This window comes from Anser cygnoides, chromosome 4 (assembly GCF_040182565.1).
Source record: "Anser cygnoides isolate HZ-2024a breed goose chromosome 4, Taihu_goose_T2T_genome, whole genome shotgun sequence".
In the NCBI taxonomy this organism is placed as follows: domain Eukaryota; kingdom Metazoa; phylum Chordata; class Aves; order Anseriformes; family Anatidae; genus Anser; species Anser cygnoides.
The window spans coordinates 77,951,942-78,022,601 of NC_089876.1; the positions used below are offsets into that span (position 1 = coordinate 77,951,942).

At 41.2% G+C, this 70,660-nt stretch overlaps 3 protein-coding genes across 11 annotated transcripts in view; 1 reads left to right on the forward strand and 2 right to left on the reverse strand.

Annotated features, from left to right (window-relative positions):
* LOC136790766 (neurogenin-2-like) overlaps positions 1–222 on the reverse strand; it is a 2,574-nt gene extending 2,352 nt beyond the window's left edge. Inside the window, exon 1 of the mRNA XM_066996476.1 lies at positions 1–222. This exon is cut by the window's left edge and continues 2,352 nt beyond it. Within this exon, the coding sequence (XP_066852577.1) occupies positions 1–222 (222 nt within the window).
* Positions 223–4,465: 4,243 nt separating this feature from the next.
* On the reverse strand, positions 4,466–28,149 carry LOC106038669 (5'-3' DNA helicase ZGRF1). 6 transcript variants are annotated; one of them, XM_066996475.1, is made up of 29 exons: positions 28,018–28,149; positions 27,345–27,425; positions 27,141–27,221; positions 26,949–27,005; positions 26,271–26,456; positions 24,181–25,900; positions 23,345–23,427; positions 22,562–22,663; positions 21,940–22,113; positions 21,142–21,247; positions 20,949–21,055; positions 20,600–20,732; positions 18,984–19,651; positions 17,810–17,948; positions 17,045–17,229; positions 16,387–16,574; positions 15,624–15,763; positions 14,367–14,513; positions 12,794–12,908; positions 11,760–12,019; positions 10,867–11,026; positions 10,099–10,176; positions 9,401–9,548; positions 8,235–8,362; positions 7,791–7,914; positions 7,217–7,393; positions 6,961–7,095; positions 6,143–6,404; positions 4,466–4,767 (listed from the first exon to the last, which is right to left on the reverse strand). In XM_066996475.1, exons 2-29 carry the CDS (start codon positions 27,363–27,365, stop codon positions 4,652–4,654), a joined length of 5,940 nt encoding a protein of 1,979 aa, XP_066852576.1. In that variant the 5' UTR covers positions 27,366–27,425; positions 28,018–28,149; the 3' UTR covers positions 4,466–4,651. The 6 variants fall into 6 exon arrangements, with proteins under 6 accessions (XP_066852576.1, XP_047922426.2, XP_047922427.2 ...); XM_048066469.2 differs by having other exon boundaries at positions 23,734–25,900; XM_048066470.2 differs by lacking the exon at positions 28,018–28,149 and adding an exon at positions 27,590–27,925 and having other exon boundaries at positions 23,734–25,900.
* An 86-nt stretch (positions 28,150–28,235) lies between these two features.
* LOC136786309 (la-related protein 7-like) lies at positions 28,236–54,527 on the forward strand. Of its 4 annotated transcripts, none has more exons than XM_066996912.1 (13): positions 28,236–28,391; positions 31,295–31,503; positions 32,972–33,072; positions 33,188–33,271; positions 36,026–36,190; positions 36,825–36,933; positions 38,299–38,670; positions 39,139–39,274; positions 41,757–41,914; positions 42,746–42,864; positions 45,762–45,921; positions 48,356–48,447; positions 54,120–54,527. In XM_066996912.1, exons 2-13 carry the CDS (start codon positions 31,296–31,298, stop codon positions 54,198–54,200), a joined length of 1,785 nt encoding a protein of 594 aa, XP_066853013.1. In that variant the 5' UTR covers positions 28,236–28,391; position 31,295; the 3' UTR covers positions 54,201–54,527. The 4 variants fall into 4 exon arrangements, with proteins under 4 accessions (XP_066853013.1, XP_066853015.1, XP_066853014.1 ...); XM_066996914.1 differs by having other exon boundaries at positions 28,250–28,391; positions 31,270–31,503; XM_066996913.1 differs by lacking the exon at positions 28,236–28,391 and adding an exon at positions 28,547–28,939.
* Positions 54,528–70,660: the final 16,133 nt, after the last annotated feature.

Here is a 70,660-nt window from a genome sequence, read left to right on the forward strand (position 1 = left end):
CGCCCGCCGCTTCGCCTCCCTGCGCCGCGGCCCCGACGGCCGGGCCGAGCCGGGCCGAGCCGGGGAGGCCGCCGCCTCCTCCTCCTCCTCTTCCTCCTCCTCCTCCTCCTCCTCCTCCTCGTCGCCGGCGCTGGACGGCAGCGAGGGGGCGGGCGAGGCGAGGCCCAGCAGCAGCAGCTCGTCCTCCGCCGGCGGCGCGGGGCTCTCCGCCTTCACCAGCATCCTCCGCCGGGGGGGGGGGGGGGGGGGAAGGAGGGAGGATTTTGGGGAGGGGGGGGAAAGGCGGGGGGGAGGGGGGGAGCGGCCCGGGGCCCGTCGGCTGCGTGTCTGGCACACGACCCTCCTTAACACCCCTTATATACCCCGCGGGGAACAATCAAACCTGCCCCCCGCCGCCCCGCCCGACGCCCGGCCCCGGCCTCAGCCCCGGCCCCCGGCCTCCCCCCCCCCCCCCCCCCCGCTCCCCCGTGGGTGCCTCGCGCTCGGCTGGAGCGTGCCGCTAATTTATTAATGAATGGGGGGGCCGCGGGAGCCGGCTCCCTTTCAGCAGCTCCGGGCGGGGGGGGGGCTGCGGCCCCGGGGAGGCCGGGAGCTGGCTCCGACGGCCCGCTGCCAGCGGCTTTCTTCGGGTTCGGCTGGGGTTTGGGGCTTGGGTTTTTCGTTGCTGTTTCTTTGTTTGGTTTTTTTTTTTAGTGGATTTTGGGTTGGGTTTTTGTTCGGGTTTGGGTTTTGGGTTTTTTTCCCCCTTTTTTTGTCATCGTTCTGAGGAAGCGGGCTTGCCTAGGGCTCAGTGCTTCGGGCACGACCTGCGCTCCGGAAGACTTCTAAAGAAGCACAGTAGCAATAACAGTGTTACTACTACCAATAAAAAGAAGCAAGCTGCAAACACCCCGGGAAAGCCTCCTCCCCCCCTGCCCAGACGGCCCGTGGGGATCTGTGGCCTGCCCCACGGTGCGGCCGCTCGCTGGCCTCAGCGGGACACGGGCGAGGGTGGCACCGGCCTCGCGGGGACGGCCACCGGAGCCAAGGCGCCTGTGTGGTCCGGCAGGGGCCGGGCGGCTCGGGGGAGAACCGTGGGGGCGGCGGGGTGCCCACCGCCCGCACTGTCCTCCGGGGGTCAAACTGTTCAACTTCAGCCCCTCTGGCAGCCCTCCGTCCGTTAGGGGAACAAAAGGCCAAAGCAGGCGACGATCAAGAAGCGGGAGCACAATGATTTAAGCTTATCACACGGGCCAGAAATAAAGGACGCTGAGCTGGTGTGCGGGAGAGGGGGAGACCTTCAGAAAGGCTTTGTTTGCCCTAAGCAGATTGAACTCTCAGGCGACCCGATAGCCCTAAAAGTTTAGGGTCTGTGTTGCTGAGAGACCTCTGGCCGCGGCCCGTCCGCGCCTCGACCCCACAAGTTGTGAGTGAGCGTTGATGGCTTGCCAGGCCCCGCTGCCGCAGGTGAACGGGGGCGTGATGCCGGGGGGGGGGTACAGATCCCCCAAAACTGGGGGGAATGAGGGGGGGACAAAGCACGTCCCCTCTCCAAAGGGCGCCGGGGAGAGGGACCCAAAAAGCGGTGTGGGGAGGGATGGGGCAGGGGCTGCCCCGCGGGGTCCCGCCTTTGGGGTCCCTTCGGGGACAAGACGGTCCCGCCTCGGGCAGCGCTGCCCCGGCATCCTGCCCCGGCCCCCCCGGGGCGGCGAAGCCCCTCGTCTCGGGACGGGGGACGATTGTTCCCGGCGGATTTGCATGGCAGGTGCAGGCCTGCGGAGCGATTTCGCAATCCGCAGCCCCGCCGCCCACCCCCCCAAAAGGGTTTGCCTCCCCCGCCTCCCCCCCTTGTGAAAAAAGGCCGCCGGTGCCTTCCTTTCCCATGAAGAAGAGAAGAAGCTTGAGGATCGCGTGAACACGCTTCAGTTTTCTTATTCTTTTCTATAGATGTGGGGAAAAGAACAGCCGATTGTGTGAAAAACCCAGTGCCTGCAAAAAGGGACATTGGCCATCCAGGCGAAGGTGCGCGAGGGAGAGCACTAATCGCTGAACCAGGAGACAAATACGATTACCAGCTCCGAGCCTTGAGTCAGAAAGTCTCATAGACTTTAAGATGTTAATCCCCAACATAATCCTTCCTTTGGCGTGTAGGAATAGTGCAGCCACAAGAGTTGTTTTGTTATTTATATTGGCGTTTAATAAAACTCAGCCAGTGGTGAATGGGCTGCCCACTCTCCAATGGTAATTAATTCCCTATTTCAGTGACCCAATTGTGCTGGGATAGAGCAGTGGGACAGTCCCACTGCCCCAACCCGCCTTTGTGCAGCTACACAGCTCTCGTGCTTCAACAGCTATGGAAACTCATTCTTTTGATGTCATTCAATGAGTTTTCCTTGGGCATCTTCTAAACTTCAAGGACCCTTTTCTTTCTCAAACGCATGAAAAGCAGGACTAGCTTGACCACCTCTGTAGAATTTAATGATTTGGTGAAAGGGCCTTTTTGGGGGGTTTGTGTAAGGAAAGAGAGAAAGAAAATTTGGCAGGCTGCTATCAAACGGGGGGCTATCCAAACTCGAGCGCACCGAACTCATTCAGCTCCTGATTTATACAGGTCTTAAAAGCCACGCTCTCTCGCTGCAAAATACTTGGGCACTTCTCTCATCCGAGGCGTTCGTCGCAGGGGCTTGCCAGCAAGCACGTACGCTGCTGCACACGCCGCGTGTTTGCGCCAGGCTGGGGACGAGTACGGGCAGCCCTGAAAACCAAAATGCGTCAGGTTTAAGAAGGTGTTTTTGTCCGCTGAAGGGAAAACTAAGGAGACCCCTGGAATCTGTTGTGTTACTGTCAAAAAGTGTGTGCGGGGCATTATCTTCTGGCTCCGAGGCAGAGCAGTAGCAGTGAAGTGGCTGCAGAAGGAGTGTGTGAAATGAACACGTGAAGAACATGCAGCAGCCCTGCAAAGCCGCCCCAGCGCAGGCAGCCTCTTCTATGTCTTTATATGCCCTTCCAAAAAAAAAAAAAAAAAACCTTCGCAAGTCACAAACAATTCAGAATTCAACTAAGAAAACACAGAGTGAACCATATGGCCAGGGTGGCTCGAGTTGGCTGCATTTTCCCCCAGACAAAGAAGGGATTGAGAGTTGAAGGAAAGGAGAAAAAAAACAACTTTCCGGCTGATGAAGCTGTTGTCTGGAGGCAATGATCCCAAATCTCAAGGCTTTATTCCAGGCTCCGACTGAGACGTGATATGTCATATGATTAGCATCTTTCATATTTACAAGAGTGGTATAGGCTGCCAGTCTTTAGAGAAAGGCGAGAAAAAGAAGGGGCATATGCTGAAATGGATTTAGCATTTGAAAGAGAGAAAGGAGATCGGATAAATACACTTAAACGAGGATTTAGTTTTACTCCCGTTGAGTTCTAATGGATTGTTGATTGAGATTTTAGGGAGCTGGAACAGAGGCGTCAGCAGCAATTTGCAGGCACTATTCACCCTCTGCTCTTGCCTCTTTTGCTCCGCTCACGGAGCGACGGCAGCGGGCGGCGGCGCCACCTGGCGGCTTACGGGCAGGGAAGCCAGGAGGGAGGCAGAGGAGGAGGCAAGGAGGCTGCTTGCAGGGCACCCTCTTGGCCCTCGGGTGCTTTGTGCGGTGCCAGAAGGGCGAAAACCTGCGGAAGGTTGTTGCTGGGGGGTTCCGGGCAGGCACAAAGCTGGAGCTGCTGCGGTCACCTTGTGGGTTTGGTCCCTGCGGCGTCCCAAGGCTGTTCGGCTGGTGCACTTTGCAGTGTTTTGCTCAGGTCTGGTTTATTTCCAGAGACTGAATACAACAAGCTCATCACTACTTTGTTTCTGAGCTGAATAAGAAGAAAGGAGGTTACTTCTAATGTTTTTAGTGCTAGTAGGGTGCCAGTTCCATGGCAGGTGCGAGAGTGCCTCAGAGGCTTCTGGGGAAGAAGTTAAACAGTGCGGCAGCATCTAGAAATTTTACAAGGCCCATGCTCAGCCCACTTTTCCCCATAAATTAATCACTGAGAATCCTCATATCTTAGTATGAGTTCATACATTAACTACTGACACTCCTCTGTATACCTTTGAGACACCCTATGGGTCAACTTTTGTTGTGATAAAGAAACTTTTTTTCTCATCAGAGACAGTTTCTCACCTAACAGCACTTGCTTCCAAAACAAAATACTTCAGCTAGTTTTGAAACAGGGCCGAGTGACCTTATCCTACGCTTGTAACGCATCTAGATACAGCCAACCTGCTGTCATTTAGTTTTGTTAGACTTCCAAAGATTTAATAAAACATGTAATTTTCCTTGAAAAAACTACATTAAGTCCCTTTTATTTTAGCCACACTCCTAATTTGACTGATTTGTAAATAGACAAAATGACTATTGTTTTACAAGATGAGGTTATGTACATACCTGAAGAATAACAAAATGCTAATAGTACAGTTAGGTACTTTATAGGCTTAAAAGGATTTCAGATATCAAGCAGTTACTTTATTCTTTAGTTTTAGTCATACAAACAAGGGATCAAAACAGAAGAATCAGGACAGAGATACAAATAAAATTTTCCCCCATTAAACATAAATACTAGATTTTCAGTAGTTCTGGTAAATTTTATAGACACACCATTCATATATTGTCTTCATAAAATATGTGCACATTTATTTTTCCTTTTTCTTACTCTTTTCTTCCTTCTCCTTTTCCTCCAAATAACACTTAAGAATGTTGTTCAGCTGCTGCTCACACTGGCTTACATGTTGCAATCCATTTTCCCATTCTGAAAGTAACAATAAACAGGATAATTAGATCTCACTTTACAGCACCCATCACGTAATCAGTCTGTGGTGATGAGAATATCTATTTCCAAAACCCTATCAAGCGGCTATAATATTTCTACTTGGAAAATTGTTGTTCTTCAGAGTTCAGCCATTAATGAGATGCTTCCTCTGATGCCAAGTAGGTAAAAGAATATAATTACTATTTTGGGACCTGTTCTTGCAGTGACTCATTACCAGTCGTTTTAGGAACTGAGCACTCCTTTTGCAGTCTCCACTAAGGTCCTATCTCTCCAAAGGGCAGGGCCTTGCCCAGAGGTAAGGAAGCGTGTGGGTTCCGGGGAGCTGGATTCAGCCAGAGCCTACTGAATGTACTTTAGACATTTGGACCTATTCTTTCACTTTTCTAGTTCAAAGAAAATTGCCAAGGCAAAAATTATGATTAAATGTACTCATGCTTTGAGATACGAAGTGTCCCACTTCAAACAAATGGGAAAACTATCATCTGTTTTGTTTTTTTTTTTCCAAGCTATGTATACCCTGGGAGCGAGAGAGAGACAGAACAAAGGGGCTGTTCAGGCATTTTAAACACCTTCTAGCAAAGGTGCAAGTAGGTGAGAGGCATCACAAGGATTTTTTTGTTTTAGCTGTATTGAGGTGTTGCTCAAGTGTGTAAATACTCATTTGCAGTAAGCTTCAGCAAATATGCAGAAACAATGTAAGAAACTGATTTTCAAAAACTGTTTCTTTTTGTGGCCCAGTAAAACACATGTATTCACAAGACAATGGCCTGTAAACAAAGCAATCAGAAATTAGTAAGAGTTAACTGATCTCCAGTTGCATTGTTGTTTTTTTTTCCTAGTAACTCAGAAGTTTATTATCCAAAAACAAATGAGCCCCCCAGTTGCAGAAAGACACTGCACATTTGTCTTTCATTTGTTAATTCTGCCTACCCAGAAATACTGCTCTATGGACGAATTTGTTCGTAACGTATTCCTGCCTGGGTCTACTACGTAAAAGCAAATTGGGAAAGGACTGGAAATGCAGTAACGGGGTTCAGGTCTCCTTACCAGAGAGTGTTCTTTGTCCGTCTATCTGATGCCATCCAAAGAAGAAAATTAAAGTCCCTTTACTGGATAACAAATACACCAAGTATAAAAGCAGTTTGCAATAAAACTGCAAACGTACAACTTTCACACTTGAGATCTACTTGCGATATACAATATATGTAGTAAATGTACTGTATTTTACACAGTATGTATACTATACATTTTGTAGTATGTATATTGTGTTGTATATATACTGCTGTAAACAGCATATTCTATCATTTAAAAAGATGAGCTACATGTTTTTGAAAATAAAGGAAAAACGTAATACCTTTGCAGTGATGAATTACTCTTCCCCAGAGTCTGTTCTTACTTAGGCAGGCCAGATTCCCAACAATCAACAAATGCCTCTTTGCTCTTGTTAGCGCAACATTCATTCTCTTTTCTGAGTCTATGAACCCCATTTGTCTTGTTCTTACACAGGACAGAACAATGATCTCCTTCTCAGCTCCTTGGAATGCATCTACAGTGGACACCTGCACAGCTTTGATTTCAAAGGCCTCAGAGTGCACGCTGTTAAGCAAATTCTGAATCTGCAGACAAAGGAATATGGATGTTAATGAGTTACGTTGTTCAGCAAATTGCTTGTCCTGAGCAAAAAATCGCAGCAAGCCTGAGTCTACACAAGATGCAAACTAAGAAACAAACTCCAAAGCATGATGACAGTGGAACCTCAGCTAGCTACAGTACGCAGTGAGCCTGTGTTTGATAAAACACCAGTCCACTCAGTGGGGCAACCATACTTTCACTTAGTCATCACAGTAGCCCGTGTCATGCCTTAGATGACTGAGTGAGATACAACTCCAGCTTTGCTACAGAGATGTCTCCACTATCTGTCCTTGCCACATGTACCAACTCGTAACAGCTCCCAGACATGTATGAAATTAAGTAATATTTAATTTGTGTACATATGCAAACAAAAAAAGGGAAAGCATTTTTTTTAAATAAAAATTTTGAATTAAAAGATTTTGAATAAGGAAGAAAAGATTGTGACCAGAAGAATGAAATAGTATTGCGTTTTTTTAAAAAAAGAATGATAGAATAAACAGATTTAAGAAAACTGTTTTACTGATGATATATTATACAAACCTTACACATCTGTGATTTATAAAGAGTAATCACACCGATTACAGATCCTTCTATTCCACTTGCAGTCAGAGACTGGATAAGCTTGACTGTAAAATGAGCTTCTGCCATGTTGTAAAAGCTGTTGTCTTTTTCAGTCTGAAAATAGGGAAGATTGCTAATTTAGCCCTCATTAACAGCAGTTAAAATGTATTTCACTGCCCAGTGACAATGGAAACAGAACAGAGGAAAACCTACAATGAAATGTTTAAAAACTTACTTGCTCCATTCCATTAGCACTATAAAAACATAGAGTTGGAAGCCAATCCAATAAAGGACTTCTTTCTTTCTCAGAAACGCCGTCTATCAGATTTCCTTCATAGAACAGCTCATTGGCTATGGCACTAATAGCAGGGTGGCATCGGTACTGTGTCCGAAGTGGTATTGTTTTATGTCCCTAAAGGATTAGGATGTAGGAAGCGGGAATAGCAAATAATAATAATAATAAAAAAAAATCACTAAATGTTTTGGAATGCCAACGTTCACTTTAACAAAGTTAGAACAAATACTGTTGTCTCTGATTCCTCTACCTGGATTGAAAACCTTACATAAAGGTCAGAAGACAGAATCTGTCATTGTTCCTCATTTCCTTCTTGTTTTACATTTTTTATGTCTCCAAATGTCTGAGCACTGTGCAAAAAGCATTTACAGAGAAATGCACCAAAATGGAAACCGCTTAATTCAAAAACAGGCTGAAACACTGACCCTCTGACATCTAAATCAGAACTCTTAGTGACTTCAGTAGACCTAGAACATAACCCGCCATTTCTAAGGATGTGGTTAGCAGTACATACCATTAAGCAAAGCCGATCAAAGAGAGTCTGCTCCAATCCTTTTTCGTGAACACTCTCAGACCCTTGAATAGTTGGTGCTAATTGCTTAGGGTCTCCAACAAGGACTAGCTTTTCACACTGAAACCTAAATAAGATAATAAAAATTAAAAAGTTCTAAAAAGGACATTAAAATATTAGTAAGCAAAGTGCACACTGTCTTTTAACATCACAGATTGCTTTCCATCAGGTTCTTTTCTCCGTCAACCCTTCTTTCCAAAGTTAAAATAAAATAGTAACTCAAGAAAGGCATCCAAGAGCAGGCCTCAATTTGTAATTGCTCATTCTCTAAGGCAAGACCTTGGAGTTTGTGTCCTAAAAAGACACCCAAGTTTGGAAACTATTTGAGGTTGTGTCACTGCTAACTACAAGTTACATCTCTGCTGAAACACAGACGGATGGCTGTACCTTGCGATAGGAAGGAGAGAAGCAGGTTCGGTCATCTGACTGCACTCATCCAGCATCACTACAGGAAACTTGAGATTATTCAAGCAAGGGAATGGGCAGGCAGCACAGGTCGCTCCAACCACTTTCACCTTTGTTATTAGCGAGAGAAAAATGGAGAGAGAAAAAGTTATGATCATTTAATAGTTAATAGTCTAATAGTTAATAAAGTAATAGTCTCTTTGCAGCACATAACTGTAACTTTAGCAATAGAATGCACCTCCAGTAGTTCTTAGCAGTTCTACAGCATGCCGTGTCATACTCAGTCTCAACAAATTATATTCTAGCTTCTGGTAAAAGACACTGTGTATGCACAGGGGAGGATCCAAGGTTAACATTTCTCGTGCTTGGTGTTTTTCTGTGTTCGAACCATTCATAGATTCTTGGCTTTTAAGGCCAGAACTGGTCTGGCACAGAAAGAGTTTAGATTACACAATCCTCCAAAACCTTTTGAGCCCCAGTGGCAAAAATGGCAGCAACTGCTAGGAGAAGCGCAAAAATGCCACATTGCTCAGATATGCTTTACAGAATTTGTAAAGCAAATTCTGAGCTCAGAACTGCTCTGCAACAACATGGAATTTTTTGAGTCTAGAACTGAGGAGGAAAGGAAAATAACTAGGACCAGAAGATTAGACTTTTCCACAGGAAATGGTAATTCTAATCTAAAATCCAATGCTTTGATGCAAAGTTACTCAACAAAATATATTCGAAATGTTTGGTCTTCTTGACAGCTGACTCTCAGCTCTAGGATAGATTTAGTTCAGTCCTTATCTTTTACCTTTATGATTGTATAAATTTTAGTTTCAAGGCGACAGTAGCAATGTTCAGTAATTTTTCCCTCCCCTCCTTATAAACTAGATTGGTAATATTAAAACGGACTGCAATAAAGTTCATAAAGAGTTTCTATCTCACAGTTTATCATTATGTGGGAACTTCAAGTACAAGAAGTAAGACACTAAGCTATACCTGTGGAATCAAAGCTGTACTAGACTGAACATTCATTTTGATTTTCAAAACATTAGGAGCTTGGCAGTCTCAGGTGTGAGAGCGGCTTCCCAGTTTCTGTTTGCTGGGCCTTGTGGATAAGGCATACCGAATGCTCACTTTCCCACCCCATCACCATGCTGTACCTGTTGCAATATAGTTTTATTGGTCCCAAGTTTATGTTGCTCAATACTCTTCCTTACGTATATTTTTTCAACGGGAGTTAAATCTTCTTTCAGGAGAGCAAGAAGTTCTTTTAACTGTTCATTTTCATTTCCTGAGCCAGCGTGTAAACTTCGAAAAGATGTTATAACATGCAATACAATGACCAAAAATAACAGAGCTTTCAGTGTTCAGTAAACACCCAGTACAGAAAAATAATCGTACACTGTGCTAACCTATCCCCAAACCAACTGAAATACACATTTGAAATACAAATACAATATAACACCTGTTTCAAAATGGACCGTTATCCCACCAGCTCAGACCCACCACCCCAAGCAAAGATGTACACGTAGTAAATGGCTTCTCCAAGCTATGCAGCTGATTTCAGAGTGGATTCTTTGTGTAAAATGCCAAATCTCTCACTGCCATTATTCGGTTCTTCTCTGCTAATTTCCATTGAAAAGCATTAGCTCCATTCAGCAACAAATCAAATGCCTAAATCAAAGTAAAATTTCTCCACTGTGTCAGGGCGGTGCGAGGGGGGGGACAGGACGCATGGAGAATGAGATAGTCACATTGCAATCACATTTTGAACGACTTCAAAATAGGCATTTTACAGCATGCATACTATCACGAACCTTACAATTGTCTCAGATCCCATAAAGATTAAGATTTTTACCTATAAGGAAGAATTGCTTTGGTGATCTTCCTAATACTTCCCACTCTGATAAAATCTTCAAATCCAAGATCAAGTAGACTTCAAAGAAAAAGAGATAATACACATTAGAAAAATGTAAAAACTTTGAAAAATTTAAAAGTGGTTCTAAAGAGGCTAACAGACGCATCAGAACATCAAAGGACACAAATGTCTACATTTTACCAGATGAAGTAACTTGGACCACAGTTCAAGTAAATCAAAGTAAAAAGAATTACCTCATCATGCTTTGTCTTAAAAATGCTCAATACTTTTATGATTCTCCTCTCATACACAATATTCTGTTTGTACTTTCCCTTCCTACTTTTATCCTTCCAAACCATGAGGTTTAAATCCTGTATTAACCTCTAACAGTTTCTTTTTCTTCTCTTGGTATTTGATGAAGCTTCCCAAGCCTGATCCTCTCCCCCTCTCTCTCTGCTACTGCCATTTCCCAACACTTCCTGAGCATTCCTACTTTCTGACATGGGTGGATTCTAATAGTAAATTTGATGAGAGTACGAGATTAGTCCCATATAAAACAGTCCAGCCAGTCTGGCAGTCTTTTAGAACAGGCATGCTGTGCAAAGGAGCAAGGGTAAAATTAAAGCCCCTGGGCAGCAATTTATAGGGGAAGAACGCAATCTCTCTTAAGTGTTGTACTGCGAAGAGCAACACAATTATCATTACCGCTGAAGCACACTATTGTCTTTTGAACATCAGTCTGTAAAATCCGAGTTCGCTGTAACCTACCCCAGCAGTATCCGGTCAACGGCAACGTTCGTGGAAGAAGCAATGAGAAGTTTCCACGGAGCTGGTCTTGGACCCTCCTCAGCTTCACTGCTTTCAAAGAGTTGTACTAGGAACAAGATCACAACAGACAGCAAATAGCTCTTTCCAGCTCCAAAAACACCTGGCATTTTAGAAAAAAAGGCAAAGTTACAAGAGAAAATTGTCTACAAAGCACAGTTCTGATCAACCATTATAACATAAAATTATCTTGTGAAATATTGTGCCATAATTCCTCTAAAAACATTGCATGTGCTTGCTTCAGCAGCTGTAAGTATCCAGGGGCAGCCATGAGGCTTACCCTTTACTGCATGCATTGTTCACAGAACCTACGGAAGAGGGTAAGCTATTTTTCCTAAATTTTCTGGTTAAATAGATGCAGTACTTGTTATGAAGTCTCATGCAACCCTCACACTGTTGAAAGAGGTACAGAATAAGGAATTTGAGATGATGATGATTTTTGGAATGACTACTAATTCTCACTAGATTAATACACCTGGCAGCCTAACAAAATCTCATGCAATTTAAGTCTAATAGTATCTGTATGAAGACTGCCATTATTGTCAATGTATTTACTTTGCCAGGATCTTAAAACTTACATTTATGGTAACTGCATCTCAATACTGATTTAGAAATAAATAAATCTTTGAACTAAGATGTTACTAGTGTTTTTATGCATGTTGAATACAGGTAAACCAGGACAGACAGAAGAATAAAACAAGGAAAAATGCACAATGAAGATTTGGTATGATAATTTAGCAAAGCTAATATATTTAAAAAATATCTTTAATATGAAAACGATAAGCAGAAGATACTAAATATATCAAAATTTGTAAATAATTTTGTTTGCTACATACCACGTATGATTGTGATAGGGAAGATCTGATGTTCTTCCACTGGTTTGATATTTTCACGTGAGGTCATCATCTGAGCTATCTGAACCAGTGACGTGGCTTGATCTGGATTCAACGAGAAAGTTTCGATCATCTTTTCAGCCAGCCCCATCGCCACTTCAGTGCTGACAGGTCCATGCATCATTGTGCCTTCCAGGCTCATGGCAGGTGGAGTAAATTTTCTTTTGTTGGCTCTCTTAGCAGGTTTCTCAGAATCAAGATTCCTAAGAGAAATATAACAGTCAAAACAGTACGTATGTATGAATTGCATTGCACGGTTCTGACATTTCCACACACCTGACGTCAAAATGCTGAGACTTTACAGTTAACAGTTGACGTAATTTGCTGTCCCCTGCTCTGTAATATATGCCTGGGGTGTATATTCCTGCTTCTTATTACTTCCCTGGCTGAGAACTGGATCATATAAAACAGGCTTTTGGCTTTTATCTTATTTAATATGAGGTTATGCTTTCAATCTGACTCACTCCGAGGCTGTGAGACTCGCAGAAATAAGAGTTGTAGAATCACAGTCAGAGGCAGCAAGGGTTCGTTTAATTACTTGTTCGATACTGTGAACCATAAGCAGTCTTGGGAATATCCCCATACTGCTCTGATCCTCCAATATTTTTTTTAAGGCTTTGTGTCAAGTAATTCTAAAAATTGGGAAGAAAAAACAGTTACAGTGAACCCCAGTGAAGTACCTCCATTAATGTAGTACAGTCACCTTTGTTTTATCAGTCTAACGGTCATAGTGATGCCCAACATTAATCTCTAGGTTCTGAAATGTGGGCTGCTGCTAAGTTGAAAGAAAAAACTTAAAATCCATGAGTTACAGTTAAGCAATGAATATATTTTCAATTCTCATCCTTTGCATTGTTTTTCTAATTTTAATTTTCCTCGTCTACTTTTTAAAAGGGCAAATGCAATGCTATTCTTGCTGTTTTTCTGTACTTATTTACGTATTGCATGTTCACATTATCACTGAAATAGTAACTTACATTTTTAGTAGATATGGTATTAGTGGTAAAGTAGATGGATTGAAGTATTCCTCCATATTTCTTAAAGATGTAAGCTCACCACTAGCATTACAAACTAGCAACGCGTGAACAGATACTGAAAAGGGCACAGAAAAATAAAATTAGGAAAAAATTAAATAAGCCAAAATTTCAAATCAGATAGAGAAATGAATTACAAATTGATGAAAGAATAATGAGGCCCCCTCTAACTGAAACCAAGCTAACCCAGTTACCAAGTCTGACTGAATATTATAGAGAGACCTATTAGCATTTCTTTTTAAGGTGTGCTAATTTGAAGCATTTGTGATTCCAACATTAGACACTTTCTGGGATGGAAGTTTAGGTAAAAATCCTTACTCTTTCTAAAAAAAACTGAAATATTTCAGAAGGCTTTGAGATTTAGGAGGTGAGCTTTGTAAGTAGGCCTTCTGTACCACAACGGTTAAATAGTTCTCTTAGAAAAGACAAGACAGGAACATTACACCAACAGTGGGCTAAAGTTCCATCTAGCCTATTTCCGAGTTGTCCAAAAATGAAAGCCTAGGGAGAGTATAAGAACAGAACAAGTATTTAATGATATTTTTGCTGAGTTCTCTAACAGTATCATACTGTTCTGGGGCTCAGGGACTGGCTAAGTAAAAAGGGCTTTCTAATACATTTAGTAACACATACACTTCTATTTTATTTTTGTTGATAATTGGTAACAAGTATGCATTACTTAAAGCATTATTTTCATTGAACTTAGAGTTTTAGTTTTACAATGATTACAGAATTATGAAATAATCTGTATTTATGACCACGAAGGATAAATATGAAACCCTGTGATTTAATAACATTAAGACTGAAAAACTGTATGTTAACTCTTCTAGACCCTCACAGCTTGTGAGATCCAGTCCTGCAATTCACACTCAGGGAACAAAAAAAACTAAACCTCCCATTGCATTTCAAGTCTGTGATTTTGATAGCAAGTATGTCCACAAAGAACTCGTATGCCATTGTATTTATTTTTCTCAATGTAATTCAGAACAAGAGTTTAATGTAGGTTCACTGAATTATGCTTTGCAGGAACTCTCCATCTAATGAATACATAGAAAGAATAAAAAGATTAATCTGTTAACTTAAAGCACTCAATTAACCTGATTAAGCAGCAAGAATAAAGCCTCTCGTGATCAAGCACACAATTTTCACATTGCATGAAAAGAAAGCAAGCAGAGCTAACTTGATCTTTCTCTCCCTTTCCATCAATTTAGTTTGACTCAACAGCAAAAATAAGTAACTTTTGCATCACGTTTGGCAGCATATTTCTTGCTATTCTGTGACATCTACAGACCTACACTGTTTCTCTCTCTCCACTTAAAAGGCCCACTAACCTTACTGTTCACAAATACTGTTTACTGTATTCAAATTACATATTCAAAGATATTTAAAGAAAAACAATACTGTGAATTAAATCACTTTTTAGATCTAAGAAACTCACATCTCATCCTTCATAGCTGGCTATTTTTCTCACAATAGCTGCTTCCCACAATTCTAAATTACTTAGTGTACAACTTACTATTTGATTGCCAGTTTGAGGGGTAGTAGCCTTTCAGTGGTAGTAATTCTACTTCGTTGTTAGAGGATGGTCCAAAGAAGGCGCTACATGCAATGAAGGTATCAAGGGGATCAAAGTTCAGAGTCTTTGAAACAACCCAAATATCATCTGTCAAAATAATACAGAGTTCTCATTAGCTTTTCCAGCTGCTGTCTTTTAAAGAAAATGAAGCCAGACAAAATAGCCAAACATTTACTATGTTGTAAATTAAACCATTGCTAGCGTGACATTAGGAAGTATTAGAAAGTCTTAAATATGTGCTGGTTTGGTTCTAAAAGAATGAAAAAATAAAAAAAAAAAATCTAGTACTTCCTGTCTGAAACTGATGGTAACAGTATAGCGCTCTCCTGAATGTGCTTTGCATCATTTGACTTCTGACGAATCTTAAGTGTTACCCATGTTGAGAGTGTTTGGAGCAAATCACTTAAGTATGCTACCAATCTAGTTAACCACTTTTTTCTCTCCCCGTTCAAAACCAACACATATTGCAACCTACAAATGTTCTGTTTTGTCAGGCACAGCTGCTGGGACTAAAGCTAACTGCGCTATTCCTGTACTACATATGTTTGCCTCTAACAAAAATGACCAACAAGTTATTCACACACAGGTTAAAGTTTTGCTTATGCACAGCTTCAGAATTTAGAGTTACAAAAATCTGATCTGTCGGAACATTTCAAGAGTCTACATAAAACATTCTCAAACACGTTTATTTCTCCCTAATTTCCTTTACATAATCTTCTAGAGCAAAATTAACAAACTAGGAAGATAAAAGTATCAATTCAACAGTTACTGAAGCAAAGAACTATTGATGCTGTCAGGATCACATCACTGCATGTTCTCCAACTCTGACATTTTGAAAAGTTAAATGAGATAGGCAACAACTATTGAAACAACGATTCTTACATAAAATTTTCCTTAAATATTATCTATTTGAAGAATACTGGGCTTTCCTGAAACTTCACCTTTTCATAGAATTCAGGCACTCTAAACGTAAGGACATGGAATTTGCTTATTTTATTTTTTTTTTTAAGTTATTTGAACATTTGCAAAAAAAGATGAAATAAGATACTTCATTGCCCTTCTAGAATCATACTTGCATTTTCAGAGTTCTTATGCATTCAAAAAAGGGATTGAGGTTTTAATTATAATTCAGAACTTTAAAAGGCACAACGTGAATCTAAACACAGACTATTCTTCCGATGCTTAAGGTTTGCTTACCTTTGCTATAGACAGAATAATGCTCCTTTCTGCTTAGTTTGACGTACAATTTATTTTTAGAATCACCATCAAATTTCCCATGTACATTCATAAATTTCTTAAACTTACTACACCGTTGTGTTTGAATTTCATAAGCTTTCCTGTTGAATTGTAATTTTAAGAAAAAGCGTGTCATTGATTTCAGGCTCCCAAACGAAAAAATAAGAAAGCCCCACAGACAGGACCAAATTATACCCCACAGACATTGGCTGTTCATCTTGTTATATTAGCAAGATTTAAATATATGCATCTCAACTGAAAAGTACTTCTCTGATATTCAGCGCAGTTAAATTCTTTCCCTGACAGTTAAGCAGCACAGAAGAGCCTTAGAAATAAACTCTAACATTACAATTAGAATATGTATGATATACATCTATTTTGAAAAGCATCACTAGGAGAATAAATCAAAGGCTATTGCAAATTCTCTTATGAAAGATTAAATGAAGGGTAATTCAAATGCAACCCATAAGGGTTTTCATTAAGAAATTAACATAAAACTGCTGGTAAGCAATTTTGATTCTTGCTGAAAAGAATACTGACCTGAGATGCCACTACTGCAAGTATTAATCCTTCACTTATTTGGCTTTTACACTTGTACACAGAACTGCAACCTCTTTAAACACAGTTACTGAATGTACCTGTTAAATGTTCTTGAAACCCAGAGTTACTAGAATTTTTATGAATCCTGCAATTCACATGAAAGTTTTATATCATTTCAGAATACCTCACCAAAAGCTGGCATCCCTCAAAGAGAGAAATCTTTTGACTTCGGAGGTATGTCCCAATACTTTTTATATCATGAAGCACTACACTAGGCCTGGACTTTATCTGTGCAGGATTTACTTCTTCTATCCACTTGAAAAATGAACACCGCTCAGCTCTTGGGGCATCACAGGCATAGAACAAACGACCCTAGGAAGGGGGAAAGAAAAAAAAAAGACCATTAGCACTTTTAAATGAACAAGCAGAAAGAAAAAGTAAAGCATGTGATCAGTACCAGCTGCTATACAAATACGCAGATAAAAATCTGAGATTTCAGCATATTTAGCTGAAAAAATAAGGTTGTTCTGTGAAAAGTGCAGTTTCTGAAGCCAGCCTGTATAATCATGGGTTACAGAAATCCAACATAACCTAAAAAAATATATAAATTCAAGATTTTCACATATATAAAACACTTTCTGAATGGAAAGAACTATTACATCAGCAGTGCTGGACATGAGCAGATACTACAACTGGTCTTAAAAGTGATCTCTAACAAACACATCACTTTAAGCTGTAATTGTAAATCATGCAGAATTGCCCTGTAACTGTTCACACCATATGGTCTATATGACAAACAGACAAACACCCGGAACTGTAAGCAAACAAGGAATAAACAGCACCTTGTTTTGACCTTCTTTTTTCACCATAACAAGCTTAGCAGGACGCATATGACTGCAGAGTATGACACCGCTTTCTTTGCTCTCGCTTTGCCCATCTTTCAATGAAGTGTAAAATGATACATCCACTTTTGAAAGAGCATTGTGTAATCTTTGTGACAACTCAAAAAGCATGATGTTTAAATGCTCTTGACATAGAAAGGAGAATAAAAGAGCAATTAGTACAGCCCTAAAATGGTTACACACGTACACAGCATTCAAATACATTTCACTTGAAACTTTCATTTTTAAACAAAAATCAAAATACTTAATCTGAGTTCTAAAAGAAACGACGTGGCCTGCAAACTTCACATTTTGCAAGTAAAACTAACTTGTTCTAACTGCCTTACTTTCATACAAATCGTGTTTAATCATGTAACTCCAAATGATACAAACACTAAATAAATGTACATTTAAAAAAAAAAAAAAGAAGTAGCAGCAGCTGAGGTAGGACCATAGACTGGTAAACAGGAGCAAGGTTACATAGTTGAAAAGACGAGTATTGATCTTTTGTTTTGTCTTTACAATTTCTGCTATAGGCTGAATATATTTGAGTATTTTTTATATATATAGATATATATAGAGAGATATATATGCAAATCCAAATGCTAACAGTCCTTCCAATAGATGATGCTGACGATCTCTCTCCCTCTCACCCTGTCTTGTAAAGCTTCAGGAATACATTGCTTAAAAATGACAGCTTTTTATACTGCATGGTGTTAGACATACCTGTCAAAGCAGCTTTAAAAATCTGTTTGTAGTGAACATGAGACTGAAATACAATTGGTATGGCAATCTTTCTTTTAGGAAGATTAGCATATTTTACCTTGTCCATATTAGGAAAAGACAACTCAGAAACTGTTATTTCCTAAAAAAACAAAACAAAACAAAAAAAGAACTGTTAAAAGTTTTCAAAAGCTTTCAAAACCCTGAGTGAGACAAATTTGGATAAACGGCTACCATACAGATGCACCAAAAGTAGTTTTTCTTCTCTTTTTCCTTTTTTTTTTTTCCAAGTGTATATTGGATTCTCAATAATGATTACAACCAATAGAAAAATTTCAGGGCCTCATTCTGCAACCAGAAGTTTCAAAATGAAGCCTGCTGAAGAAGAACCAGTTTTCTAAAAGCAAAATATAATATTCCTTTTCGCAAATATTTATGGATTTTGTTAACTGTAAGTACAGAAACATGTATTCAGTAAGACTGCCAACAGCAGTAAAATTCAGTACACATGGAGCTGCAGCATGGTGAGCTTGAGCTATCATTTAGGTTGTACACTGAAGTTAAAATTTGCCCCTGAAAAAACAGCCTGCATTTTTAAAAACACTGTTTTTTGTTTCTTTGTTTGGTTTGTTTTGTTGGTTTTTTTCCCCTCAATTTACTCCATTTTTTTAAGATAGTCTACCGTTCACAAACAGGTGCAGTAATTGCTGATTTTTAGGCCCTTATTCAAGGCCATAATTTGCTTTTTCGTAATTAAAACTGATGATGTTTAAAATACTTCAAAATTAGAGACTATGCTTTGAAGCAAGATGTGGGCATTCATGAAAATGTTGCTCTTTCGCAATTAAGAAAACCACTTCTTAAAAACACATTCTTGCAAATCAGTCCAATGTATTTTATTTCGTCTTCCTGCCATCAACATTTGGACTAAAAGTCTAAATCTGGTGCCAATGTACACCAAGGAATTACCTTTGCAAAGGATTAGTCACATCACCTAAAAAAGAAAATCATTAGCAGCTGCTGTCCTGCAGCAGAGACTCTTGTGTTACTACACATATAGAACCGTTTCATCCAATCATACTGATAATATCTTGCAGGAAGTCAGAAAAAGGAATTGCTTTGTCCAGAAAAATGTGTTTCTGTCAGTTAAACTGTATCTGCTTGAACAGTTACACACCTGGACATCTCCTGTTACAGTGTGGCAGCTCAGGTGACTTAACACCTTTTGTGTAGGTTCACCTAAAGGAGCCTGACCTAAGTGCAGAGAAAGTAACTTCCTCTCTGAAATCAAATCTTGGCTGCTGCTCTTTGCGCTGCATTTACCAAGCATGCTCTTTGCTGTCTGCAGAGGCGCAGAGCCGGGAGCGTTTTCATTCACAGCGCTGCTCTGGCTCTCTCCTGTGTCACCCAGCAGCATTCCGAGGATGCTCTCAGGACAGATGCCATCCGTCACTTCCACATCATCGCTGTTTTGAGTTATCAAGTCACACTGAGTACTGCTTTGATATTTCAACCACTTGCTTTGTCTACAGTGCGAAGTCACATTAGGGAACACTGGCTGTACAGATTCCCTTTGTCTGTCTTCCATATACTCTCCAAACACAGAGGTTTCATAATTCCTGTCCTCAGGGCCAGAAGCACTGATAGGAAACGCTGCTGACTTGCTGCTAAAACTGACGACTGAAGAGCCAGAAGATTGCTGACTCTTCTTGCTGTTGGTTAGAAAAAATTCCACGTTGGGAATCTTCTCAGTGCCAGGAACAGTGACAAGTGGAGTTCGTGTTTTAACTGTGGGTTTGAGTCTTGCAGGGCTGCATTCCTCTGGATAGCTGCGTTTCTCCCATGCTGTAGAGCAAATACGTCTTATAAGCAACTCGTAGCACTTCCAGATGGCACATTAACTTCAGACGCACAAAAAACTATGATAAAGAAAGAATTCCAGGTTCTTCGTTTTACATCCTGACTTCTAACTGACAAGCTCTTTTTACTGTGCCTATAGAGTGCCATACTAAATGTCCATATAAAATGATTGATTTCAAATGTGATCCTTTAATATTTAAATCCATACATCCCAAACACATTTCTGTAGGCATGCTACTTAATAAAAGTAAATGGTTGGTAGAAATTATTTAAACATTAATTTGCTTTGGAGGTTATTAAACGGATATTGTTGGTAGGTCAGTGACAGCTGCCATCTGGAAAGCAATCAGCTTAACATCTCTTCCTTTTTCCAAAAAGATCACCCACAAAACTGTGCAAAATTAATATTAACCAATGGGGATCAATAGATTCTTACTACCACAAGCATCCTGCCGGCTAAATTCATTATCAATAAGAAGTGACAGTCAATGACAGGTGTCAACGTCATCACTGGAAGTGGGTCAGAGGGCAGCTGAATATGGATTTCAAATAAAGCAGGTAAATGAATGAAAACATTACTACGAATTAGAAGCTTAGCTTACAGCCTTTTTCACCCCTCCAGACTGGAAGATTTTTTTTTTTTTTTGAATAAAATTACATCATTGTACTTAAGTTTCTATCAGGAAAAAATAAGCGGGGGTGCAGGGTGGGAAGTATGGAATCCCAGGCTAATTCAGCTAATCTGGAAAAAAATAATAAAATAAAATAAAAATAATAAATATTTTTTTAAATAAATAAATAAATAAAAGTTATCAAGACATATCTCAGTGTATTTTCAGTGCCCAGGTTTTATATAGTGCAACTCAGTGTGCTTCAAAAATCATCAAACATTTCCTAGTAAAAACAATGTAAACTGCAATTAGAATTTCTTACTGAAAACATTTTCTGAAAGTTCAGAATCACTTGGAAGGTTCCTGTGAATCAGGGGGGTCTGGATGTCTTGAACAGTTTCTTTACTTCCTGAAGCTGGAGAAACTGAGGAAGTCAGTTGTACTGATGAAATCATCTACAGAATGAAGAATTAACATGTCAAGTGAATGACTGGGTAAAAAACAAAACACAATAAACACCCCGATGATAGCTCTTTTGTCACTTTTCTCTCTTGTCATTCTAGACAAATAAAATGTCTCTGAGTTGAGATAAAGTAACAAATAAGACATGAAGTTGCTGCTATGAACAGACAGAAACCCCAAAAGATCTCCAGTAGACAGTCAGCTCACACCTTGTCAGCTTCCCATGACGACCACTGCGTTCGTCCCAGATTAGAACATGAAGGTGAGCCTGACATTATCCACAGTGGAACTTCAGAGTGTGCATTCAGTGCCAGTGCTAGGAAAAATATGCAAAGGACAGAAGTCATGCAGAATAATTGTTCCGAGGCCAATCACTGCCATTCTACTTTTACTTCCACTTACGGGACAGATCTACTATCGATTCTTTAATAAAGTTAGACTTCTTTTCAAAATTCTCCTCTCCAATGAAGTTGGTATCATCCTTGTGAAGCCTTCCTGAACCTGGAGACTGTACCAAGAAAGTATAAGTAAAAACTTGTTAGAATTTAAACTTTTAACCTCTTTATACACAGTATCTTTGTGCAAAGATACTATTTCTAATTATAAATTTCAGTATCTCTAGCCCATTCTGGAAGGTTAAAAAAAAAAAAGCATCAATATACATACAGTAATAGAAAAATAATATTTTATTTAATGTTTCATCTCACGTTTCTTTACGTCCATGAGGAATAATAATAATTCTTGTAGTCCAAGAAGGAAAGTTTTCCAAGAAGGAAAGTTTTAACCCTTGTTTTGGAACCATGTAGAAATTATAGACAAAATTTCCAATCCAATCAATTATACTGCTATCATTTGGAAACAATCATTATAAAAGCTCCTTGACACTTTTCACTTCAAGGCATCTGTTCTGTTGGTTTTTGTTGTTGCTGTTGTGTTTTTTTTTTTTTTTTTTTTTTAAGTGAAATGGATCATAGAATCAAAAAACAATTTATATCTTGCAAATGCATATTCCTGTGACAAAGATGAGGAATAAAAATTATGTCTAACTGCAAAAGTTTTAACCATAAAGTATTACACTTGATTCTTAGTCATTTTGATATGATTGCGTTATTCTGAAAATGAATTCTCTTTTGTCCTATGTTTTCAGGATATTTTCTTGCAATAAGGTCAATAAGAATAACTTTGAAAAAAACGTTTTACCTGGCTGAAGTCAGAAAGAACATAATTGCTTGAAACCGGAGGTGACAAAAATCTCTCAGCTGCAAACTGCGTATTATCTGGGTACTGCTGCCATCCTAGCTGCGAGCAGGGATTCCTCAACATTATCTCACTAGCTGCTGATCCCTTTATTTGGTGCCCTTGAAACTCAACAGGCTACACAATACATTGGAATTATTAACTGAATAAATACTGTTCAGGAACTACCTACAACTGAAAAAAAGTACTTTCCATAAATATAACAAAAATAATCTCTGAAACTAGGGAAAGAGGAAAAAAAACACCCCATGCTTTGGAAGGTATGTTTCTCTTGCTGCCCCACAACTCAGCACCAAGAAAGTTTTTGTGCAAATCTCTGTCAACAGAAAATTGTGATATTCTGACATAATGTGTTTAGCCTTACTTTCATATTGTAAAATTTAAGTTTAAACTATCAATGGAAGACTTCTCACAGAAAAATGTACTAAAATGTGATCTGCGAAGCAAGTTACGAAACTGGTTAAATATTTATTAGAACTTATTGTAATGTATTGAAAGTAGTCAGCTACTGGCTTGAATGTTAAGAAATGCTATTAATTGCACTTCAGTTCCACAGAAATTGTACCTTTGGTTGGCAGTCAGATGTCCTAGGGTCTCTTTGGCCCAGTGCTATTAGTGGAATATACAACTCAGTTTGCTGTAATAAACTGTCCACACAGTTGGGCTGCTATAAAAGTATCAAAAGCTAATTAGTCTAACAGCTTAATAACCTCTTAAGGTGAAAAGTTAAGCCAATACATCAAGATTTTTCCAAAGACCCGATCTATTTATCCAACAAAAAGTGTTTTAAATTACAGCTTTTTATTGGAAGCCCAGAACAGTCCATGATAGGATAATAAACTATACTTGCTACTCAAATGGAAAATGAGAAGCAGAATTTAATGTAAAATCTTTCTTTCCCTTTGGAAGTGATTGAAAGAAAAAAAACTGTTAATAGAATAGCACGCAAATTGGTGTGAAGCATCAAGCACAAACAGATTGCTGCTGTATTTCAAGCTAAATGCTAAAAATTCTACATTCAAAAAGATGATGAAAGAAAAAAAAAGATGGTAAAAGAAGACGAGGTAGGGAAGTATTAGACTTATTAATGATGTGATACTAAACATAACTAGATATTACAATTTGCATTATGTTTCTTGTCAGACTTTTAGCCTCCTGAACTAGCAGTAAGGTCTGCAGGGTGACTTTATTTTTTTTTTAAAATCTATCAGCTTCTTAGTTGATACCACTAAGCAATTTCCAGCTCAACCTCTATAGTCTGATAAACCAGGAATTGTATTCAGGAAGCCTCATAGAAAGTGAGTTTATTTTGTAGCAACTGATGTATATAATTAAAAAAAAAAATTACCAAAATGCCAGAAGAATCAATGCATGAACATGAAGATGCCTCTATTCTTTCTGAGTAAGGCATTTCTGTAAACTCTTTTATAGCTACGAGAGACAGAAAAGCATAACAAGATACAGCAGTCATTTGACACGAAAACATCTGAATAATTACTGACTTTGCAACCCTTACCCATACAAATAATTACACAGTTAAGATCAGCTAAACTAAAGAAAACAGGGAAGCAGATTTGGAGGACATGTTGTTGCCTTAAGTGCTAAACATTGCATGAAGTAACCTTCATAAACATCACTACAAAAATATGACTTCTGAATATGAACTGCCCAGCAGGAGAGATAAGAGTACAGAAGTCAAACAGGTAGAGTCAGACATAAAACAGAAGCTAACCTAACCTTCATCTGTCACAAGTGGTTCAAATATCTCTTTAGAAGTCTCTGCTTCATATAACATGCTATTATTTTCCTCCATCTTTTGTAAGCTTTCTAATGCTGTGCTATGTTGAGACAAAGCTCTTAGAAGAGCGATATTGTTTACCAAGTCAGGAAGATCTGATGAATTTTCAGCCATTGCCGTGCATTTCAGGCAATCCATTCCTATTCTTTCACCTTTGCAGGCTTCGTGAAAGGCATTTATGCTCTCTACATTTTCAAACTCAGTTTCACCTATTTCTGCTTCCTCTGGAGCCGAATGGCCTTTTCCTAAAGGATAGATAGCACTTCTGGAAACAAGAGTATCTTTCTTGCATGAAATGCCAAATACATTTTGATGATCTTCTGCAATATATTGAAATGGGCCACAGCAAGGATCAGACTGTTGTGACAAAGCCAGCAAAGGACTACCCGGTTTAGTGTCATCACTCTTAGTACCCCAGAAATGTTCTAGATCATTATCTGGGGATTTTGTACGTCCAAGCTGCATAACATCTTCTTCAGTCCTTTTCTCCACTGGAGAAATTATTCTGCTGGTAGTAATACATGAAACGCTTTCAGTGTTCTCAAACATAACCGATTCAGGGTGACACTCAATAACATTTGTGTCATCAGGCAAAAGATCAGAGTGTTTGTTTTTTATCCCTGGCATGCCATTAGCAGTATTCGCTGTGCAGCCACCAAGATCATCCTTATTGTTCATGTCTTCGACACTTAGTTGGTTTTCATTCATCTCCATTAAGTAGTTTCTCTCATCCGAAAATTCCGCTGTGATTTGGGTTTGGTTTGCAGAGTCTTCCACAATTCTCTCTCTCTCTCTAACATTGTTGTCACAAAGCTGCAACAGTATTCCTGCAGCACAGGTATTTCCATCATTCTCTCTGTCAAACGTTGAACATTTGATTTCTTCCTTTTCACAGCAAGAATGAAGCCTCAATGCAGTATTTGGTGCTACATCTCCCTCTAAGCTGTCTGGACTTTTCGAAAGCACATCTTCCTCAGGGAGCTCTTTCATATTTCTTTCACACTGGTCTCCATCATCTGTGTCATTAAAATCAAAAGCCTCCAATAGATTAAAGTTAACCTGCATTATCTGCTCATCTTGTCCGCAGTCTTTTTCACATGTGCTTAATTCCTCCTTCACAATTCCAATTTCAGTCAATGTTACGTCCCCAGAGACCCCCAAGTCCCTATGCTCTCTTTCTGAGCTTTGCTGTGGCTGAAGGTGACTTTGTGACTTGACGGATGAATTCTCCCGAAGACCATTAGTCATCGAATGCTCTCTGCGTGTGGAGAGATGTGTTTCAAAGATGGTAGGACTTGCAGAACAAGAAGGGACAAACTGGCTTTCATGTAGTCTATTTATGGTGGATTCAGATAGGAAGGAGCTATTTGTATTGCAGGGATCCCATAAGTGTCGACTTAAATTATTTGCCTTTTCGCCACGTCTTTGTCCTGTGACTTCTTTATCACAAGGTTCAGACAAATTTAGAAGCATTTCAGCATTCCATTCCTTTTTATCATCTACAGTTTCCTTTGTAAAATATAAGTTCTGAATATTTTGAGCAAGTCTTTTATCAGAGTTGCCTGAAAAGGCAGGTAGGGTTGTGCTCTTTGGGTTACACAAACTATTCGTGTTTTCTGGTGCTTGAAATCTAGAAAGACATTTGGTGACTTCAGGTGTTGCTTCCTCTCTGCATGCCTGTGTTGTTTTAGATTTCAGAAGAGCTATTATCTGTGCCGTGCTCCTGATGTTCTGTGATACTGCCCCATGACCAGTTGTCTGACCACTAGGTTTGGTGTGGCCAGTAATTAGAGGAGATTCTGGCTTCACAAGGGACTGATCAGAGCTTCTCTTCTCTATTTCATTACACGTATCAAGAAACTGAGGCGAAACCAGTGAGAAAGACCCATGGTCTCTATTGTTATTTGTAAGTGCATCTTCATGAAAGTCTGTAGATAAATTTGTTTCTGCATTCTTCTCACCAATAGTAGAAAACAATGGAGAGGTAATACAAAACTTGGCTGGAAAAATACCCTGACACTGCTTAGATATAGATGATGTTGCGGGGTTTTCTCCATCTTCCATTATTGGTGTTTTCTTTTCAACTTGGCGTGGCCCTTGGAAACCCTAATAGAGGAATTTAAAATTAATTCTCCTCAGAAATCAGCTTCACATTTCGTAAGCAAAAAAGTTGAAAATAGAGCACATTCCATAAAACATATTCTGATCAGATAGCACATGATGATTCCACACGTGTATAGAAGTAATCTCAATCCCTTGCAATTTTCACAGCAGCCTTAGCAGTGGTGATCCTGCTAAGCTAAACAAAGATTTAGTAAACTTTGGAAAAAATAGCTACGACCACTAACATGTCCTGACTTACAGTTCCAAAAAAAGCAAGAAAACATTATTGATATATTTACTATTCAATTAAAAGATGCGATCTTTGTGTTTTAAAACGCACGTTAATATCAAACAACTTTTTGAAGAGACATACCGTAAACTTCCTTTTCAAGCCAACAGACAAATGTCTTGAGGGTAGAATACCAGGCTTTACACCATTTCTATTCACTTCTATTATTTCTGCCTTCCTTGGCTGATCTTCACAAGGTTTTTCATTCACTTTTACTGCTTCAACTGTGATCAAATATCGTTCACTTTCTAAATTATCTCCAGCATTCACCTGGAAAAGAGAAGGAAGCAGTATGTACATAATAGTGCCATATGAGAAATTATATGTCTTCTAAATATTGTGAATACTGACAGGTAAAAAATTCAGGAATGTTATATTTTACACTCAGCACATCACAATGCCATATAAATAGTTAAGATTAAATAATACTGGAAGAGACTAGCATCTAGTTTCAAATTATGCTCATTTAATATATTACTGTAATACACTGCTTCTACCCAAAAGAAATATAATTCTGTAAATCCCCCACTTTGGCTCTGGAAGAGCACTAGTAAGGCTTATCAACAAATGGAAGCTGGGTTAGCTTTCCATTGCTTACATTGTAGCAGACTTTGATGATACTTACGACAGAAAACTGCCATATTGCTAGGGAAAAAGTACTACCATAATAACCAGACAAAAAGGAGTTTGAAATGCTTCCTGAAACGCAAACCACAATCCTAAGCATAGAAAGATATAAGAAAAAAATCAAACAAAATATACCTGGGATTTTATAAACATACTGTCCAAACACTGCCCTTTATCATCAAACAAGATTGCCTGCAAGGAGAGAGAGGAAAAAAAAAAAAAAAGGAATTTTCAATAATCAGTTTTATTTCACAGATCAACCAGATCGCCACTGATCATCCAGCAGCAGCAGAAGCTACGACAGAGCGTTAAAGCTGAGTCCTTCACCTTATTTCCTCCAGTGCTAATCTTCAGAGTTCCATCTTGCCATGTTTTTGATTTTTTCATTTTTTGGTGAGTGTATAATACCTGGTTTAAAAGCGGGAAACGTTGAAACAACAAGAAGTAAGAAAACGTTTAAATTAACACAGCAGCTATAACGTCGTTTAGTTTATTTTTACTTAGCCGTACGGGGTTCAAAAAAAGACTTACAGTAAATTCTTGAGAAGACATTGCTTTGGCAAAACAGTCATCCGACAGCTTGCTGTGCAAACACTCACATCTTCGTACCGCCTGAGAGGTGGGGAAATGTGCAGAACAAGCCAGTGTCGTGTGGAAGACGCGTGTACAGAAAAACAGATGTCAGATCACTTTTTTTTCTCTCAAAAGAAGCAGATACAAGACAACGTAAAGGCAGTGGGATATATACAGCTGATGAGGACATTTCAAAGACACACCTTAACAGTAATGTAATGCAAAGCCTATAGGCAAATATGGTGTTTTTATAGATATTAACGTACTTTCTACGTTTTAGGGGAAGTAATTTGTTTAAACGAACGGCTGGTGGCTATGAAAACCTGCAGTGACCATGCTGCGACTCAGAATCGACCAATTTATCCTACAGATGTTTGCTTGCAGCAAAAAAATACCATTATTTTTCTGATAAAAAAAATAAAATCAGAAGCCGTTAAGCCGTTTACACGCTTGCATTGGCAGCACGGTAATTTAACAAACAGCCTTTGGTGGCGGAGGCAGGACCAAAGCCTTATAAAAGCTCTGGCGACCCTGACGACCCCCCCCCCCCCCCCGCCCCGCCGCCACCTCAGGGGCAGCGGCACCCAACGGCCGCCGCGGCGCGAGCTGCGCTCCCCCCGCCCCCGCACACCTGAGGCGGCCGCGGCCACCGCCGCGCTCCGAGCTTCCCGCCACAGCGCGCGTGACGTCACCGCGCCCCGCCGGCCGCCGAGGAAAGCCCCCGTCCCGCTAGACCACGCCCCTTCTCCTTTGGCCACGCCCCTCTCTCTTAGCCACGCCCATATCTCGCCAAGCCACGCCCCCTCCCCCGGCGCGGCCCCGCCCGCCGGGAGGAAATCACGTGCGCGCCCAGCCAGGCGCGGCCGCTCCCGCGCGGCGCATGCGCGAGGGGCTGCCCTCAGCGCCCGGGCAGGGAGGGCCGGCGGCGGTTGGTGGCGGCGGTGGCCGGAGGCGCGCGCGCGTCGCGGCCCGTTGCCCCCCGCGGTGACGTCGCGCGGCGGGCAGGTCAGTGGCGCGCGGCGGGGGGCAGCCGTTGGGCGGGGGGGAGGGGGCGCAGGCAGGGGGCGCTGCAGCTGCTGCCGCCGCCGCGCGCATGCGCAGGGCTCGCCGCGTGCCGGCCGTTGGGCTCCCGGGGGGCGGCCGTTGGCGGCCGTTGGGCAGCCGGTGCTTGGTGGCTGCGCTTAAATCCCTCAGCCTTGCACTCCTTGCACTTTGCACACAAAGACACGGAGACTTTATTTCATTTGAGGAAAACGAGGCGGTGACAGGTGTTTTCTTAACAGACCGAAGTCTGGACCTTGGCTTTTGCTTTCGTCCGAGTTACGCGGTTTACGGGAACAGTGCTTGCAGTCGTGAGGCTGGCAAAGCAACAAAAACGCAGGCTGTCGTATGCCTTGGCATGGCAGCTTTCATTGCGGAGTTGGGAGCTGCGAGGTTAATTGCCGATGGAAAGAATACGAACAAAAAAAGCAAGTGCCGTGAGCTGCTGATATGCTGACCTACAAACAGTGTTTTTTCATATGCTGAATTTGAACTTCCCTGACCTCTCAGGTGTGAGTGTTTCACTACTGACTGTACGGCTGTGTACAGATTCTAATTATAGAGTCATAGCTGACATTTGCTCTGGCTCCAAGCTCTCTCCAAAGTCATTTTCTCAAAGTTTCATTCCTAGAGGAGTAGCACAGAGTGGGAATGGGGGTGGAGGAGGAACAAAACGAAACAAAAAACCAGAATACAGCTTGCAGCTGTTTATCTTTCCTTTAAGCTTGAACGGGAACCTTTCTTCTGGGAAAGAAGTCCAAAGGATGAGCGACTCAAACAAAACACTTCAGAAGGCTTCATAAAATAAAGTTTTTCTGTATATAAGCCATGCTGTATGTTGGTGCGGTCAGGTAATACTGTGCAAGTAAAGAAAGTATCCTGTAGCTAAGCTTTACTTCTAGTGGTGTAGCTCACTATAGCCCTCAGCTAAGTGCTGTATTGTTGTGCAGAGAATTCCTGTAAAGATCATGCTGAAGGGCTTGAGAGTAGCTTGAACGCCTTCAGCTGGGAGTTTTACCTGGTTTATCTTTTCAAGGTAATTGTTGGTCTTTCATTACCTTGAGTGGTCAGCTCCCAGCAGTGAGAGAAACTGATCTCCGGCCGGCCGAGGCAGCCTGATTTGCACAATAATTTGAGGACCATTTCCATTTTTGTCATCCTGTTGCAGAGGTGGGCTTCCTCGCTGAGGGCTGCACTTGTACTTCCTTAGGTTTCATTGCCAGAGAGCTGGAAAGTCTTTCGTATGATGATTGCCATATTAATTACTTGAATTTTTGTGTTAATTTCATTCTCAAAAGGGTGTTTTTGCCAGTGTTGCTTTATTTGGCTTGAATAAAACTACTATGGTGACCAACAATTTTCAAGGAGGAGGCAGTACCTACGGTGAATGGAAATATGAACAAAAAAAGATGAATTGATCCCTTTAAAAGTTTTGATATTTTCCAAAGTCAAGCTGTAAATTCAAGTTACTTCCCACTAGTCAGCGCCTATCTCTAGGGGCCTGAAGCTGCATTTCTGGCAGAACGTGACTTGCCATTAATGTCAGTGGCTGTTGGTGAAGGAGCCCTAACCAAGGAAAGGAAAGACACCTCTTTAATTGTAGCACATCCTGAGTGACATCTGGACTGGAAGAAGGGTGGTAATTAATGGCCTCTAAAAAGCGACACTCTGATTTTAGATTTCTCGCGCAAGAAATGTAGTAGGAATGTGTTAGAACATATTCAAAGGCAGGATTGGAAGATTTTTAATGATTTTTAATTACTGCTTTCTGTCAATTGCCGAGGCCCTGTAAGAAAGCAGTTCACATTTTTAATGTAACTTAGTAAGGGTTATTTTAAAAAAAAGTCTCACTAAAGCTTCTGTGAATACCACCTCTATGAATATATCTTGACATGGTGTTTAATTATAAGGATGAATATGTGCTTCTCATTTTGGTCTTACCATAATTTTTTGCAGCGAGCTCTTCAGCATCTGTGTGTTAACGTAACCTGTTTGCAGCCACTGGCTTTATGAGATGCCTGCTGAGCGTTGTCCTTCTTGGCTAGCCTGTTCACAAGTCGTCTGTGTAACCTAACCTTTTTTCCTGCTCTGCTTTCTGCATAAAAGGGTAACTTCTGAATTGTAGTGCTTTGTGGGATTTTTTATGCAGGCTTTCTAATGGTTTGTACTGGGACATCTGGGAAGTGGAGAAGATCAAATTATTTGTTTTTATTCAAATCTAAGAAAATGCATTTCTTGGGAGGAAAACTGACTGCTTTTAGGTGGACTTTGTAAACTCCCTTTAGCACAAGTAGCTTGCGTCTTTGGTAACCTGGGATTTGTCTGACTGAAGGACACTTTCTGACCTCTGCAAGTGCTTCAAATAATTCGCTTAAATATGTTTGGAATAATAATAGCACTGCTTGTCTGATAAAACGTGAAAGCAGTTGAAACTGTAAATGACTTGACTGTTGCGGAAAGTCAAAAATTGCCTTTAGAAATCTAATGAGGAGGGCAAACCGTTTGTGGGACGTTTTGGTTTAACACAATCGTACAAATTTTAAAAGAAAAGCCTGCAGTTTGGTACCGATCTGCCTGCAGTGAGTTGCTGTGGCTGAAGGGCAGTGCAAGGAGCCGTAAGACGTGAGTTTCAGCTTAGTCTGCACACAGTTATTGTGTGACCTAATGTTTCTCGTCTTCTCCATGCTTTGTATTTTTGTACACCACAACTAACGAATGGCAGAGCCTTACAGGGGGTGCACAAAGTTAGCCTCGTTAATGTATGATAAAACATTTCAAAATTACTGCATGAAAGGGGCAGTGTTTACTCCTTGCTGTAAGAATACTTTGGTTTTTCTCAAAGGTTATATTTAACTTTCAACTGACAGAATGACAGGAATGGAGACTGAAGCTGCAAGAGACAAAGCCATGGAAGAGGAAAGCACTGAACAGAAGAAAGAGAGAGAGAAAAAGAAGAGGTCAAGGGTTAAACAGGTGCTTGCAGATATAGCAAAACAAGTGGATTTCTGGTTCGGCGATGTTAATCTCCACAAAGATAGATTTCTTCGGGAACAAATAGAAAAGTCCAGAGATGGATGTAAGTTTACATTGATTACATTTCAGTAAACAGATGGGTTTTAGCTTTCTTCCCTATATTGCTGGTGATGTTACCATTTATTAGGTGCATGTCTTCTCCTGGGGAAGACAGCAGTTGCAGACTGGAAGTCAGCAGCAGGATTAGCAACTCAGGAGACAGAGCTTGGTACTACTTTGCAGAAACTGGATTTAGTGTTTATCTTTTCCTTTCCTTTACTACCAGCTCTAGAAGTAAATTAGAGGCATCTGCCACAGTAGCAGTGACTGTTTGGGACACCTGATTTTTCTTTTTTTTTTTTTTGTAGCTTTGTGTAACTACAAGAATAAGTAAACAAACAAGAGTAATTATTTTCTGTAGAGGTATGCTACTTGATTTGTGGGGTAGGTGAATGCAGAAATGAAAACGTCACATGGTTTTGCAGTTTGATGTAGATACCTGTTTCTTCTTTAATGCACAGGTTTGTTATGTGAGAAATTGTGCATTTGCATGTAGGGCCGTGACAGGTCTCTTTCCCATAGGCAATTTTTGGCATGGCTAATTTGACTGCAGAGTTGGAAATTGAGTTTGGTAGTGAAACTACTAGGCGCTTTCTGAAGGGTAAATTAATTTACACATTAGGTGCAGTGACTAGCATGCTTTTGCTTTAAGTGTAGTAAATGTGCGGTTAATACCATCTATAATTGTTCTAGTAAGTGTGTTACACAAGATGGATTACATCACATGCAGTATGTCTGTAAAAAGACATTATCTTTTTCCATAAAAATACATATTTATGTTTATATTTTGTAGGTTGTACAAGTGTCTTAAGAACTGTGTATTTATTTCAAGTGTAAATCATAAGCTCAGCTGCCTTATGTGATAAGTCTAGTCTTCTAACTGCTTGTTACAGTCTCCAATGGTATTGAACTTTAGGTCTGTTTCCCTGCACACCCATTTTTTTTTTTAAACTATCTTTACATTTTCTAGAGGTATTAGAGTTTGAGTGTCGTGAACTTTAACTAAGACTAATATTGCTTAATTTTCTGTCCAGGTTTTTGCAGCATGACTCATCACAACTGCAGTAAAAGCAGGGGCTCTTTCGTGTTGGGGATGTTGGGTTAAACACTTAATTAAGTACTTGAAGGAGAAGCACGTTTTCAATGTAAATTGTTTTTGTATTGTAAAACCACATTAGAAAGGGTTTTTCTTTCTTTTCAAAGACTATAATTATCAGTGGGGAGGTAAAAGAGAAGAACAAAATTCCTTTGATATGTTAGCACCTCTATGTATATATGATTACTTGAAACTTTAATTTTGATGGTAAAAACTTTCTGTAAATCCTTGTCAGCGTGCAGTGTGGTGAGTTACAACTCACGCATTCTTTTCACAAAAATACTAGCTGAGTCTTAATGTCTGTCTGATCAGGACACACAACTAGTGCTTTCTAGATTGCATTGATTTCATCACTTGCACTTTTTTTCCTCCTTAGATGTTGACATATCACTTCTTGTATCTTTCAACAAAATGAAAAAATTAACTACTGATGGAAAATTGATAGCTCGAGCAGTTAAAAGTTCATCTGTTGTAGAGGTGAGTGTCTCATGTTTCTACTCCTTTCTACTTGCTGCAGTTGGAGCACTAATGACAGTGGAATTGAAGTGGTCAGTATTCTTACAGAAAATACTTGTTTCTTGTTAACTTCTAGTTGGATTTAGAAGGAACTAGGATTAGAAGACGACAGCCACTGGGTGAGCAACCAAAGGATGTGGATAGTCGTACAGTCTATGTGGTAAGGTTGTACCTGTTGTATGTGCCTTGTGCATGACAGAACGCTTTATTTCTAACTATAGAAACTCCTTTAAAATTATGTTCTTACTGCAAATTATTTTCGAGTGCAAAACCCAACATGTACGTTTGTTATGAGCTCTGATGATCTGATTGCATAGTATCACTTGCAGTATTAAGAATGACAAGTACAACAGAAAGCAGCCATGTGATTTTATCAGGTTTAGAAGGTGGGTTTTCGCTGCGAAGATGATGGATTTAGTACAGGAAACATAATATAAATTCTAATAGATTTTTTTTCTTTTTTTTCCCTCTTCCAAAAAATGGGGAGAGGAGAGATGTGTTATAGATGTACTGAACTTGTAATGAAGAGGCCCGAAGATTAGGGTTAATACAATGCAGTAAAATGTTTTGTTTTAGGTAGGTGAGCACTGACAGTGACCGTGGTAGGGAAAGAATAGGATTAGTATGGTATGCTGACTTCTTGTACCATCTTAAATGATTTAAAATGCTGAGCAAAGAGCTATTTTGTATCGTAGTGAGAAAAGGGTGCACTTTCATTATCTGTTACTGCTTTCACTGTGCTTTTTCTTGTTGATGCCACCAGGGGAGCGACACTGGTACCAAGAAAAATTCATGAAATATATTAATGTAGTCAAATTTTAGAATAACAACTTGTTATCAAACAACAGAAACTGAGTTTGGAAGATACTCAGGCATACCTCATACAGTAAAATCTGTTTATAAAATATGTTACTTCGGGTGCCTCTGTGCCGCTGTTTTTGTCCCACTAACATCTTTTTTTTTTTTTTTTAATGGCAGAATGTGCCTAAATGAGCTAGTCTTATGTTTAGGGGGCTTTTTTAAAAAAAATTCTCCTGATAGCACAATATCCTGTAGCTGTCTTGGTACTGAAATTATTCACTAACAAATGAAAATAGCTTGCACTGCTAGAAAAACACTGCATCTCAACATATTGCAGATGTCAGAGTGGAATGACTTACCATATTGTTGAGCTGCTTAAATGGTAGCATGGAACGAGGTCTGATGGTTGAACTGTTGCTTGTTTAAAAGTTCTATGCATTTTTTTAATGGCATTGAAGCCAGTATGGAATTCCCTTTGTCTCTAAAGAGATCTGTTTGTGGCTGATGTCAGCTTAGTTATATGCCTGTAGCAGTTAGCTGCTGAATCTTCCTGCAGTTAGTAATTTCAAGCAGGCACCAAGCTTTCTGTGATGAAGATGTGTAATAATCATGCCCAAAATGCCAGCCCATCCAGATAAATAGAAGCTGGATTACTCTGATCATTGAATTCTGTAACAAAAGCCCAGGAAAGGTTGTTAGTTGTTTTAAGCACAACATGCCAGTCGTGGTATTCTCCTAAGGTGATTGCAGGAACTGCTTAGAACTTCTCTAACAGTTTGCATTTGGAATATCTTTTCTGAAAATTATATAATCAATGAGCTATATTGCCTAACTACATAGTTAACAGGGTTTTTTAGTTTTAAATTTTTCTGTAAGACCAAAATATCCTCCTGTTACTACCGAAATGGGGGGGGTGGGTGTAGATTTCTTGTTTGTTTCATTTTTTAAAGACCAGTGTGTGAGATACCTGCCCTTCATGGTGCAATGTCTCCCTTTCGTATGCAGCCAGAAGGGGGAGCAGTGCTTCTTTGAGGACTAGTGGTTTCATTACTTTGTATTCAACAATTTTGTTTTAATTTAAAAGTTTTCATTAAATTTCTCTAAAGTAATCTTACGGCTTGTGACTTTTTTTATTTTTGACATTTGTTAACAACATGCTGTGGGATGAGCACAATACCAAAGTAATAGTATTTTTAAAGTTTCAAGTGACTGACTGGCCTTTCAACATTATACCAAAAACATAATGAAGTGTTTTTCTCAGGCAAACAGAGTTCATGCAAAAATAGTTTTCTGCTTGAATATAACATTTTCTTAAGGGGAAGAACTTTTAGTGCAGTAACTCGCCATGAAAAAAATGAAGTATTGCTGACTGTTTTTGTCTAGGCTTAAATTTGAGAGTGTTCAATTTTTAAATCATGTTCAGCAGGGTCTCTTTAGAAATTGACATGATGGGATTTGGATTTCTCTTTAATAGATGAAGGGAAATGGTTAGGAACTGAGCCATGATGTCTGCAAGCTGCTAAAATGTGTTGTTATGTTAAGGAATTTATAGGAAAAATAAGTAAGACAGTTTTGTTATCCAAGAAGCTGGCTAAAAGTTTTAACTTTCACAGCAACTGATGAACTAGGCCGTAAGTGGTAACCACTAAGCTTTAAAATGTCAGTTACCAGCATTAATCAGTTTGCATAGTGCCTCTTCTTGACCTACAAGAACTATTTCTGTGATATCTGGATTTCTAACAACTTTAAAAAATAAAAAAAATCCTTGTGGTCTACAGTGGTTAGTTTGAGACAATGCAGTGTTATGCTTAAGATTGTTTAAGAGGCCTTGGTATCTGTCACAGGAATGAGATAAACATGTAACTTCATGCAAATCGTACTTGCTATAGTTAGGTGACAGATTAGAGATGCATTTTCAGATCATTGTCGTTACTACATGAGTACTCTGACCTCTTGACAACAATACTTAGTGAAATAAAGCAACAAATATTTTTCAATGTTGTTACATCAAACTTAAATTTGTTTTGAGAATTATGATTAGAAGATGTAGTAAGCTGTCTGATGCAATGGTAGTACAGTACTGAGAAAACAAGGTTTCTTTTTCTTTCTGTAGGAGCTGCTTCCCAAAAATGTTAATCACAGTTGGATTGAGCGGGTGTTTGGGAAGTGTGGCAATGTAGTTTACGTCAGTATACCAAGGTATAAATCTACTGGTGATCCAAAGGGATTTGCTTTTGTTGAATTTGAAACAAAAGAGCAAGCAGAGAAAGCTATTGAGGTAAGTAGCAGTGTCCCTGGTCTGGTAATGTTCTTCCTGTTTGTCAGTGGTATGGATGTACTCTTTACTAGTTCACCTACTGAGTCTTGAATACAGAAAATCCTAAAATATCATGATTAAAAAAGCAAAGCTAGCAGGAGTTATGTCTCTGTCTCCTGCCTTCAGAATATCAATCAATTCCACGAATCTTAGTGTGATTCTATTAATTGCTTGGAGATCTATTTGAATCGTGGAAGGGGGACAACGACATCTAATTTGGTTGGGTACCGTCAGCATCTTTTACAGAATTAGAAGTCTCTGTAACAGTAAAATGGCTTATTAAATTTCTTCAGGCAAGTATAGTTGTACCAAGTTTCCTGTCTTAAAATAAGTGATTTGAAAGTTTAAAAACATGTAAGTTTCATTATCATAACAGTAATGGAGACACAGATACGTCACACTGATGATGCAAGCTCTGTACTTGTACATTCTAGTACTAAAAAAAAAAAAATATATTTAAATTAAATTAAAATCTCCAGAGTCACAGAGGACTACATCTTTCTTGAACGAATATCATGAATATCACTCTGCTGGTTTTAACTTGGATGGGGATTCTTTTTAGTAATGAATTGTGGATTTTAATTTTATCTTTAAGTTTTTGAATAATCCACCAGAAGAAGCACCACGGAAACCTGGTATTTTCCCCAAAACAGTAAAAAATAAGCCGGTTCCTGCACTGAATACAAGTAACAGCAGTGTTGTAGGTAAGTGGTAAGTTAGTGGGATCAAGAAACAAACTGTTTTGTGCCTCACCTTTTGAAGGGAGAATCTGGAACGTACACCTGTTACTATGCCTAATCTCAAATTTAACCTTATTGAAATAAAAATACATGTTACTGCTTGTTTTGTTGGCCAATGTAGGCTTAAAATGAAATTGTAAGCTTGAAATGTAGTAGTTTTTTTGCCTTCTTGTTTTACTGCTTGATAAGGAACTTACTTTATTTTTTCCTCTCTTGCCAGCTACCACCATTAATTATTATTATGCTGGCAGAACAGCTTTCAGACTGTACAATTAATCAGTATCGAAGCACGTAGGACTAGCAAAAGACAAGTTTGACAGATTGTTTTAGAAACGTTTAGTATGGAAAAGTAAGACACAGGCATAAAAGTAAGGTTATACTTAAATGTTGGTGCTGCTTAGGTGATCTTGTGGTTTTCTGACCTAAGAGCAAACATTGTGGTATTTTTCACTCTTCGCTGAAGCAATTTTCCTCTTCAGAACTCTTGTTATTTGGACAACCCTGGCAGAAAGAACTTTTTATGGCTAGATATAGATATATATATTACTTTTTATTACTAAAATTCCACTTTATGTGATCTGTAGTTGCTTGCCAAAACCTGCAGGATGTTACAAAGAAAAGAATCCTGAATTCACAGTTGAGCGTTATTTGCAGCGAGTAATAGCTGCTCTAATTTGTGAAGCTGTATCACACGATCATGTTGTAACTTGATTCATTGAAGCATTTTTCCTTACTTCTGATGGGATAATACAATTTCCTAGACTTAAGATAACTTCCTGTGTTTTTCTTAAGTGTAATGATGAGTCATTCTTTGTTACACTGGAAACTATTAGGGCTGTTAGGACTAAAAGTATCAAAGAAAAAAACACATGCTTTCTAAACCTCCTTAAGATGTTCTCTACTGTTTCATACTGTATCCTGCCTATGACAATTTTAGTACGCAGATAGTTATAGGTTCATAGGGCCGAGTTTCTCCTTTTGTTGACAAAACACAAATCAGTGAAATCTGGAAGGAGGCATGTATTTGTTTTTTCAATGTTAATGTATTTCTTCAGTTGCAAATAAGGGATGGCATTAACATCTAACTCACTGAGGAAACCTGTAGCCAAATTGTCTATGTGACACAAGGGTCTTTTTACACTTGTGAGACTATCACAATTTCTTTTTTCTCTGCTTAAAATGGCCAGGAGGAACTGCTGGGACAACGTATTGCAAATTATTTGACATGCCAGATTATCATGACCAGTGATACAACTGTTTACTTGGTCAGTTAATCTCATCCAGTTTTTAGTGATTGGCAGTTTTAAATGCTGTATTTCTTTTATACAGAAGAGAAGAAAAAGAAGAAAAAAAAGAAATCCAAAATTAAGAAAGAGAGCAATACACAGGCAGCTGTAGAGACAAAGGAATCAAACATGAACACTACAACAGAACAAGCGCCCAAGTCAAAAAGACATAGGACTTCATCAGAGTGTTCAGAAATGGGGGGTACTGAGGTTCACAGGCAGCCCTCAAAGAGAGAGAAAAGGAAATGGGACAGAGCAGAAAGCACAGAGGTACCTGTGGAAAGCAGGCCAGGAAAGAGAAAAAGAAGTAGCTCTGGAGATGCTGAGACACCAATTGCAAAAGTCAAGAAGACTGTTCAGAAGGTTCAAGTTCATCCTATAAAACAAGAAGCAGAAGCTCCAAAAGATTCCAATGGTAAGTTTGCTGCACGCCTTTATAAGGTTTTTCATCGCTTACACCTGATGTGTGATCTGGGGAAAATTGGATAAATGTGGTAGCCTTAATTAAGCTAATGAGGAAAACAAGTGAGAAAAGAGGTTGGCAAAGCAAGAAGTGTAATACAAAAATGTTAGTGAATAGGAGACTAGTTTATTACTTGGATTAGACAGTTAAATTTAAACCTGGTAATGAATCATTCAAGGACAGAAGTATAGATTAAATAGTTGGCCTAGGCAAATGGTGACAGTAGTAAAAATAATCTAGATTAGAGAGGTCAGATAGTTTGTAAAGATTGTAAAGTAGACAGAAGTAGTGATTTTGTGAAATGCTTTTCTCATTGAAAATCAAGTCCAAAAGAAAAAAGTGCAGTTGCTGAGAATGAGCGACTGTTGGTTGCAGTCTGAACTTGATAATAATTTTTTCTACTGGGGATTTTTATTTCAGAAGTCCCTGCGGAAGATGACAAGGATGGTGATAAAAAAGACACATCCCTTTCAAAATCTAAAAGGAAACATAAGAAAAAACACAAAGAAAGACACAAGATGGGTGAAGAAGTCATTCCACTCAGAGTACTGTCAAAGTAGGTTATGACATGACAACAGCACATGGTTACTTAGTACTTTGGCTAATGGGGGGGGGGGGGGGAAGGAGGAAAGTAACCGCACTAGTGCTGTTTCATTTTGTTGAACATATTTCTAATTTCATACTATTAACTGAGGGTGTCTCTGCCTGCGTTTGATGTCATGGCATGTAAAAAAAGTGAACTGTTTAATGTGCAATGCTTTATTTGAAACCACTTTTTTCACAGAAAAATAGTAATTTTGTATATACTTTATTGAATGTTAACAGGTACAGGATACAACAAAACCTTTGAATGTATTTTTCTTTGTATGTCTGACAGTCCATCACCATTGCTAAAGTGCAATTCCAATTTTTTTACCACAGAGTTGCATATTAGCAACAGTATTAGCCTGTAGTTGAAAAGATACAAAGTTAAAAGTCTAAGGTTCACTCACTATTCATTTTCCCGAGGTTAATTATCTCAGTAGTTAGGTGAACAGGATTCAGGTTGGGCTTTAAGGAGTCACCACAACTAAAACATGGAAGCACTTACTTTCAAGCAACCAGCAAGTACCTCCATGTTAAAGTAGAGGGGGTCCTTGCCGTCTCGCCTGTACCAGGAGGCCATGTGAGATGCAAATACGTAATAAACAGGATACAAGAACACAATTAATATTAACATTAATTAACCGACACGAACTCCCATCTCCATACAGAAATCAAAGGGATGTTACATGCAGTCAGTTGAATTTTTTTTCTTCAGAATTCCAGTAAGTTTCCTGTCAGTTTCAGTTCAGTTGACATAAAGGATTCACCATCACTAAAACATGGAAGCACTTACTTTTAAGGAACAAAGCAAGTACATCCACATTTAAGTTGCGGGGATCCTTATGTGGAGAGACTATTTTTCGTTCTGTAAAAGAGTAACTAGAGAAATCCAGCGACAATAGAAGCAGTAAATTGTGCAACCACTATGGTGGATCTAAACTTCTTCCCTTAAAGGGGTTTTCTTCAAAGATGCTTCAGACATTAGGATCCACCACCACTGAAACATGGAAGCACTTACTTTTTTAGGCAGCAGGTACCTCCATGTTAAAGCGAGGGTAGTAGTCCTTTTAAAATTTTTTTCTGAACATACAGACCATACAAACTCTTATTCAGGGAAAAAAAAAGTTCAAAAAAAACCTTAGTTTTCTCTTCTTCGGCAAGTCGGCAACTCGAGTGAAAAAGTCTTGACAAGAAAAAAGCATGGCATGGATGGCATTTCAGAATTGAGAACAGGATTCACCTCTACTAAAACATGGAAGCACTTACTTTTTTTAAATCACAGAAAGCACCTCCATGTTAAAGTAAAAGGGGTCCACACACAAAAAAAAAAAAAAGGCAAATATTATTCTTCTCTTCCACCAGGTTCCTGAGAATACTGCATCAAATACAGAGAAAAGAGTTTTAAAATTTAGCAAAGTATAGCAAAGCGGGGGGGAAAGTTTCAGAAGAGGTTGAGCATTTTAAATACTTGCCTGGCTCATTCCCCTGATCTCCTCTTCCTTCGAATCCAGCTAACAAGTACCTCCTTGAGCTTGTATTTATACCATACCTTGCTGTGGAATGGTGTTGCCTTTTTATCTCAGAGAATCATTACGTGGGTCTTTTGTTATTTTAATGTCTTTGCTCTGTTGAGAATGTATGATCCTGGGTGAGTCTGGATGCTTTTTTTTGAAGTATACAGTTGTCAATGTTAACAGCTAAAACCATTACCACAAGATATCCTCCTCTTTAAAAATCCTCTATCAGCTTGTTTGATAGTACAGATTAGGGTAACAATGAGTCGTTCTCACAGTGGCACTACAGGCATTGTGTTTCTATGGAGCAAAGCTCGAGCTGTTTGCAGAAACATCTCCATGTTAAATGTATGTAAATATATAAATTGCTTCCATGTGGTGGTATTTTTTAACCAAAGTGCATTTGAATAGTAAGGAATGTTCTTATCTCAGTAGGTTTTTGGTGAGTTTAACCAGTTGTTGATTTTCGATCAATGATTTTTCTAGAAAATAAATGACAAATTCCTAATATAGTAACACAGGAGAGGGTTCACTGAATGAATTCAGTGAATTCAGAGTTCACTGTCTCTGAATTAACTCTGAATTTAGCCTGAATTTCGTGCCAGTGCTCTCTGTACTTCTAGTAGAATACAGTTTACCAAGCTGTTCTAAATGTTTTATGAATATCTATAACAACTTTGAGAGTCACTCTACGAATGAGAGGTTGATTTTTTTTAACAACTTGCTTGAAATATTAAAAGCTAAAGCAAAATTAAAACTGCAGATACTTGTAAGGCTGAAGATGAGTGGAGTGCAAGGACATTTCTAATAATTAAGAAGCATCTTCGCTGCTTGCTAGGTTCAGCTGAAGCTATTTGTAAATGGCTTGTTCTTAAGTTGTCAGTGAGTTTCTAAACATTATTTTCTTGTTGACAACTGACATGCTATTTCCATTTACAGGACTGAATGGATGGATTTGAAACAAGAATATTTGGCTCTTCAAAAAGCCAGTATGGCCTCCTTAAAGAAAACAATGTCTCAAATCAAACCTGAGCCTGTGGGAGAGATGGAAACGGATGGTTGTACGCAGAAAAAGCCTCAGTCAAAAAATGTCAAATGTAACCCTGTTTATGATGTTTTTGTTGTTGTTTTCTTTATGATTCTAGTACACAAATATGGGCACTGGTCCTCCAGAAACACTGAAAAATAGTTTTATTTTCTATAATACTGATGACTTTGAATGCCAAATGCTACTAAAACCAAGCTTCCCTCATGTAGATTGGTTTAGGGCTGAATAATACATAAATGATTTAAAAATATTTCTGTAGCACTTAAACTTAGGATCTTTTTAGGTAATTGTAACTATAAAAGCCTTGGAGAAGTAAATCAAGAATTGGCTTCTTGATGATGTAACTCGGGCCTGATTTGTTTAGGCTTTGCCATCCCTTCGGATATTTACACAGCTATTACTGAAAGGGCATTCAAAAATGGCTTCTATTTGGGTTTTGTCAGGTTTATAGTTAAAGTAATTTTATAATTATATGTTATTGGTTCAACTTGTATATTTTTCTGAAACAGAATTGAATTCTTTGGATCCGCTGCATTTCTGTTCACTAACTTTGATAGCAGACAAGCGTTGACATGTCACTTATTTGAAATCACTCCATAATTCAGGATTCAAGTATTAACTGCAATTGAATAGAATATAAAATACCCTTTAAAGGAAGGACATGTGGTGTGTACAAATTTTTTGTGTTGGACATAGTGACTTTTCTGAACAGTCTGGATCCAAGATTTAATTTTAAAAAATTATCTGCAGTAGCAATATTTAATGCCCTTTGCTTCATTTCTTGTGTACGTCAGATTGCTTATATACTTTCATGGCATCTTTAGTTTGTCAAACTGATAAATGTAAAATTTCTTTTTTCCCTTCTTTTCAAATTGATCAGCCACCAGTGAAGATTCTGCCCCTCCTGTCAAGGCTAACACAATGGGGCCCCAGTTTGTGAGTGGTGTAATTGTGAAGATCATTAGCACAGAGCCCCTGCCGGGCAGGAAGCAGATCAAGGTAATGCCTTTGTAACCTCAGGGTAGCTGTTAGCCTTTCCTCTTACAGTGCCCCCAAAATGTTTGAATATGGAATACCATTTAAACAAGTCTTACTGATTTTTTGTTGCTGTTATTTGGTCAGTAGCTGTGTACAGATTCTTCTCTAGTACCTGTTAATGGAAGATTTTACAACAGCAAAATGTAGCCTTTGGACTGCTTCAAGCAATGTCAAGTTTGAAAATAATGGCCAAAATAAATGCTGTAGAGGATGAGAATTTGTCACCTCCAGCCCTTGTTGCTCTGTCTTTGCATTTTCAGTGTGAAAAAAGTGGTTAGTTTTATATTGTTAAAAGTAAATCACTGCTAAGACAAGTCTTATATTTTAGAAAAGGAAGCGTGAAGTCCAAGTGGGTGCAGCATTTTCTATGCATGATTGTGCCAGTAATTTTGGTGTAATTCAAATTAAGGAATCTGTGGTAGTAAATTGGTTTGGTTTACTATTAACAGAAATTTAGGAGCAAGAAAATGCACTCTGCATGAGAAAACAGTTGTCTGTTTCAGTAAATAGTTCACGATTGCAAAAACTTAATTCAGTCAGAATGACAGCAGTACAGTTGGTCCAGTAATTCATACCCCCACCCACCCTATGGCAAGTGCTCTGTTTCCCTCAAGTAAAAAAAAGTTTTAAAGATAATTGCCATTATTTAGGATTTGACGTGAAAGTTATATATGTTAAGTAGAGTATTTTATTTTAACGAAAATAGCAGTTTTAAGTTGTGTCCTTCTGAGATGGAAATATCAAAAGGTTTCCAAAGGAAATAACAGCAGAGTTTTTTTTGGATTCTGATTTTTGCATGACTGTGACACAGGACCTTTTTCTGAAACTGCAATTTTGGATGAATAACAACTGGAAAGAATTTGAACAGGTTTTACCCTTCTTTAGAATAAATATGCAGACTGTTGAGGACAACAGTGGTTCTAAACCCAAATTCTGAGGTGACTTATCAAACTACCTGTATTTTTAACTGAATATTTCGTTTGAAGTCACTGGCCGCTCCCAAGTGCGTGAAGTTTAGTGTGTGCATAAACCTAAGCAAGATGAGAAACAGTTGTCTTTGGCTGAAAACAAATTGATACGTACAGTTTCAGCTTCATCAGTCTTATCTGCCTTGGTGTTCAAAGGCAGTCAGTGTCTGAGTTCTGGAGGCACTGAGAGAACGTGGTGGTTGTCACTGGGATGTTTGAAGGACGGCTCAGTTTGACTGCAGTATCTATCTTCCTGCGTGGTGTCTGTGTTGCAGCAGAACATATTGCGATCAGGGGGAAAGTTTACTGTTCTCACAGTAGCTGAAAACAAACTTCAAGTCTCAAATTTGCAGATAATATAAATCAAGTTTCTCTTTTGATTTAGTTTAAGGGAAGCGTTTCAAGGAAAACTAATCATTTATGAAAGTAAAGGGGGGACAAAATAAGACTGGGGCGGCCTTTGCTGTTATTAATCATTATGTTTTGGTTTCTAAAACAAGAATGATAGGCAAAATATTTTGTGGGAGGTTACCCAACAAATAAGGCAAGGTTTTTAGTCACAAACATAATTGCAGAATACAACTGTAGTTGGAAAAAGCAACAAATCCTTTCCAACGCACCAACTCTTTTTTGCATTGTCTGTGGAAGCTACAAATTGTACTTGATGCTTCTGGGACTTTTCCTGGCCATACTAGTTGCTTTTATCAAATGTTTAACTCTTCAATAAAAACATGTTTGCCTCTCTTCCTGGGCCAGTGCTGCCATCAAGCAATGCATCTAGGTCTTTTCTTCATAAACTTCCAGAGTCGATCTGTATTTCTTGTACGGCAGGCATATGTTACTTCACACATACAGGAAGGGTCTTCTCAGAGTAGTTGTAGTTCTATTTGATGGTTTTGCTTCACTGCTTCCATATTTTGCTGTTAAGGCGTTTCTCAGAGATCCCAACACTTGCCAATTACAGTGAATCATGTATCTCTTTGTAACTTTCTGTTTACGTATGACTTAGGGATATCAGAATTAAGAGTTAAAAATAGTTTTGGTTGGTTCTCAAATGATCTCAACAATATTGGCACTTAATTTTGTTTTATTTTAAGGTTGTGCTTGGTAGTAGAGGGTTAAAAGTGTGTAATTCCTGAATAGGAGCATCTTGAGCTGCCTGCTGTGAACAAAATTGACTAGGAATGTGTGGTCTTAGTTAATTTCCCTAACAGCAGGTATTACAAGTGAAGTACTTCATCTGAAAGAGCACGGGTGTCTCTTCCTCCTTCAGCTGATAGTGAAAATTTCCAGACAGAGGTCACTTCATAAAGATAGGAAGGAGTGATTTACTATACTAATTTCCCAGTTTCTCTGCCGTGAATGAGCTTGCCTGTATAGATTTCATGCACAGAGAGAAGCTGGATGTTTTTCTGTTGGAATGTCAAAGATAGTTGTGTACTGTAACACTGACAGATTCTTTCAAGGAAAAGTCTGTACAGATACAGTATTGAAATAAATGGATAACTTCTCGTGTGCCATTAGTCAAAACTATTCTTATTCCCCCAAAAATTGCAGGAATTACTGGTTTAAATTGTTGTTGAGAGCAGGATGAGATATTAATAAATACATTAAAGTTGTGGGCTCATACTTTTGAATCAATATATTTTCATAAGAAGGATATATCTGACTTCTGAATTATTTAATGATTAATGTAATGTAATTACAAAAAAAAATAATGTAAATACAAAATAAAAGAGAAATGTAATTTTCATTACATTAAAAAATTGGTTATTTCCTTCTACTCCATGACCTTTTAGAAAATATTAGTGATGTCCTACAGATTGGTCAAAGTACTCTTCTGTTCTTAAATCTGCTTCACAGTCTGTGTTCTCTCTCATGCTTTGACAGGATGCTTTGGCGCTGCTGGCTGATGTCGCCTATGTAGACATGCTGGAGGGAGACACCGAGTGTCACGTCCGGTTTAATACTCCTGAGGACGCACAGACTGTCATGAAATCACACAAAGAAATACAGATAAAAAACAACTGGAAATATGAAGTTCTCACTGGTAAGATTTTTTAGTTGTAGTACAGGAGACATTTTTAAAGTATTTTTGCAATTTTAGTGACTGCGACTTTAAGAAGCCTTAAGTTACATCCTTTATGTGAAAAGAGTTGTATTGGGTAGTGTTACATGGTACCTTTATGGATATATTTAATTATCTTTGTAGCCATGGAAAGGACTGCTTTTTTCTTTATACAGAACATTTCTTTCCAATGAATCTTCTTGATTTGTGACTGCAGTGGAATTGATAAAATGATAAATGTTTTTAAGACACTGTTTAGAGCAAAATTGCTTGCCTTTATTAACTTAATTCTGTTCTTTTGAGCTTGATTCTCTCTCCACTTCTAGAGGTGTGGGCTATAGAACTTAAGGCACATTTCAGCTTTAGGACTTTAACATTCTGATGACTCAAAAGAATTTTAAATGAAGAGTAACATGAAAATACCAAACTTGTGCTGTGTGAAATAATGGGACAGGAATCTCACAGCACTGATATGATGAAAGGGGCTTTAGCACCTGCCTTCTAATTTATCTTTCTTTTTTTCAGGAAATTGAATAATGTATGCCAGAGTAATGCTTTTTTAATTATATTTATGCTAAAATTTTTACTGGAACATTGTCCTAAAGTTTATAGCTTTTTTTTTGTACTTCTAGAATTACTCTGCCATTCTAAATTCTTATTTTGCATTAGATTGAAATCATTTTCAATGTGTAGAGAAACATCTTCACTGAAGGGAAGGGTAAGAGAAGGAGTGGGGAGTTGGGGGGTTTCTCAAATTTGATTATATATACAGGAGCATAGTATATATTCCAATTTTAGACACGCAAAAAAAAAATCTGGATGAGATTCTCTTGTCCATGTATTTAAATGTTACTACACGCCTGCACAGAGTCTCACACAGGGCCAAGTTCCATGCATGCATGAACGTAAACCTACGTAAATGACAATTAAGGATTACAGAAGAAATAACTGCAATGAAAGCATTAGTCTTCATGATACTATCAAAGTTAATTAAAGTTTTAGGCTTACTGAATGCCACTAATGTCATTCTGAGTTAGATTTGTCCTCCAGAGTTTTCTGTGTTCCAGATACCCAGAAAACTTGAAATATGGCATTTTACAGCTGTGTGCTCTGTATTTGTCTTTTTTTCCATCCTTACATAAAAGAGCACAGTAGCAGATTGGGAGTAGGTAAGTACTACATTGTAGGATTGTTCCATTCAGAGTTTTCAGAATTTTTTCAAACTAGTTCATTGAAATGAGAATGGAAAGGCTTTTGAGGAATGCAGAAGTCACTCACAGTGAGGATTTCAGCATTTCTAGGTGGTGTAAAGGTGAATATGGTGATTAACGATCAGGAAAGAATCTTTAATGCTCCCTACCACAGGAGACAGAAGCTCTCCTAGTAATATTTTACTTTCTAGAATTCGACTTTGATTAAGCACCTCTAGTTTTTCACCTGACAAAATATTAAACATATATGTTAATGTAAATATATGTAAAATTGCTTCTCAGAATTATTACTTCTATAACTTCTGCTGGAATCTTCCAAGATGACTTGGAGACTTACCTGTAACTGAAAATTTCCTATGAGACCATAGATTACACCACTAAATTCCTACTGTGATAGTTACAGTTTGGACCAGAGGAAACAGTGGCAAACTGCTTCTTTTACTGCAGGACAGCCACTGACGAAAACTGCAAAATTATTTTCACTCATGTTCTCATTCCTAAATTAACCACGAAGTCCACAGTTTGCTTCTTACAGTGGTTCTGATGAAACAAAATAATCTGTCATTTTTACAGTAATTTTTTTTTAGATGGTCAGTTCAGTTGTTCCAAACTAGTCAGAGATTAAATCTATCAGTGAATTATAGGGCTGCTGAATGCCGTGGTGAAATATAAAAGTTAAAACTGAGCTCCTCACTGCGAATTGTGTGTATAGAGTCCCGTTTGCTTGTTTCTTCAGCTCTTTTTGTTAAGCTTGTAAAAATACTTGCTTGGGGATACTTAGCTACCTTGGCATTCAGGTCCTAAAGCTAATAAAGTGCATGTACCTTGGTTCAAGTCCTGTCCAGTCCGTACAGAACACAGCCTGTAGTGTCAGCTTTAAGTTTCTTTAGACAGTTTTTCTTTGCTTTGTTCACTGAACACTGTGGGTCAGGCGTCACAACGCTGGATGACTTCTCGAGGACTATGAAACTGAAGACCAATGGCGAAAAAATATTTGAAGCTTACATTGTTACTTAGCAATCTGTTTCAAAACCATCTTTGAGATAAGCAGAAAAAGTACTTGAAAGGATGGGGTTTGGCCTGACAAGTACTATCATGTGTTTGCCTGAGTTAGAAAAGGTTCTTTGGATGCAGTGTTTCATCTGTGATGCCACTTGTATTGAACAGCTGTATTCACCTTCTATGATGTTAACTTGATTTTCCAGGTGATAATGAACAACGTTACTGGCAGAAGATTTTAGTGGACAGACAAGCTAAGCTTAACCAGCCTCGAGAAAAGAAGCGGGGTACTGAGAAGGTAACTTACAAGTTTGTTTGGTTTTGCCTCCCTACACAGCCATGCTTGGAAAACAACTACTTTTTCTGAAATATGTTGATGTTTGGCTTTGTATTTAGTCCAGGAAGATCACTTCCTACTCACTTTGCAGCTGGGTTTTACAGCCACAGAACAGAATTTGGCTGTCCTAGGCCAGCTGCCAAATGCAAGGTTTGTCTTTATGGAGACAAGTAGTGAAAGTTAAGACCACGACTAAAGAAATGAAGTTAATTTGCAGGTTGGCTTTCTTTTAAGAACTCTTCTGGATGAGCTCATTATAAAGCAAAGTACTCTTCTATTTGCTCTGGGTTAATTGTCTAGTGCAATAAGGGCATGTTTTTCTTTAGAGCGGATTTTTCTTCTCCCAGCAATTCACATGGTGTTGTTTAATGTACAGTTGTGCACTGTGGTGGATGGTGGTGTGTTCCTAGTGCAGTCCTGGGTCTATGCAAGCAACAGCACGTCTTGTACGTCCCAATCCAGACAGATCCAAGTGCTGCTACCAGCGTCCATAGCCAAGCAGCTTCCAACCAAGACTCTGTCACATCCAATGAGCTTGGAGCGCACCTAAGGAGCTCGAGTCTGGTTGCTCTCGCAGTGCCAAACTGCTGCTCTTCCTGTCTGTTGCAGTGCAGCGTGATTTTACTCAGTGTTCATCTGAAACTTTCTTCCAACCTTGGCCTTGGTGTGTCTGTCAGGCCACACTGTTGAGGGAGTGTTGTGATGAACTTGTAGGCAGCAGCCTCCGCTCCTGCCCCCAGAAGATGTTTCCAGACGTGAAGGATTCTTGATTAAGAGGCTGTGACCTTTCACCCAACAGAGAGGTGCCAAACAGTATTTCACAAATGTTTTATTGCTAGGTTTGCTTGACACATGCATTGCAGATAAGGTTTCCGAGTTGGCTTTAACCTAAATCTTTATCCTGTTGCTTGCAAAACTTAAAAGTCATCTGACCTTAGTTATTTTCCAAGGACTTTTAAACGTGTAGACAACTTCTGTTTCCTAGATGCTCCAATCATGCACACAGTACCAAGTCTCCTAGTCATTCCTTTTAATTGACAAGAAATACTGCATTTACCTATTTAAGATATATATATATATATATATATACACACACACACACCCAGGTCAAAAACTTAAAAACGGGCATATTTTCCATGTATTGTCTTGGTTGTCTAAATGTTTTTGGAGATCTCATAGATACATGAATCTAGTCCTTTTAAAAACAGCTGTGCATAAAGAATTTCCCAAAATTAGTGGTGTAATTTTCTAAAAGCATTATGATGCCTTTGGATCTTAGCCATTATTCCTTAATATAAGCAGTAGCAAACTTTATGAATGTGAAAAATATAAAGCTTTAGAGCCTTTAACTGAGTGCTGCCATTTTTAGATTTTTTTTTTTAAATCAACTCTGTAATTATTTTAAGGCAAAGATATTTTGTCAGTGGCTCCTTTGACTTTAATTCAGACTGTAGGTGCCCTGCTCTTAAGTTTCTGGTTCTTCATCTTTTGAAGATTGGTATTTGTTGACCAAACTAGTGTAAAGTGGCCAGTAATGTGCCTCATCCAGGCTTGCAAATATAAACTGTCTCGGCTCTGCCTAACAATAGCAGCAGCAAGGATGCAAACTCCTGCTCCTCCCCCTTACCCATCACCTTACAATACTGGGAGGTGTTAACTTCAAAGCTTAGCAAGTGCTATTTAAATGCTAAGTCTGTTAAGCAAGACATCAGGAAAAGAATGCCTAGCTGTAGTCAAGAGCTCTTAACCCTTCCTTTACTTTTTGACAGCCTCTGTTCCAGAAATAGACCAATATCAAGAAAAACATGGTATTTCTTTATTCATTAATAGTAATTTTAATCTTTTATGTTGAACATTTTTCAAAGCACTTCCAAGTTCGCTCCTTTGAAGGTCACAATAAAAGGAAGAAAAAATTACATACATAGAGATGAGTATGCCATTAGCATATCTACCTTATGAAAATATGTTCTTCTAAATCCCTTACAAGATCTTTTTGAAGAGGAGCGCTTTCCTATTATATACTAGGATCGGAGATAACACCTTACAGATAACTATTTCAATTAGTGTTTAAATGTAAGCTGAAAAAAATGTTCATATAAGTCATATTGCTGCAATGATGTCAGTGCTAATATTTATTGTAATAATGTCATATAAACTGCATCATATTACAAGTAGTACATTATAACACACCGATTTGAGAGATGCTTTGACTGTAAGTTTAGGCAGTTAAGATTCACTATGGGTGTTAAAATATGGAGGCTTGCTTAGTTTTCTTGCAGTGGGTCTTACGGTATGCCCTGCTAGTTTGTGGTTGATACTTAGCCACCCTTTGGGGGCTTGCTGGAGGGGGTTAAAAGGTATTCATTGTCAGTCTGTAGTGTGACAAAAACTTCTTTTGCAACTTTTCTTTGCCCCAGGCCTGTTTGTTCATTGTGATCTCTGTCCTTTCCTCTCCTGGCCCTTGCAAATCCATATTCTCTTTAGCTAGTTGTTCAACTACGTGATAAGCAACTTGAAGTGATAAAAGCCTAAAAATCAGGACTTCGGGACTGCTTCTTTAGGGCAGTACCAGATCTAAAGCAATTAATCAGTCTACAGGCTTAAACTCCGTGGATTGAAAAGCTGTCTGTACACAAAGCAAAGGGCTGAGGGCCTGAACGCCTTCAGCTGGGCTCCTTCTCTTCTGGGGAAGGTGCTGCTGAACGTAGTTCACACTTGGTGTGCCCCTTTCCACAAAAGGAAGGGAGGAAGTTTCAGAGGGCGGGAGTGATGGTAGAAGTGAAAGGCACTTAGGGAGGAAGTGAGAATTGGGTGTTTGTGAAGGGAGGAATAATTTGCAGAATAAATGGGAAAGGGGGATAGTGGGAATGCCTGGGCACAGCCCACACCGTTCTCTTCTGATTATGCCTTGGGCCTGGGGGCTGTGTCTTTGCAAGATTGGCTGGTTCCCTGCCTGTGCACTGGCACTGGAGGTTTGGAGAACAGGACAGAACAGAGGTCCCACGCCAGAGCACGCATAAGTCCTGTTCCCTGTCACGTTGCTATAGTTGAAGTCTGTGGAAGAGCTGGATTGCTGTATGGGATATGAATAGTGGTCCCAGGGAGGTGGGAACCATCAGAAATAGGTGCTGACCCTGGACTGAGTAGCTGAAAATGGGAATCATTGAGGTCCTTTTGCAGCACCTCCTTCTCTGAAGTACTGGTATAAGAACACCCACTGCTGTGAACTGGGTGGTTCGTATCTTTAGGCTTATGTTTTAGTGCTTGTGATTGTGCATGCCACATGTTGAATTAGTAAGCCGCTCTACTCCTCGTTTCTCTTTAGAACTTACTTCTCCGAATCCATTCTTTGGTTACCAGAGAATGAAAGTAGCTTTTATTTAAACATTAAATCAGTTTTATTTCTGGAGAGTGATGGAGAAAGGAGAAGTCATCAGCCAGAACTTGAGGTATTAATGCTGTTGAGAATATGTTGGGGATTGTAATCAAGTTAAACGCTGTGGAGGTGAAGGAGGAGCGTGTCTAACTGTAGCAGTGTAATTATATCTCGCAGCACAGCAAACAGTGTAAAACCATGCAACATCAGTTTAAAGTGTAATACCTGACTGCTGCAATCAGTGCGGCGGCGTGCCACGTACTGCCATGCTGTGTACAAGATGCAGTGTCTGCAGGATATAACCGTGACTGCGGTCATGTAGATAAAACGATTTGATTTATGTTTGTAACTCTTCAAATCTGGGAAACTCGTTAATGGTCTGCCTTGCGAGCAAACCCCCCTTGACCTCAGAACCAGCTAATATGTTCTGGTAGTCTACATCAGATAAGTTAATGTGGATTTATGCCGGGGCGTTATTGATGTGTCTAGGTTCACAGGAGTCCCCAGCTTTCTCGCCTCTTATCCAGACAAGGAAGCCTGTCTTGTCCCTTACGTGTTTTTTTTTTTTTTTTCATCTTGTTCATGTAACAATTTAAAGAGCTTAGGGAATCACAATTGGGCATCCCAGCAACAAAGCTTGTGTCTTTGCTTTTGGGTATTACGACTTTGGTACAGTACCGTAGGTAAATCAGTGGATGTTCTAGTATGAGCGCTTGAAAAACAAGCGTGCTTTTAATGATGGTCTCTGCGTTTTGTTTCCAGCCTAAAGACAACAGTACACAAGCTGAAAATTAGCAAGTTAGTTATGTTCCACAAAAGCATTTCTGATACTTTGTTAGGAACCTAACACCTAGACCTTTCTCATTTGCCAAGAAATGGCATGTATTTTCTTTTGCAGCACTAGTGACCGCATATGTGTACTCTGAAGATAATGCGCGAAAGAGAAACAAACCAAAGATAAATTGGTCAGATTTGCTATCAAATTATAGTGTTATTTTGAAAAAGTTTTTCTTCCCAGTCACTTCATGCTTTTGAAAAGAAGCAAGAGAAAAGAACTGTTTTACCTGCAGTCAGTAACATGTGAGGGAGTTACTAGTGAGTTTGTTTCCGTAAAATGTCAATATCCTAAAAGATCCCAGATTGCTCACTGTCACTGTACTAAACTCCGGGTTTAACTGTGGTGAAGTCGAGGTTTGGATCATCGAGGTATCTGTGGGGTTGGGAAAAATGCCCTATCCCGGGAAGAGCACGTGTTGCGAGGAGAGTGTGTGTTGTGAGAGTCCTCCGGACTGATGTGGAACATCACTTAGTGTGCAGAAGGCGCCCATGCCATCAATCTTCTGCAAAGCAAGCAAGAAAGGCCGCCTGAGCAGAAAGGAGTTTGAATTACTGCCACGAGTGAAAGTTTCTCTGATCAAAGCTACAAGTTGCAGTCGCTTGTGACGTTACCACAGTGAGATGAAGATGAGACAGGCAGTTACAGCAGTACAACAGTTCAGCACTTACAGCTTCAGGCCATGTGGAAAAAACAGTGATCCCAGGTACCCTAGTAATTTAGTAAATGTACCTGAAATGCAGCCAAAAACTAACGTCCCTGGTTGGACAGGGATTGGAGTTAGGGATTCCCAGCACCAACGTTCTTCCCAACTATATCACAATTTCTTAAGATCAATTCTCAGCAGTCTTGTGATATGTATTGTGCTGTTTGCCCAGCGTGAAGGATGCTCCCCCATCTGGATTTCAGTGTTCTTACCTTTGCCTACCTGACTTTAGAAAATGATACAACAGTCCTAAGGCATTTTTAATGGTGTGACCTTGGTGGTGTGTTGTTGTTGTTGTTGTTTTTCTGCATCATCACTGATAGCATGAATCCAATATAAGGGTAGGTTTTTTTTGAACTTGGTCTTTAAGACTGCATTTGGGGATTTCTGAATTCATAATTTGATTCTCTTCAACCATGTTGGAAGGAAGAGGGACTGGGATAAAATATGCTGCACTTTCTGGAAACTGAAGGGATGCTCTGCTATTTTATTTTTGGTGGTTCTGAGGCCCTTCTGAAATAAGTTAAATCAGGGCTGCTTTCACTATTTTTTTTTTGTTGGTTGTAAAGGTTAGCTGATCTGTTCAAAGAATATCTTTTTCTTATAAAATTTGGTAAATCGTGGAATAATACAATTGTGATTGTGAGACAAAAATAATATCAATGCTACAATTTTCTTCTAATCTTTTTGTCAATGTTTTTCATGCTTGTTTGCAGCTGATTGCCAAAGCCGAAAGAATGAGACTTGAAAAGACTCAACAGACAAGTAAGCATATTCGCTTCTCTGAAGATAACTAACCAAGACTGACTGTAATCTTGAAAGTGAACCAGGGGTTTTAAAAATAAAAAGCAAAAAGCCTATCACTGCTAACAGTAACTAAACAGTTTTTAAGAAGGCATGAAAAGCCGGTCCATTCGATTCACAATTCTGCAGACTGCAAGTACGGACATTATTCTGAATCCCATTTTTAAATACGCTGAATGTGTACTGCTTCTGAGCCTTTAGGTAAAGCTTTCTGGAAGAAGAATTGTGTTAAGAGATCTTGCTCTAGTTCACTTCTGATTTTTTTGTATGTTGGAATTTTATACACTAGGTTATGAAATAAAATGCTTGAGAAATTTTCAGTTGTGCATCTCTAATTCACTGTTTCATGACACTATAAATAATAAAAGTGGTTATTGGTAAATAATCCTCTCTAGGCCTCTGTTTAGTCCATCAGACTGAGCAATACAGTAGAATGAGTGTATGATCTTCTGTGGATTTTAAAGTGACTGGGACTGTCTGAAAATCTGTCATTGAGAAGCCTGAAACAATTTATATTAACATGCGCACTAATCTGAATTTAGACTTTGAGAGTCTTCCTGACAAGTTTTCTTATCTGCCTCCCTCAAAACTACAACTACAAAACCTTTGTTATATCTGGTAACTCTAGCTCCTTGAAATAATTATCACTTAAAGACAAGTATTAAAGTTGTGTAGTTTACAATTTAAGATAGTAATCTTAATATGCTTTATTTCATTGTTGACTAGCAATGATTAAAAAAAAAGATTAGAATGATACAAAAGGTTAATTTTTTGTGGCTAAGTCTGACTTAAGAGTTCTCTCCATTTATCTAGAGAGATTCACACGTTTGTTCATGAGGTTTAGTGAATTTCGTTGCAGGGCAAAGAAGACACTAACACGCTGGTTTATAAAAGTGTGAAATTTCCTTATAAATAGAAGGATGAGCGAGTTATTTTGAAGCTAGAAGCACATTCCTAAAATACCGCCAGACTCTTGAAAACAAGCTGTCAGTGACACTCCAGGCGTTTTTGTGGCTACAGTTTACGCTGGTAAGGCAGGTTAACATTTTAAAATTCTGTGCTACCAAGTTACTGGAATATATAGGTATTTTAATGATGCGTATTAATAAAGCAAAGTTTGGTGTATTTCTGCTGCAGTACAGTCCTTAGGCTCTGGCACCAGCAGTGTCGGTCTCCCTGTTTTACTCCCACCAGACACAGATTAGCATCTGAGCCACCAGCAGACAGGATCCCTCTCCTCAGGCAGTAAGTGAACGGAGAGGATTACCACAAATCAATGGAGGGGGTATAGCAGTGATCAAACTAAAGATAGCAGAAACACAGAGCAAAAAAAAAGTGCAAGATAAGAGAGAAACTTTCAAGGGGGGGGGGGCGGGAAAGTTTGCTAATCGTTCCTGGAAATTGCATAAGGACAATTCCTCCCAGAGGAATCTGGAGGAAAGGAGGGGGGATGGCTTGGTCCTAACCTAGAGGCTAGGCTCTTGTGCGGACTTCAGCAGTACTCAGACGTTTAGTCCAGTTGCAGGATTTTTTTTTTTTTTTGAGTTTTCCACTCCTCTCTTATACTAGATGGGTAGGATATGTGATAACACAATGCAGAGAGGTGAGATACCTAGCTGTGAAAAGAGCTGAAGTGATCAATACGTGTTGTCTAGCCACCCTGCCTGAAAGACAGGATATCATTTTCATTTGTGATGTGCAAAGAAAAAAAAAAAGTCTAATCTGGTTAAAATGTCTTAGATTTCCCTGCTGAAATTCATTTAAGCTGAAATTCATCCATGTTATAAATGATTCAAATCATTAATGATTCAGACTTTTTATGTTTTATGGAGAGTGGAACAGGGCTGCACAAGCAGAAGTTCTCGATTTTTGCTGCTTTATTAATAATTTCTGCCTTGAACACATAGAAGTCATCCTTCTGTTCCTTTCCATAATTATACAGGTTAAGTATTTACTGTTAAGCAGCAGTCTTCTTTTCTTTTTTTCAGACTAGTATGGAAATCTGCTTCAGCAGGAAAAGATGGTGGTTTTTTTTTTGTATATAGTAGTGAATAAGAATTTTTGCCATTTATTTCACAAGTCACGTGAAGTTATGGACTATATATACTTTACACAAGACACTCTGATTCTTAAGTGTCGGAATGGTTTAAATAGTTTTATTTAAGTACACATGACAGTTAATATCTGTTGTTTCTGTCCCTCTCCATCAGCATATGCTAAGAAGAGGAGTCCATCTGTGGAGTTTTACCATCCCAAAGGAGCTAAATTTCTTTACATATGACCGTACCAACAGAAGGTGCCTTTAGTGTGGTCTGGAATAATGCTTATCTGAGGTTATGTGGGGGGGTTGTTTGCAATTAAATGTTCTGTTCTGCAGTTTTTCTCTACATTCATCCACTCCTAGGAACTTTTAACAGCATCTTTTTCTGCAGAAATACAACATTCTGTTTAAAACATCAGGATAATAATATAAAATTAGAGTACTTCATAACCTATGACTGTCATTTGTTTTTGCTGATTCCTCTAGCTTCGACATTCGGTGTTGAATTGAAAGAACATTATTGCACATAAACTTGCCTAGAGCAAAGTCCAGGATTGATTGTGCTCTTTGTGACCCAGCACAGTGCTGAATCTGAAATTATTTTTAGTAGCATTATATTTCTACCTCTCTTCCACTAGTTGCCAACTCTGCAGGGCAGCACCAGTTCCGTAGCTCTGACCTAATGGAGGCCATGGAAGCCAGTGGGACGTTATAATTTGGGACTTCAGTAAAGAGAGCTCTGAGTTCCAAAAAATAATCTTAAAAGGTAGTGGTTTATATTTTTAGCTCCTATCATTCGTGATTTAAAAGACTTCTTTAAGGACTGTTAAGTGTGCTGTGATCCAGCCAATCTGATCATGGGTGCCCTGCAGGGAAACAAATATTTTTTTTCCTCTCTCCAGAAGGCTTCTTTGATTTCTCTTCCGATAGAAACATCTCCGGGTTTAAAAATGGGCCTTGAGCGCTGTTGTCTTTTAGCAAGGACTGGGCTCCTTTGTGCCGGGCTCTGCGCAGATAAAGGGCTTGGGAGCAGGAGCCAAGGGAGGGCAGGAGGAGAGGAGTGCAGGTGCAGGTGCTGGGTGTGCTGGCAGCACAGGGGCATGCAAGGGGGGTGGCTTGGTGAAGATCTGCCACGTGGCTAGCAAGGTGTGGGGTCGGGGCAGGTGGGCAGAAAGTCGAAGACATTAAAGCAGGGATACCTGTTGCAATTAATTGTTTGCTGCCTGCAGGAGGGGGTCTCAAACAAGCATGCCTGCTGGCCTGGATTTAATCTGCTTGTGCTACTGTTCTTTCGGCTTCGCTGTAGAGCCAGCAGCCCAAGGTAGAAAACCTCGTTGAACACGCGTGTTTCCCACCGCAATACTTGGTGATAAGCTGTAAGGAAACTCAAGCCTCTTCATGCGTGTCTCCTCCCAGTTTGTCACTTTCTGCCTTCCCTGAGCTGTGTTTGTGCGCTAAAAGTGGTGGAAGGAGGAACATGGGATTGGTAAAACACCGGTGGCTTGAAAGCAGCCGGCGCAGTTAGCGGGCCTGCAGGTTTCAGTAACCAGCAGCCCGCAGCGAGAGGGGTGTCTCCCTCCCCGGGTTACGCTCACACCCCGTGCCCCTTCTGTCTGCCCTGGGCAGTGCAGAAAAGGTTCTCTGCTTCTGATTTTTCACCTTGTTTTAATTTTGAGGTTTCTTGTTTGGCTGTTCACAGTATTCCCGTAACTCGCAAGAAGTCTGAAAAATCTGCTTGTCCTACCCTGGCTTAGCACTGAATTGCAATTCCTTCAGGAGACTTGAGGAATTACGAGATGCCTGTGCTCTTGTCTGGGGCATGGGTACCTGCAGGACGAGGACTTCTTAAATCTTACCTGCCACCTCTGCTGACATGCTGTGTTCCCAAAGGCTACGTCCTTCCCTTTGGTTTCTCTACCTAACTCTTTCACTTTCTTTCCCATCTGCGTCTGATTGAACGTTGCCTGTTCTATTTTTTTTTTTTTGTCTTACACATAATACCGGTGCTCTGTGCATCCTTTTTTTTTTCCCTGAAGACATACTATGTATCCTAGCTTAAGTCAGACTTTAAGCCAGTCCTTGAAAGCTAGCAGGTAAGTCAATTATCCTTTTCTGGAGAGGCTCTAAATCAAGTTAGAAAATTGCCCTCTGATGGATGCCAAAGGCGCTTGCCTGCCTGGTCCCCCCAGAACGCATGTCAGTGTTGTAATTGCTTACGTACAGTACCATAGCATCTAATGATCTCAGCCAGGATTGAATCATGGGAATAATGCCGCATAATGCTGTAAAAAATAATTAGATAAGGTATGCTTGGGTGACTTTGAAATGTGACTGAGAGGGGAAGTAATGTGGTTATCTTACCTACAAGTGGTTACATTTCTGGGGGTGGTACCAAAGGAGTCACTCGGTGCCACAAGTGGAATATGCTGCCCAGCATTAACCGTGTCACTTATTTATGGCACTGGGGCTGCGCAGTGGAGCCGTGTGGCTTGTCCTGCCTGTGACGTTCTGGATGTGAGCTGGCCCTGTTCATACCGGTGCCATTAGGGCATTATATTCCCGATGCGTTTTTTCTCCTGTAGCAGGTTAGAAGTTTAGTCCTGCAGGTATTCAAGAGTGTTTATTTTAAATGCAAGTGCATGGCTGTCATGTTTTGTTCTGGTGGTGGTGATGGTTTTCTTTGATTTTCTAAAAATGCCCCTAGGAGTTTCTCTAACACACTGACGAAACACCTGGCAGAACATGCTTGAATAATTTTACAAAGGCAAGATACCGCTAGCGGCTTTTCATTGTGTTCTGAAGGTGTGATGCCAGTTTCTTTGGTAGCAAAACTGGCCTTGGAGGTTGTCCCATGTCCCACCCAGAGCCTCTCCTGCCTGCCTGGCCCCACTCAGGTGACCCGAAGTACAAGAAAAATCCCCCCTGTAAATCCCCGCTGCAAATTGTTGACATTCGGATGCTGCTTGAAGGCATAACCAAACTAATCATGCAAATCTCTAATTGCCTCTTCATCCCCAAAGGGCCGCTAACGGAGCTGCGCGTGGCAGCAGGTCCCTGTCGAAGTGTCCGGTCACCGCAGCGGTGGGACGTGGATCCCCTGCCATCATCAGCTCCCTGCTGCCGAGGTGCTGCGCGGTTCCTGGGGCACGTGGTGGCCTGTGGGCTGCTGTCAGGTCACAAGTGCAGTCCAGCCAGCCTCAACATCCCCGCGTCCCTTCACTGGAAGCCGTGCAGCTGGCGTGCTTGGCGTGTGTCTGCTACCCGCGTCATCCCTGTCACTGCCAAACTGAGAGAAGAAGGAAGCAGGAGGATGCTGGAGAGCTCTGCTTGCGGTTGCCGAGGCAACTCGTTTTAAGCTAGATAAGCACGTGCTCATCACTGCTGTCATTTTATTGCCCCGTGGCATTTTGAGTGGAAGAAGACAAACACTGCATGGTGACAAGGAGTGGGAGAAAGGTAAAGAGAAGCACGACCCACCTGTGGTACGTGAAAGCAAACGGCTGGGCAGGCAGGAGGGCTGCACTCCCCGGCGGTGTTTCTGCACCCTGGGTGCTGGCAGTGCCGTGCTGCTCCAAACAGTGCCATTGGGGTGCCCAATCCAACAATTACCCCAACCTAACAAGTTGTGTGAAAGAAAAGACCTGGAAGAAAGTGAGGGGTGGGATGAGTCTGGTGTTAAAAGCAGCCCAGTATGGTGCGATTTTACTCAAGGTCATTCCATCGACACCATTTCTCTGTTTTCTTCAGGCTGGGGCAGAGCTGAACGCTGCCAGCGGAGGGGGCTGCGTCCCCATCGCCCTCAGAAGTGTCCCAGGTTTTTAGGTGGGGACCCCACGGAGGGCTGTGGCCAGTAGAGGGCAAAGCTGCCCCACACTGTCCTGCTTCACAGGCGAGGGGCACAGCCTGGGACAGTGCCTTGGGCTATGCCTTACGCCCTAGTCCGTCACATACAGGAAGCTACACTGGGGGAAAGAAGTCCCCTGTGTCATCCCCTATGCACTTGGGGAGTCCCCAGGCACTGTCCCCACGTCTATGGGAGTGCAACCATTCCTCTCCATCCTGTCCATCGTACCCGTATGAGGGGGAAAACTTGGCCTTGGCACCTGAGGCAACAATTTCTTTGGGGTTTTGCAGCGGGAAAGGCTGGGAGTTGTTTTGCCCAGCAGCAAGGACATCGTTTGTCAATGGCAATGCTCTGCTGTGGTCACTTCCAGAGCAGCTTGCAGGCTGAGTGGAAATGTCAAATGTGTTGCTATGGCCAAATACAGGCACATTTCCACAGTAATGCAGCTACTAGGTAATTATATGTGAGGTAATAGCAAACTAAGAAGCACACATGACAAAAATCTAGCAAGACTGAATGCTCATGTCAGTCAAAATTTTAGCGTAGTGATTTTACAAGCAGTGATTAAAAAAACACTCTTCAAGCAGAGGGTACATCTTTTGCTGTTCTGAGCTTATCACAGAAAGCTGAGAGCACAACTGAAATATAGGTCCAGCTTCTTCAGCGTGTCTTCTGCACAGTGTCAAACTCACGATGAGGAAGGATGCTGACACGAGGATGGGGCAGGATGGCAGTCCCTCCCGGTGCCAAATATTTCCTTTAAGCCCTGCTTCATTGTCCCTTCAATAGGCTCCTCATCAGCCCCCTGCGACACCTACTGAAGGACAGCTGAACTCTTCTTTCTCAGTGTTTCACAGGCTGACCCATTTTACGTCAGCAACGTTGAGACAGAAAACACAATTCTGTGCAAAAGCAGCATCTGTATACCCCGATCCCCACTCCCTTTCTCTCCCCAGAGGCAAGGATTGAAATCCTGACCCCAGCAAAACGCTTGTCACAGTGTGGCAGGGCCCCAGCGTTGGCGGAGGGGAGGCAGTGAGGAGGGCTCCGGGCAAGCCCCCCAGCCAGGCACGGAGCTTGAGGGCTGCTCCACTCCTGTGGTGCCTTTGTTCCCTGGCAGTTTCCATGGGTCCTCGCCTCTGTCCATGGGCAGCGCTCCCTGCAGCCAGCCATGCAGCCTCCTTTGGGCAGGGAGCAGGCCCGCCCTGCACGCTGTGCCGTGGGGCAGCAGGTGGCCGGTCAGCCTCTGGCCGGGCATTTGGCGCATTGAAGTAGGGAGAGGAGGGCTCTTATCCCGAAGGACTGTTGGTGGCAAGGTAGTGTTGCTATAAAATAAAATAATAATAACATAAAGAGGAGCAGAGGACATAGGAGGAAGCAGTTGCTTTCAAGGCACTGGGCAGTTTAGTCCCAGCCTGCCACTGGTGTGAAAGCATCTACCACGGCATCGCTCCTCTCACACAAGGCTGGCAAAGATGATGCCAAGCTTGTCAAGGTGGCTCTGGTACTGTGTGCTGGGATAAAACAGGCCCTTTTTTCCATGGGATGCCTGCCTCTCACTCCTGGCCTGCTTGCATAGCTCTGGCACCGAAACCCCAAGCTGGACCAAGAGCAGAAACGTAGGCCGAGCAGCTCCCAATCACCACATCAGGATCAGTCCTCTTCATGCAGGGGCTGGGAAATCATGCCCCAAGCATTGTTTCATCAGATGCTGTCACCATGAGAAAGACAACAGAAGAATTGAGGAAATTGGCTCGTTATTTACATTTATCTATGTCAGGGCCTTGCCCCAGTCACAGGCATCACAGTGGCCATCTTCTCCCTCCCGTCCGTGCTGCCACAGGGCACTGCCTGGTTTCCAGGGCCCGCTCCCACCTCTGCAGGACACACTGATGTTTGTCACAGCCACAGAAAAATTCAGCCATGGGGCTCTTCTGCACTGTCCCCACACTCAGGGCTGAACCTCTGGTTTATTGGGGGCTGGGAGAGATGTCCCCCCAGTCAGGCAGTGCTCTGGGATGTGGCAGGGAGAGGGGAGCTTCTCGGTGCTGGATTTGTCTCCAAAGGAGTACCTGGGCATGTTGCTGGCTCCTTGGTTGTCCCCGCTGTCCCCAGCAAATCCACACCTGGAACAGGATGTGCACAGGCCCAGAGGTGAGGTATGCCCCCACCTGGGAAAGGCTTGGATGAAGGGAAGAGGGGGAGTTATTTTGGAAGTAAATGGTAAAATAGATTTGTGAGAAACCAGGAGGGAAAACTTGAAATACTCATGCTGCAGATGGAGAGTGGCAGTGGGAAAAATGAAGATAAGTAGGATGAGCACTTGGCACAGGGCTCTCGTAGCGAACTGAAAGGCATCTCGTGAGCTGTGCTTCACTGCCACAGGGCTTGGTACTGCGCTCCCGCTGCTTTAGGCTCTGGGCTGACCTCGCTGGTATCCTTGTGGATTCTTCTGAGCCTGTGAGCTCCAGTTGAGCCCCATTTCATCTCTCTCACCTTTCACTTTCCCTGCATCTTGTCTAAGCATACAGCCGATGCCTTGTTTCCCACTGGCTACCCTAAGCCTCTGACGAATCTTCCTTAAAACCTCTGCTTTGCTGAAATCTTCAAGCTTTGGTCAGTATGGAGAGCGGCACCTCTTCCCTGCAGCTATACCTGCCTTGAGCTTTAAGCTCCTCTGAGCCTGAACGTGCTTCTGTACAGGTTTACAAAGATGCAACATGTACCCACAGTGTTCTTTAAATCGGAAATATAAACTTTCCCTGTCAACCTGTGTCTGAAGTGCCTTTCTCCCAATGGGGCCATGCTAAAAGACATGCTACATGTTACAGAAAACCATGGTCCAAAACACTGTCATCCTTCCCTGCTGGGTACCAGGTCATGTTCAGGTAAAGGCCACTGCGCAGAGCCACAGCCCGTACGGTAGGTGAAAACTGGGAATGAAAGCAATAAAAGCAATACATTAGCTGATAATGGGAGAATTATTTGCAGGTGTGGCATAATCCCTGTTCAGTAAGCACTAGCTCTGCTGGGTGCCTGCAAGACACGAACCTATTTATCTGCACTTCTGACAAGAGGGGCTTTCTTCTGCTTCACTGCGCAGCACCTTGGCACCGAGCTAGATGCTACGTGAACCTCAAGTTTCAGTCTAAAGGGTTTTGTCCAGGGTGGGCAAGGAGGAAAACACCAGCCTGCAGCTGGATCCGGCTGCCCACACGGCTGCCACAGGGTCATCCACGGGGTGTGTGACAGAAATCATGGAGCCAGAGGTGGGGCGAAGGACATCGGCTAAACCCTGGCACCAGCAAGCCTGAGTGGTTTTCAGATTAATTAGCTGGTGGACAGAAATCTAGCATGTTCCTAATGCAATAGAAATCAGAATTTCTCAGCTGAATAAGGGGTAACTTTTTTTTTTTTTTTCTACACTAGTGGACAGACCGCTGTATACTTTGAAAGGTATTTAGGTGAGGATTTGTGGTAGAGCCCCACGCTTAAATACACGGGGGTGAGGTTTCCTTGGCTGTGTGCGCAGACAGAGGTGAAGCAAGCTCCGGTGGCTAAAAGCTGAAGTCTGGAGATAAGTGAGTACAATTAACTGCCAGAACCACTTGCCTGGGGATGTAATGGATTCATCTGAACGCAACAAATTTAAATCGCTTTTCTGACGCGCCTCTCGTAGCTCCACCAGCTGTTTGGGGCTTGCTAGAGGAGTCACTGAGGGAAAATGCATTCCCAGAAATTCTTGTCTTTATCAGGAGATCAGACTTTCTCGTTATAGGGCCCCTTGTGGCCCCAAAATATCTCAGCGTGGGCGGCACGGGATAAATCTCTCCCTTTTATGTTCCAGCGAGTCCAAGGGGGGGTTGGCAGCTGAAAACACCGCGGAGCGTGATGACAACCACACCTGAAAACACCAGCTTTTTCCCGACACCCCAAAACACGGCTTTATTGGCGTATTTTAAGGCTTGGAGCAGAACTGGGAGCTCTGACGGGGTGCCCTGTGCCACCACAGGAACCCTGTGGCACTGAAGCGCTCGCCTTGAGGGGGGTGCCGGGTGGCCGTGTGCCCGCGGGGCTGCGAGGCGGGTCCTCCCCGCCCGGCGCCGGCCGTGTGTCTCGGAGCTGTCCGTGATCTCATCGGCAGCCCGGCCTCCTCCTCCTCCTCCTCCTCCTTCTCCTCCTCCTCCACCTCCTCCTCCTCCGCGCCCGCCGCCGGCTGCGGGCACCCCGCCGCGCCGCCCGCCCGCCCGCCGCTCTCCCCCCGCGGCACCCACCCGCTCCCTCCCGCATCCCCGCGGGGACCAGGCGGGCGGCGAGCCCGGAGCCAGCGGCGAAGTCCCCGGCAAGGTCACCCCCCCCGCGGCGGCGGGAGCCCCCCGGGGCATGGTGGCGGCCGCGGGGAGCAGCCGCCGCCCGCGGGGCTGAGGAGAGGCGGGCGCCGGCGGGAAGGAGCCGCGGGGCGAGAAGATGGCCGCCCCCGCGCCCCCCGCGCCGGGAGGCGGCACCTCGCCCCCCGCCGGCCCGCCGCGCCTTCGCCAGGTGGGTGCGCGGGGCGGGGGGCGAGGGCGGCGGGGAACGGCCCCTAACGGCTGCCCTGAGGGCCGGGGGGGGCGGTAGCGGCTGCCCCGAGGGGGTGGCAGCGGCTGTGCTGAGGGGGGACCCCGTAATGGCTGCCCTGAGGGGAGACCCCGTAATGGCTGCCCTGAGGGGGGGACCCCGCAGCGGGTGCCCTGAGGGAGGAGGCAGCGGGTGCCCTGAGGGAGGTCCCCGCATGTGGGTGCCCCTCCGTTTGTTCTCTGCTGGTCTCTCCTGTCAGTAAAAAAGCTAATCACGAAAAAAGCCAGATCGCCCCCCAGATTTGCCTTAGGATGGGGTAGAGCGCACCCACATGCGTGTAAGGTGGTCGCGAGCAGCAGTGGTGCTGAGGTGTCCTTCGTGGTGCGTCCCTGCTGGAGCAGAGCGTCCCCAAACGCACGAATAAAGCCGTAATCGGTGTAATGCACCAATTCGCCAGCTCCCGCACCCAACGCAGCTCCCGCACCCAACGCTCTTCCCCTTGCTCCGACCCCCTCGCGAGCAGGGGGCGTGCGGTTGCAGCGCTGCTGCATTAATTTACATTTCGAGTCGCGGAGCCGGCTGCGGGCGCTGCGTGACACCCGCACCTGGCTCGCTGTCCCCAGGGCTGCCGGGGTGCTGGTGGCCGTGCCCCGCCGGCACCCAGCCTCACCTTGGCCGTGCGAGCAGTAGGAGCGTGGGGACGGTGCCTTGGCATTCGATTTGCTCTCTTGTGCTAAGGTTTTCGTGCTGTCGTGCTAGGATTAATGAATAAAAAGCTGTTGCAAAGGAGGATTCCCGGTGAGTAATCAGATTAGCATACTACGTATGTACCGAACATAAATCCAAATATAAATTCCACCCCGTTCTTTTCGTTTCTTCATCGTTCGCTGAGAAGCTGGCAGTGCTGCTCATGAGGAAATGCAGGGCTTCGGCGTTCGGACGGGTGTCGGGAAGTTTGGGCAACGATCCGAACTTGTCAGCCCCGTTGCACGCTGGAAGCTTGAGCTGGGTAACTTGAGCAAAATGGCTTTGGCATGAGTTTTCAAGGCACGGCTGGTCCCGGCTGGAAATACCAGGAGAACAGTCTCCCTCCCTTGCCCCCAAGTATTTTGGCACTTGCTCATCCCTCCCCAGCTGGGAACTGGAGGAAAAAAGTGTCCTGATTTTAGCAGCTAGCTTGGCATTAGGAGAGAGAGAAATGAATAGGGCTCTCTCCTGTCCGTTGGCAAGCTTTCCTCAGAGCAACCAGCGGTACCAGCAGGAGAGATAATAAGCACTGGGGGGCAAAAAGCAGTTGCAGGTAGTGAGCAGAGAAAGGCCTGGCCATGAAGAAGCCCCATGCACCGGGCATCCTCATGAAAGCTGCATTTTGTCGGCACATAGGTTTATTCCGCACGTTTACTGGACGCAGGTCCATGGTATCACGCCAGGCAGTGACCGGGACACTCGGTGACGGCTCGCTTCCTGCCGTGATCCCACCCATCTCAAACCCTCTGCTCTCCAGACAGCTCCAGATCATTAGGAGCAGGGGAAACACCGGGCTTCCAGTGACCTATTTTGGCAGCGAGGGGTTATCACTGTCAATAGAGATTATTAACGAGCGCTTGCCACTCACTGCTGATGAAGATGAAGGAAGTGAAGCCCTGCTAGACCAACCAGCTGCTTTCATCGGGGTCATTTCAAACGTGAGGACAGTTGGCTTTATGGAGAAGGCAGTATGGAAAGAAGATGTGCAGGGGGACAGCGGCACGCCTTGCATGCGCCTTGCAGCCCACAGAAAGCTGGGCCCTCAGAGAGGTGATCCGGCAGTCGTGGTGTGAGCGGTCAGAAACAAGCTAAGTGGGATGGTTTCTGCTCTCCACTCTGGCAATTTCTAGCATTATGGATTGTCTTTTCATGACATTCATTTTACGCAGAATGAAGTGACAGTGTAATATCCCAAATTAGTACGTGGAAATCACTCATGGAAAAATTTGACTTATTAAACTGTTTTACTATCATCCTATGCATGTTGTCCACTATATATTTAGCATTATTGTTAATTGCGTTTAGAAAGAAATCACTCACCAGTCATGTTTCAGAACTATGGCTGTAATAGGCTTTGGTCTTTAGCTGAATTTCTACTCTTCAATAAGACAACATACATAGGACTTATTGGATGACCTTCACAGGAATTTAAAAGTAGATGAATAAATAAACAAAGCCACTCGAGACCAAGGTAAGGAATGCAACACTAGCTAAACCCAATCAATTTTTCTATAAATCACTACCAACTTCCAACTACACCAAACATCTGTTGCACCCTCAGGAGGGAGGGGGAGTAGGACTGGGAGACTACGAAACAAAAGCGGGGTGACTACATGTGCTTGAAGCCATTGTCCTGGCATTATTCTGTCCAGGTGCAGTTGCCAAAACAGTCCCTAATGAAAACTGAAATCAACAGCATGCTGAATTCCTACTGTCTACCAACAGTCCTTGAAGCCACTCCTGTTTTTCAGATTGATATCAAAAGCCATCGAAGATGTTGTTTGAGCTCAAGTTATATTTGGGGAGTTTCTGCTATGTCTCTCAATCAATTTAAGAGACCTTTGAATCTCACCTTTATGTTAAAGATACATTTGGGGATGCTTACAGAACTGAGGCCACTATTTGCATCTGTGAGCTGGTGAGCCTGTTTTAGCAAGAACTTAAACACATGAGTTGTAGCAGTTAGACTGTGCTTAAAGTACACCTTGCTGAGTCAAACATTGCAGTCAGATACTAGTGAAATTTATTATGTAAAGCTTAGGAACGTACTGAACAAAAGGAGCAAACACGGTGTAAATTACATCATTGGAGAGCGCAGTGTTTGGAGTAGAATGTATGTTGTTTCTCTCATTAGTCATCACATGAGTTATTTCCACTTTTTTTCTTTCTGGTTGCCAAGGCTTTAATTCTGTTGTCAGAAGAAAATTTAAACACTTGTCCTCACATTAAAAAATACAACCATATTAATAAATACAACATTTGAAAACCAAGTATAAAGTATCTTGCATCAGAACACACGGACTGTAGAAGAAACAAAACAACAAAATTAATACTGAAGAGGAAGACTGGGATTTTGGGCTGATGTTGTCACTTGGATGTGATTAAATTAACCCTTTTATGTGTCTCCCCTTGCCCATTTGGCAGACAGGTCCCTTCTTCCAGACTCTGTGGAAGCTCTTCCAGTGCTTGGACCCCAGAACTGCCACAGACTGCCCTCCTCAGCCACCACAAATGTATCACCAGGGAATCCTATTTGGAGCTAAGATTTTATCTAAGTGTTTCTGTGACTAAAATAAAGCAAACTGGTGTTAAAAACAACAACAACAACAAAAAACACTTTTACTGTTTTCTGTTTCCTAGGAAATATTTTTAATCAGTTCAAAGTGCAAGCTACCTAGCTTGTTATCAGAAAATATGTACAGTAATAATTCTTCTGTTTACAGGGTAACATAAAACTAAGGTTGTTTAGTACTTCAGATTTGAGCTGAGTATATATATTGCTGAAGGAGAACAGGCCGACAATACTAGAGCTTGTGAGTACTGAATTAAACAATACTGTTTTTGTGATTTAATGAAGAATCCAACACCTTTACTACAAGAAACAGAAGATCCTCTCACTAATGCTGTAGATGCCTTGAAGGACTGAATTGTGTTCAGTGACTTGGCTGCATTCTAAAGCAGAAAGTGAAAAAATGCGAGGTAGAGATGCCCAAATATATTGTATTGTGCAAACAGTTCACCATACAGATATCTTAGAAAGGACAACATGTCAGCAAGAGAAATAAAATCAATGGTGGATCTAGGCAAGAAGCAATTTTGTGGTTTTGTGAAGGTTTGGGTTACTCTGTTGCCCCACATCAGGACAAACTTTCCAACTTTTTTTGTGAAATGGAGAAAAGTGCTTTAAAAAGTCCATCTTGCCTGGACTGTGAGACACTAATCTGTAAACTCATTTTCTGCCTTGTTTGGCGTAAGAGAATGAAACTGGGTTTCCCACTGCAGTAAGTAACCCTCAGACTGTTTTGGGGTCCTTTTTTGAAGACCAGATCTCCTGCTGTACGTGTCCCACCTGTGTTACCTGCCATGGCACCTAGGCACTGCTATCCTGTTGTGCCTCTGAGTATGAATGAATAGATCACTGACCTTTATGCATTGTTTGGTATTAAAAGAAAAGGTGGAGGAGTGTCTTTTATTGTGATTTATCTCATTTCAGTCTAAATTGCTTATTGTCAAGCAATATATAGCAGTAACATGGTAATTTTCCCAATGCAATGCCTTTATTGATCCCCTGAAATCCTTTTATTCCTTATAATTCTCTTTTGGGAAAAGAACTGTCTGTAAAGTAATGTCTGGAAATGGAAGTCCTCTTTCTTCCCATACAAGCCCTCCTTTTCCCAAATATGGCTGGATGTATTTGGCAATCCAAAAATGTTCAAAGGATGTAAGCATTTACAGGTGCCAAACTCATCCTGGAGTGAGAACCAAAACTTGGAGACAGAGGATCCACCATGGTGTTCAGGCAAAGAGTGCTGCCGTGGACGTGGGAGGATGCAGAGCAGAGCTGTCATTCTGTTTCTCCATGGCAAAATCATCCTGTACTGCAAATCAGTGAGAGCAAGAAATTCGCTTGAATGCTCAAGAGAGGGGAATACGAGATCTTCAGATTTTACCCAGTACCTCGGTACTAGAACTGGGAGAGCCAGACGTGGGTGAGGCTGGTGAAAATAAGAAGTGTGTCTGGCCTCGTGTGCTGTGCCAAACATGACTCTTGGATGCAGAAGCAGCAGCAGAGCATCTCTGTGCTGAAATGACACCGCTTTGCAGCCTGGCAGGTTACCTAAAATCTGACAGATGTGGTCTGATCAGTATAAGGTCTCCACCTAGGGGCTGACAAAAATCTGTTATCGGGAGCATTACCAGTTGGTGTGGGGGACTGCATGAACTGGTTTTCTTTTTCCTTTCTTTTCTCAAGGAGTTTCTCCCTGCAACTCTCCTGTCCCTTTTTATATTTTGCTCTTGTGAAGGAGAAAAAAGCTAACCTTCCTAAAAACTTGTATGCCACTGCAGTGGTAGAGGTGATCTTCTATACCATTCATACTACTTATACTTACATACTACTTGGAGTGTTCGGGTGCTGCCTTTTCTAGCCCCGTGCCCTTTACCCCATTCCCCAGGGTTTTCCTGCTGCAGGACATTCATTGTCCCCTACTAACAGTGGCATTTGAGGATACCTGAAGCTTCTCTTCCATGGCTGGTTTAGGTTGATGCTCCTACCAGCCCACCCTTGTTGTAGCTTTGCCTTGAATATTATGTCATTTCCCTTCACCTCTTTGCTGGCGTGGAGCCTAGTTCCATAATTTCAAAAATTAGATTGGTTTGAATTCCCCATTATCAAGGATTCTTTGAACTGTAATTTGATTCCAACTTATTTTTAATCTTACCTTCTGCTACTATTAAGGATTAGAAGTCATTTGTTCAAAAGTTGGAAGACTTGAAAACCAGCATAGTGAAATGCTTGCTTAGGCATCACAACACTGAGTAAAGAGAACAGCTACCAAAATGAACATATTTATTTCTGTGAACTCTAGATGCCATATCAAAGGAAAAAATGTACTAGAAAATGGCTTCTCACTAATTTTAAATGATGAAACATAACGCATAATAAACCTGTTACATAATAGATATAGGCTAATGTAAGAAAACGTAATTATGGTTAGTGCATAAATGACTACATGTGTCTAGATTACATACAAAAATTACTGTACTGCAATGTTATTTAGGTTGCAAAGTCGAACACTCAGTAGTTACAAGCTAATAGAATTAAGGATTGTGCAGTGTTAATTCTGTCCCCTTCCATGTCTGTCCTTTACACTGACTCAGTCTCTGGAGAAAATGGCTTAAGTGATCCTGGAAATGGAATTGCAATATATGATAACACACTGTAGGATAACAAACATATTTCTGCCACACTGCCAATTTTTTTA

What these genes read in the sequence shown, in the direction of transcription:
- LOC106038669 (XM_048066469.2), bottom strand. Translation starts at nt 27,365, where the DNA reads ATGTCTTCTCAAGAATTTACT. An exon ending in GTATGTTTATAAAATCCCAG is followed by an intron (nt 26,457 to 26,948) that starts GTATATTTTGTT and finishes TCTCTTTTCCAG; the next exon opens with GTGAATGCTGGAGATAATTT. An exon ending in ATACCATATCTACTAAAAAT is followed by an intron (nt 12,020 to 12,793) that starts GTAAGTTACTAT and finishes TATTTCTCTTAG; the next exon opens with GAATCTTGATTCTGAGAAAC.
- LOC136786309 (XM_066996911.1), top strand. Translation starts at nt 29,256, where the DNA reads ATGCTGTATGTTGGTGCGGTCAG. An exon ending in AGAAAAGTCCAGAGATGGAT is followed by an intron (nt 31,504 to 32,971) that starts GTAAGTTTACAT and finishes TTTCCTCCTTAG; the next exon opens with ATGTTGACATATCACTTCTT. An exon ending in AAGCAGAGAAAGCTATTGAG is followed by an intron (nt 36,191 to 36,824) that starts GTAAGTAGCAGT and finishes TTTATCTTTAAG; the next exon opens with TTTTTGAATAATCCACCAGA.